This window comes from Rhyacophila brunnea, unplaced genomic scaffold (assembly GCF_057557595.1).
Source record: "Rhyacophila brunnea isolate RB1 unplaced genomic scaffold, BYU_Rbru_1.0 scaffold_4, whole genome shotgun sequence".
Taxonomy (NCBI): domain Eukaryota; kingdom Metazoa; phylum Arthropoda; class Insecta; order Trichoptera; family Rhyacophilidae; genus Rhyacophila; species Rhyacophila brunnea.
Genome location: NW_028233068.1, coordinates 51,054,237 through 51,126,325, shown reverse-complemented (window position 1 = coordinate 51,126,325; position 72,089 = coordinate 51,054,237). Strand labels below are relative to the sequence as shown.

The following is a 72,089-nucleotide window of genomic DNA, read 5'->3' as shown; positions in this document are numbered from 1 at the left end:
GGTTAATGTGATTTAATGCTACGATAAACGTCATCCGGGTAATAGTCTGATCGTGCCGATACAGACCAATGATCATGCACTACTGTTTTCTGCGCGGATGATTGGCGATTGCACTAACCATAACATGTACCTAGGTGTTGCCATCCTCAACCGTTCGTCTCCATGAAAATTTATCTGAACCTGCCTTCTCCAATTTTAGACCTTCAAAAATCCCATCCCAATCCATTGTTCTTAACTGAAAATAATGTTGTTAACAAGACTCCGCTCAGTCCGTAGCAGTTGTGTTATTGGATCACATCATTCGACTTCAATAAGGTAAATCATAATTCGGTGACGATATACTGCTGGATAAAAGCCTTCCTAACTCCTTTCAATATTCATACACGTCAAAGTTGTTAAGTTCGTGTTTCAATTATCCCTGTGGTCATTTAGTACCCTCGGTATGACTGAAATATTGTTCAGTTGTTATACATTCGCCATCAATATATCCAGCTTATTGTCACTTTATTTGTTCGGAAACCTCTATCACATCGCCTACTCTTGTGTGGTTCCTTATTATGAATAACCAAATAAGCGTGAAGTTCGATAGTTTTGACAGAAAATATAACATCCCTGGAGCGACGCCGAGCGAGGGAAAACGATGCAATAGAATTATTCATATAAGAGCAGCCAGAAATAATAACGATAACAATAATTAAATTTACCCTAGATAATTAATTCGTGCGCAGTACAAGAAATCGCAATCTGCGCAAATTCAGGGTTGAGTTATTCCACTATAATTTGCTTTAAACCTAATAATGTTAAAAAATAGAAATAGAGCCTCAATGTATGATATGAAAGCAAAAGAGGGACCAATGGTTCACTGATTAAGTTAGCTACAATTGTATTTGCATTGCAGGTTCATCTACACCTACAGAGATATTCACACTACTACAATGACCAAATTTGCCACTGTGCAGGCTTATAAAAAAACAATCCGTCACGATGAGTAGACAAAGAAAGAGCCAATAATACTACACTTCGACATTCTTATTTAGTTAATTACAATCTTTCTACAATATCTGTAAAACCGTTTATAACTGCAGTCGAGTAAGTAATCATAATTAACATTTAAAAAAAAATTACAGCCGTTGCGTGTGTCAGAAAATCGGAATTCCAACTGAACGATGTTAATTAATATTTGTGGAGTTTACCAACATAACCATGCTTCATGATTTTGCTTAATCATTTCAAATGTCATAAAAGTCATAACAGAAATAACGTATAAAGGCTCCTATTTCTAGTCCAAATTGCTTATACCCAACATACGCCTTCATACAACCTTCTGGTGTATTTGAAAAATATTTGACACTTGCAGATAATTGAGACGTCATGAGAATATATGTATTTATACAAATGTGAATCACACAGATGCGGACGGCGAATAATTTCATGACTTGAGCACAAATGTTTCGCAAATAAGTCGTGGTAACAATGCACTTGCGCAATTGTGTGAATGTACGTTTATTGTTACATTTGTCAAGTGAACCAGTCACGGAATTTTACATAACTGATTTTAGTTTAACGTAGGTATGTTTCAACACTGATTGGTTAAACAGTTTTAGCTTTAAGCACATGTGAGCTTTTGAATTTCCGTTTGATTTAGGTTGAATATTTCACATCTAGGAGGAAACCATTGAAAACGAAAATGGATAAAAAATGCTTTCATAATAAATTTTTGAGACTCCTTTACTTTGGGGCAGTATGGATATTGTCCGTGGCTTTATCCGACTGAATTTCTCTTAGGTATGCTTACATACTGTAGCTTAAAATTTAGAAGGGATCTTTATTTAGCTACATATTTTATCCGACTTATACGCGGCGTATATGTGAACTCTGCCATTCTTGGTGGTGTTGGCCTCTGTGTCTCTGATAATTACCTTAGGAATCGAGGGCATCCGTTGTGTGTTCTCCCAAGGTGCAGAACTAACCTGCCATTAGTGATGTCAATTTGGAGAGCAATAACCATGTTTAAGGAAATCGCTTCGGATATTGATATATTCCACTTACGTAATGGTGAATTTAGGTGGACGTTATTTTTTAAGTTTTTAAAATAGGGTCTATCAATAGTTCACTCTGTGTGCTTATATCTAGTTTTATTTTTGTTATTTTATTTATTTTCTTATTTTATCTCTTATTTTATTACTTATTGTATTATTAACTGACATTTCTCTGTATTTTTATTTTAAAAATTGTTAACACTTATTTTATGTCATGTCGTGAACGATTTGAATTTTTGTTATGTTCATTATATGTAAAATAAATAATTTTGATTTGATTTAAAAAAATACCTACAAAACTTAAATTATATCATCATCATTATATTCTACATAAAATCACTAATCAGGAGATTGGTACTTAAATTATACTGATTTTTAATATTTTGGCGCTGTATTTTTTTCCAATGCAGTGGCCTTGTGCAGACTACGAGTGCCAGGCAACAGGTGCCGAAGATAACCAATAAAAGTGCATCATAAAAATGGAAAACTTTTTTTTCTGAAACGGCCATCCGTTTGAGAAGCCCCCGATCCGTCAGCGTCGCCGTAGACGGGCGTCGCGACGCTGTTTGTCTTCCATTACCGCGCCTTGTTTGCTCCCCCTCCCCTCATCACACGCCACCCTATCACCGTGGGCCCCCGCCTCAATCCGCCCCTGACCATAATAATATGAAGGCCCGGTCGTATACAGGCCGCACCCTGCAATATCTGAGTGAACTGAATACAATGCTATTACGCCACTTACACCCTCATATTACCTACGTCCTACGTCATTTGACTTTTTTTAGAATTAGGGTTGTGCGTGGAAAATAAATCTGATTATACGGATCATTATTATCCGTCTTTCAAAACTAGTCTGATTTATAGGATAGTATGCAGTCCAGGCCGACGTACATCTACTTGTAGAGTGGCCACTTCATAACTTTGCACTTTGGTTCTAGGATGAAAATGATGTAATATATTCCAAAAATATATTTTTAACATATATTATATACTTATTTATTTATGACTACATATATTAATACAAGCGAATATCATTTCATATAATTTTATGCGAGGCAATAAGGCAACGAGCCGTTTCAGTGTAGTAAAAAGTGCAAAAAGGTGCAAAGTTATAAAGCGTTTACTCTACACAAATAAACATGATGACAATAGAGTATTTTTTGCAAATAAGTCCATTTTTTCACCAACAAATAAGCAAGTTTTGGCCAATGTTGGCGGGGTTTTTTACGCTTTCGTAAGAAGTAGCAGCGACACAATATGATCGCGGTGCAGACATCTTCAAAGCGTACCTATATGTGGTAGAACTCCACTACCTATAATGGCTTAAAAAGTGTAATTCACCACCATTCTTTTAATATTACTTGTAACGTGATAAAAAATTTACTGACAGTTATAAATGACGATTGTTAGCGAAACAGTGGGAAAACGGTTTAAATTTTTTATTGAGTTTGATTTATTTTATACGCACTGTTTTTACTGTTTACTGTAATTACTATAACAATTCAACATATGATACTAATATCATAGACATAGCTAAGTGGCAGGACTAGAACCCGTGATCTACTGATTTCAAGGCGGGCCAGTGTTGACTTCTTTTCTTTGCTGATTATAGTAGAAAAGTGTAAAAAAATATAGTATTTTACTATAATTATTTATAGTACGATTGACAACACTGGAGAGGGCATTCTGTTCACGCCTATCTACACGTTGAGTTTGAAAATACACCCGATCCTCTTTTTGCACGGTTTCAAAATAACAGGGTTTAAAAAAAGTAGCGATTATTTCTTATTTACACTGATTTTTTTGCTTTAACACGGTTTAAAAAAAACTAAAAAGAATAACAATATGTATGCATATATATATTTATCAAAAAATTGCATTGCAATGGACCGTACGCCACTGGTGCATACATATGTTATACATACGTACATACACGGCGCTACTAGTCAGTCACTTCGGGTTCGATACGAGAGACGCGTCATTAAATATTTCCAGCGATGAGAGTGATTTTTCGCCAGCGAAAAACAGCAGTACACGGGCACTGTATTGTCAAGTAGCGACACTGAATGAATATATATATGTCTATATGTTAAATTTAATTTAAATCGAAAACTATGCATATGATGATTTATGAAACACATTTTTATGTATAAATAATAAATAAATTCGATTTATTTTTGAGTTCAAGAATTTCATATTTTGAGTTGATTTTAAGTAATGGAACCTATCTACCATTTTTGTATGGACACCTTATCTTTTTTACACGGTTTTGTTTTGCACGTTAGTCTTTGGAACGTAACCCCCATGCAAAAAAAAGGATCGGGTGTACAGTATTACTAGTATATTTTTGCGTATGCTTCTATTTGTTTTATTTTCTTTGAGACAGAAGGTGTTTGGAATGACAAACCAGCTAACTGCAATTTTGAACAAAAATGAGATTTTAATTACATGTTGTTATAAAGCATGACGTTTTCTATGCTCACACAACATTTCAAATCCCTAAACCTAGAATTAAATGCGTTATCGTTTTTCACACAAAACAGCCAACTGCAAGTGTCTAATTTCCAATATCGTAAATGGAAAAACTCCGCTCATTATATAATATTTCTTTATAAATAAAAGGGAAGCTAAAATAATGTAAAATATTGGTGCAGCTTATTTGTAAAAAAAAAAATCCAAGTGTATTTTTGGAATTGTTAAATTTTGCTCGATAGTTAAATAATTAAGTTTTTTCTCCTTCCTGAACAATTTGCCCGAATGGAGTTAGCCTGTTTGTAGATTAAGCAGTCGAAATTTCCCTGCTCGTTCATATAAATTTTATTATACCTACTAATGAAATTTTATTCATTTCACTCTGTAAAAATATTATATTTGAAAAAATAGTTATGGTACCTGTAAATTTTTCATTCATTCTAGGTCGGTACCTATAGGTAAATCATTAAAAAATGACATCATAGGAAATTCGCATGTTTATTGGTATCATTTGCCACCAATCTAACTGCGAATCGCTTTTACCGTACCCGTGGTGACACTATAAAATGATTTACCTATCTAGATTTTGTATTAGTGGTCATATCTTATCACGTGATTACGTCAATTATAAAAATTACAATAATAAAAAATATTACTCGTGTCAACCCTAATTTAGTGATAAAACTCATAAATAAAGAGATATAATTCTATGCATGTGTAGTGTGTAGCTGTATGGCGTTTACACACCCTGAACACAAGTGGTCAAATATTTTGATCGATGGACGGAATAGTTATCATTTTCTTTATGTGGTAAAATGAAAACTCGCCTTGCAATCCTATTAATTCTTCCAAAGTTATTTTTGTATTTTGCTACTTTTGACATTGGTATGCAAATACGTTCTTAAAGGATTTGTTTCCTATTTCGAATATAATTTTTAGTAATTAATCACCCGCATTTTTTTGTCAATTCGATATGTATAGCCATTTAATTAATTATACTTAATCAACTCTCTACACAATAGTAACTGGGTGTGTGCAATGGCGGGACATGCTCAGCGTAGGTCAAAATGGAGCTTTTATTGCATTTTCAAAGCATGATCCTGGACATTCCTTAAACGTTGTAGATAATCTATTTATATAATTTTGAAGCCTTATTATCCTTTATATTTATTTTAAAAATTTGATGACTGCATACAGTATTTTTATTACATAAAATAGTATTCTTTTAAACCTCTCGCTCTAATGTTTTAGAATATAGTCATATATCAGTACATAAATGTGCAGTGGTGTTAAGATTTTTTACATTTATTAATTTTTAAACGCATTTATAAAACCATCAGTATAATTTATGTCGACATTGTTATAGTTAAATATTTACGATAAAAAAATATATTGATAATCTCTGTGATCCCAAATTTGACAAGAATTAGGCATTTCATCATTCAAAAAATGGGCAAGATTAACACATTTGAAGATAATTCTAAAGATACTAATTATAAGCTATGTCTTTGACCATTCAAGTGTGATAAACATCATACGAATAACGATTGCTTTATAATAATTATTGACCTAAGAATAAGGTATCACATTAAAATAACATGTACGATTTTGATATTATTCAATAATTGAAGGCGTCCCCGGAAAAAGGGTCTATATAATAAATAGGTACATCGTGTCAAAAAGGGATTTTATTGACTAAAACGGGTCTATATAGCATTGCTCACGATATTGGAAAATTTTATTATTTTAACTGCAACACTTTTTGAGATATCAGCGACACTAAAATGCTTACCGTAGAAAAGGGGTCTATATGATTATTTTAGTAACCAAAATTAAAAAATAAATTAAAATTGTCAATGATAAAGAGTGTTTTCATGAACATAATTATTATCACAGATATACTCCAAAAGTCCGCATGATCGAATGAAACGTTTTTTTCCTCTCCTGAGCAATTTTGTTTTTGCATATAGACCCTTTTTCCGGGGACGCCTTCAATTGTATGACTGATTTAGACCCTTTTAAATCATCTGAAAAATCTTGCGTCAAATAAAATCACCGCTGGGTGTGTGTGTTTATAGCACTGGCGAAGGCTGGAGGTAGGCTGTTACAATCCGACATAAATAGTACCTACACATTAAACTTTTTCAGTCAAACGAATTTTTTTCATTTAATTAAGACTACAGTGTGTAGAATCTGATAGTATTTGTTAGTTTTTAAAATTTAATTAAACTATGCGTAAACCAAACCATAATTAATAGATAATAGTCAAAAAATATTCGTCTAGATATAAAATTATGCCATTAAGTCATTAAACCATACATAGTTTTAAATATTTTATAGACAGAATAATATTTCTTTATATATTATGGTTTGGTTTAGGCAGGGCTTACTGAATTTAAAAAAAAAACTAACCAACACCGTAATATTTATTCTTATTTAATGAAAACATATAAGTATCACTGAAAAAGTGTGTACTATTTTTATCAGATCGCCCACAGCATGCCTAGTTTGGTTTGGTAGGCAGGGTTTAATAAATTTTTTTAAACTAACCAACACTTTCTACAAATTGTTGTCTTAGTTTAATGAAAACAAATACGTATGACTGATGAAATTTAGTGTGCACTATTTATATCTTATCTTAACAGCCTACCTCCACCCTTCGCCACTGGTTTATAGTGCGTTCAGGTATGACATAAATAAAAAAGTTTTCAAAACAATAACCTTATGAAAGAACCAAACTATCAGAAACATACCTACGTTGAACCAATAGTCGTTTAGGCTTACTTTTAATGTTGTATACGTCGTGTAAAATTTTATTTCTATTTTAATGTGTTTTTCTAACTTATCAAACAGTATTTTTCTACTAATATTGCGGCGGGGGTGGGGTGGGGTCGCAGATTACTTGACTATTACAACTGTGAGTCGTGGCTCTAAAAAGGTTGGTAACCAGTGGAATTTGGTTTAGGTTCTTCGTTGGATTTTATTTAATTCCGTTCCTATTACCAAATCAAAAATACCCAATTAAAATTCTTGGATGAAGAGAAAATGCCAATGCATCTTTGGTCACTGCATGAGTATCTACATAATAATATTATTATTATGTGCCGAATTTCAAGTGTCCGGATGCAAGGCTAATTAGCAAAAATACTAGTTACAGTTAAAATATAAACCCCAGATGAGCATGCTTGAAGAATTAATAGATCATAATATAATCCTGCGGTATCCAAGAAATATTACCCTAAAGCAGTGCTCCGCAACCGGTGTGCCGCGGTGCAATAGTCAAATTTTCGTACATGACTGGTAATATATTTGAGCACCTACATGAACTTAATAAAACAATGCAAGGTCAGAATGAAAATATTATATTGACGTGTTCTGGTAGGAGTTAAAACAAGGATCTCTACAAATGTTCCAAAGAAACTACCAAACCACCATTGAAAACAAGCAATTAATTTTGGATCCGTCTCAAAAACATTTAACTTTGCTGCAAAAGAAATTTCATCAGTACTTTCATACAATAAATGCGACAGGATACGAAACCCTTTTGCAACGAATGCCGAACATTCTATAGAAGCGCTTTTCCTATAAATTCGAGAGGATTTGTTGAATTGATAAACGACGGGACGCTAAAACTGAAGTTCGCCGATGGTGCATTGCCTATTTTCTGGATTTCGGTTAGTAAAAAATATACTCGGATTTCCGACAAGGCTATCGCAGTTCAGCTCCCATTTACGAGTCAAAAAAAGTCGCATTTTACTACGCTAGTAAGTATTCATATTTTAAAACATGTGATTGTAGGACACAATTTATTATTATTGTATCAATACTCGACAAATAATATTATTCCTAACCCGACAACTAACCATAATTATATTAATAGAATATACAAAAAATCGCTAAACATAAAATCAATACCATTAATTTTACCTCGAACACTATTTGAAAAACGCTATTTTAGAGTATCACACTGTCTTTAACCTTAGCGATAGGTAGGGGGGCCCGCCAAAGATCTTGGGCTGGGGTCCCCCTTCAGGATGTGGAGTCCATGTTTTGGTGTATAAATTGTTTTACGTATGGTGTGCCGCGGAATTTTGGGAAGACCTTTGGTGTGCCATGGGTTTGAAAAGGTTGCGGAGCACTGCCCTAAAAGACAACCAAAATCCCGTTGGATCGATAAGTCAAGTTTAGCGAATGTTCGTGGTAATGAGAGACTATGATCGAGAAGAAGTAGTGATTGAGATTAAATATTATTATATAGAGCCCAAGTGGAGCTAATAGCGCAAGGTTAGTTAGTCAAATTATGACATGCAAACAAGAGTTACCATCGTTTTCCATGTTGGATCTATTATTTTTCAATAATAATAAGCATAATATAATATAAATATGCCGTTCGTATAATTAATACGCATCTGGCGTATAGAGTTAAATCTAGCGTTTTTCAGTAAATTGTTGAAATTTCAAAAGCAAGTAGACACGGCAATAATAAAAAAAACGGTGTGTGTACTTACTTATGTACGCGCGTTAGTAGTTATACTTCTTTGGCGTAACAAACCAAAAACAAAACTTGTGATAAACTAGATTCTTCGACTAGCTTTTAATTATTATCTTGTTAAATTACACACTCAAGAAAAAGGACCGCTTATTGGAACGCCGTTGGTTTATTTCTATACACTTTGACTTATATTACTAAATTATATAATGGTTTCTCGTTGTTTTTATTTTTAAAGTACCAACTGTCACTCTAAAGTTTAACTGTTTGTTTACGTAAGGAATTGCAAATGGCCGACAATAATAAATTCGCTGCCTAGGCAACGGAACAATTCTAAACTATAATATTATAAAAGGTAGTGCGTTCGGCTGATAACCGGATAATCGGTGGTTCGAATCCAATCAAGTGCGTTTTTTTCGTGTGAAAAAATAAATTATGTGTTACATGTCACACGCCAAAAATACACTCTGATCTGATTTCCCAAACGCGCCAAAAATAGTATAACTTCAAAAATATTGTTTAATTTATTTAATTTTAGAGAAAACATTTAATCACACCTGATTATTCACTATGAAAAATATGTAAAAAGAAATGTTATATAATTTATTATTCATCCTTCATGAGAATCGTGACATTAAAAAATTCATTTAGTTAAAATCACGGTCTTTTTAATGGAGCTAGGTTTGATGACATAATAAAAATAATAATTAATTATGTAATTTTGATGACACAGTACCTGAAATTCAAACGAAGGCAGTGATTGAGTGTCATAATTACTTTTAAAGTATTTCTTTAATTTTATTCATTTTAATAAAATAACAAATTTCAACGGAATTGTTCCCGACCCTTTCCGTGGTAAATTTATCAATTGAAGCACTTGTAAGATTTCACCCTATAGCCAACTAGTAACAGCGAATTGGGTGTATAATAAAATAATTACCGAACAAAAGTGTCTCCAGAGTTGTTGCCAATAACGATTGTGTCTGCAATACAGGACGGAATTCAGTATTTGTTTGGGCCATCGAATTTAATAAAATTGTCTCATTTGTTTAAAATATTATGCTAACAGATCATGGCACAGTGAGATGAAAGACGGAAAACGACGCTTGTTCATTTTATTATGATGATGGATGGTAAAAAAATAAGAATTACCAGATCACATAAATATGGCGATGGTCCTTCATCAACAAAAATATGCCCAATTAAATATAGTCATCGACATCGCAGAACCACAGTTATAAAACCAAAATATTTAACATCGCCAAAAACAATGAAGGCACGTAATAATATATATAAGCGTCGGCCTATAGCGTCGTGGGTCCCAGGTTTGAATCCTGGGCCTGGCAAGTACACATATTTGTGGTCTGAGTAAAAGTATGGACTAATCACTAATACGTTGAGCAAGTGGCTGACATCCATTTATCGTAAAATCAAAATCTGTTAATACAAACCTCCACTCCGTGAAGGCCCGTGTGATCTTATCAGGTTCTGACATGGTCAAGAAAAATATTATTTAATGTATATCGACTGTGTTTAGGAAAAAGGGCGTAACCCTCGATTTTTCAAAAAGTGCTTTTATTAGATATTAACAATGTATACAACAAAATACACGTTCTATAAAAAGGAAGTAAGCCGCAAATGCCGAAATATTATCTAAATTCAGGTTTTAATTGAGATTAATTAATTTTTAATTTAAAGAAAAAAGCATTTATCCTCAATTTTAATGATTTTTCTGTAATAACTTCTTTAATTATTATAAGATCGAAAATATATTACACCAAATCATCAATCATCATGCACCAAATGTCTGTACCTATTTTTTTTTTTAAATATTAAACTAAAAACTCTCAAAAAACGTTTTTTGCCTCTCCTGTAAAATTTGTTCAGTGAGGGTTACGTCCTTTTTCCTAAATACGGTCGATATACATAATATAGATGTCTTCAGTTTTACGCAATGTATGTACTTGTTAGGGAGGGAGTATTAAAAATAATTAACCTCTATAGTGGGTATTTGTCTCGTATCGTGGTATAAAAATGTAAAAACATAAATGAAAATAAGTAAATAAGAGTACATGACGTGTGTTCTGACAGATGTCACCAAACTAATAGAATGGTAATGATACGGACATATTGCTCAGCGATTGGATAGGTAATCCGCCGGAACCAGTTAGAATAGTTAGATTGACGAATATCGTCAGGTGATCATGATGATGATAGTATTAACACGTTAATATAATATGAACTAGTATGCAATCATTAATAAATTTGAACGTTGTAAAAATTGCCATTGTATTTACACATAATTTTGTATACACACAACATATTTTTGGTTGATGGTGAGAAGTTTTTATGAATTTTCCGGTGGTGTAAAATACCTATTTGTTTAGTACAGAAAATTGAATAATGGCTTATAATGTATGTCATGGATTTGGTAGATAGGTACATAACTAGAATTAATTAGTAGTATAATACAAGAATGTATTAGCATTCTTGACTTTTTTTAAAAATTCCACGCCTTTGTTAGCTTTTTCAATATTCTTTCCTCCCGCTTTCAATTTAATTTCTCAGCTTTCGCTGTCCACTGGGAATTCGCGTGATCGCCCTTACTACTTAATCCGCCTCTGCATGAATTATTGCGTGACCGGATTGTAAAGTTAATAAATCTTTCACATTTTCAATTAATTTTTCACAATGGATACACCAAAACATAGTGGAATGGGGGGCCATAGACAAAAAGCACTACGTAAGCCAAAAATGGCGTTTTTTAATCAAAGCTAATGAAGTCTAATTTAAACGGAAGATTGAGTTTTAATTCAAAGCTTTTAGTGGATATTTGACATAGCTTTTTGACCTCTGATGTTTTATTAATGATAGAAAAAACAAATTTCAATCAGACTTTAATCAATTTTATAAATGGGATTGCTGTGTTTCAGTATTAACTAATTAACATTTTTGTTTATCTCAGTAGTAGAAATGAATGAGACAATAATCATATCATTTTAACGGCTACTACCACCCACCCCTACCCTGCGTACATTCTTGATACTCCTATTTAAACAAATCTATTGTGATTACACCCTATTTTAATTTCACTTGGATTTTTAAAATTTTAAATTCGCCACCTTCTCCCAAAACGTTTCTAGGTTTAATTAACCAAAAATGGTGCTTTGAATATTAAATGGATTTACATAATATGTGTGTAGTTGATAATAATTATTGGTTTACATATGTGTAATTCTAATTCATAACTGATTGGTGCTAAGCATTCGTATGATAATTTGAAGCGTTTTAAGGCCAATTTTTTTTTGTATTTCTACTAAACACTGCTAAGTTGCCTCATCATTGCCTTGAACCTCAGAGTAATAATATAAAGAGAGTGAGTATTGTTCAGCCTATATGTAGCCGTGTTTCTTGCGCAGTGACGTCCCGTGAGGGTAGGCAGATTGAGCGTCGCTTGGGGGCGGCAGTTACTCAAAGGGCGGCAAATCGAGGAGAATCATTAGGTATATATAGAAAGCTACCTAAACTTAGTAATAACGGAAATATCTTTCCATTAAAAAAATCAGCTCACTGGTTGGAAACAAAATATATCTATTAATTAGATAAGTACTATACAATTTTCAACAGGACTTTATTTTTTTGTCGGGTTCGCGATGTCTAGTTTACTTCCGTTGTCCTTGGGCGTCACGTTCTTCACAGTCACTCGCGAGTTATGGAAGTTGTCAGGTGTATTTTTAAATGTACCTATCTGAAACCGTAGACTCGCAATATTGTTTATTGAAGTAGAGATGGTATTTAAGTTAGATTTAGTAGTGTAGGTACCTATATCTTGTTAGTAATGTATCCATACAACACAATTCTTAGATATTGGAGTCATGGAAGGATGATAAAATGTACTGTATAAAAAAAATGAGGCGGCATTTTGACACTGCCTAGGGGCGGCATTTTGTCTAGGGACGTCACTGTTCTTGCGTATAACGCACAGTAGATCCTCAATTTCATTATTATTAATTTAACTATGCAACGTTATACTATCATATTGCTTCTCAGTACGGCTACAAAATTTAACCTAGTTAACCATATTCTCTACTAAATTAACTAAAAATAATTACCACTAACTGTATATTTAACACAAAACAAGAAATTTCAGCAACACGTGCTCGCAGTTTTTGAATGAATGGAATCATTCAAACCAATATTTACTGGCGACGTGTACAAAAAATATTTATTTCAGCCGTAGAAATTGTATCTTAGTCTAACGCATATTGCGGAGATATAAGCGTGCAGAATGCTTTCCCACTCGCCACTTATGATTCGTTTTTGTTCAGGCCTTGTCTTGAACCTATTATTAATACTTTTATTTATAATTATAAAAGATGACTGCCAAAATTAACGGATTTTTAAAAATAACACCTGAGATGCACATTGTTAGGAACTTTCATCGTGATCGGGAAGTGTAAAGCACAGGGGAATGGGACAACTGGGTGCCGCACTGTCGGATGAAATAAATATACGTTCGTTACGATGTTATACAGAAAGTAGACGAGGAATTTTAATCAGTTTCTATCTACTACTTATTTATTTTGCTCTTAACATAATGTTTTTTTATTGCGGATTGAGAATTATCATAATAGAGGCTTTATATAAAAAATAAAAGAACGCTCTTGTCGTTGAAACAATTAAATCATTATTTACGTGTGCAGATTTACATTCTCACTAAGTATTACATAATAATTTAAATATACATAGCAATATTAAATATATATATATTATGTTCTTTTAATTCACGAACGTCTATTTATTTTCGAATTTCATTTGATTGCGTGGCGCTCAGTTGTCCCGGCGCCGAATCGTCCTAGACCCAAGCGCGCAGTGCCCTGAATGCAATAATTATGCGTAAATATTTATTTTGTCTTAATTCCATGTATGTATGTATTACGAAAAAATATGTAAATTCACTTTATATAATATATATATATAGTGTTGTTAGTAGTGGATGTTGTCGAAGGTTCATTGCACCCTTGACTGTCCATCAGCGATTCTAGCAAACCCTAAAACCCTCGCGTCTCATTACTCAGCACCGTCATGCTAAAAATTGCAGCTATTTCTAGATTCTTGTAAATTTGACGAGCATGTCCAACTATGTACGTACGTATGCCCGGTATTACACGGCGCTTGGAAATAACGAAGTGAGCTACAAAACCCCGTTCCGGGCCGATGTTGATGGATAGGCCATAACGAGGAGGGAAAGGGAGTGAAATACTTTTTTTTATTTCTTCGACAGGTTGGACATGGTCGCTCGTCTGCTCACCCGCTTAATGGTGTTAAAACATCCTGTATAAATAAACGGATAGCACCGCTTGTTTACACACATACATTCTTTACCCACCGCATATGCGTAAATAATATTTTTGTAGTGTTATTTTTTATCACAGGATGTTTAGTATGGAAATGTATGACATTTTATATAATATCGTCTATAGATATTTAAAGTTTTGTACTATTCAACGCTTGAAATAGACAATTTTACAAACCGGAACGCTCGATAGATAATTTTCCGAAAATATTAACATACCTAGTTATGTAATTTTATGTGTATTTTATAAAATTGTGTTAGATTTTTTGTAGCCTATATCTAGCTCAAACTGTCAAATTATGTTTTCCACGGGACGGAGCGATAATTTTGCCGATTTCATGAACCAGAGCGGCGCTCCGGTCCTCTAAATGGGCCCCGGTACTACCTGGTACGAGTCATTTTTTGCGACCCGTGTTTCGCCTTTCGGCATCATCAGGCACTACGCGCACTCGCCAATGGTAAATGGGTGCATATGGTTGTGCGTAAATTCAAATTCCATCAAGTACCCTCAGTCAATAGTATTAATTTGCTTAAAATTATTATTAACTGATTTGTGTTGCTCTATTCCTTCGATACCTTTTCCCCGCGATCACCATCAAGAGCTCTACCACGTGTTTCAATGTTAACGTTTAATTATCTCAAAAAGTAGATCGACGATACACATTTTTAGATTTTTATCTTGAATTGTTCATGAGATTTCTATTAGTGAACGTTTACGATTGATAGGATCATATAGAAACACGTAGGTATCTAATAACTAAGTGGGTGAATCTGAAATTGTAGTGGAGTGTCATAGTAGAAGCGTGAAGCTGTCCGCAAATGAACATGTACCTACCTAATTCAATTTCATACATTTAGGCTTTATCTATGTAGAAGGTTTTTTCAACATATTTGATATTTATACAAAGAAACGGTAAAAAAGACCTTTATTTTCCCCATGAAAATGTGGTCAGAAAATGTATAGTAATGATTAATAGTGAATAAGAATACAATAGGTAGGTATCATTTCAACGCTCTATCTATTGACATTGAAACATGTCCGGAAAAGTCGCTTACGATGCCGAGTGGATCATGTAACACGAATAAATAGATCACCGCAGGGGGGAACAGGCGGCTCGGCTGGCTGGAAAGCCATCATCGCTTTGGAAATAGCCATATAATTTGTCATCGACGGGCGTTTGACAGCTCCAACTAATGACAGGCACGCGCCATCTTACCGCGCGAGTAATTGGCGCGAAAAATTGACACGCGATAAAAAATAACGAATTTGGAAACATAAATAGAACGTCACAGGCCAAGACAATGTAGGTGATAATAATGTACGGCTGAGCTGTGGCATCCTTTATTAGGCTGATTGTCTCAATATTTACGTAGATATAAATAAAATGTATCTAAATAACATTTTAGCAACCAGCATGCAATAATTAAAAATAATTATAAATACCTATTCCAAATTCAAAATTCAAAACTCACAATTTAATAGGAAAAACTGTCAAAGATCAATGAGTGTGCTATTATCTCAATATTACATTTTTTATGATTATATTTATCATTAAAATGTAGCTTTATAAGTTGTTTCTAATGCGTACCTCATTATGATTTTTAAAGGAATTTATAGTTTTAATGTATTTTTTACAACGTTTTTCTTAGCTCGTATTCTTATTTGTCCGGTGGTTCTTTGTTGGGTACAAATCTTGCAATCGGTTTTTAACTAACTCCCCGACTAGCTGGACATTTGAAACTTTTAGAATATATCAGAACACGATGCCAATGCATTTTTAAATACTTTTAGCCATCTCTAAGTAGAATTGAATTCATTTTAAGTTAATTCTTTTTTGTATGAAAAGTTATTTCGACACCATTATTGGTTGGTAGGGGTCTGGGGTCCTAGCAACTAAATTATTAATAATATATACGTGCGTTACTATGGAAATCAATATGACATGTGAAAATGACATTTCAGTATTATTTCTATCAAGTACCTACAAATTTTTTTGATCGTTTAAGGTAGTCAAGTCAAGTTTATATGATTCAACAGATCTTTATCTTGTAATTATTTAAATCTAATTTAAGGAACATAATATTGTGATATCGGTATTTTAGATAATTAATTGAATTGTACGCATGATGTCTCTAGTAAGTCTAGTAGTACTTCAGCATCAATTCATTTTACCTTCATATTGTGTTCTCCCTTTAGTATTGTATATTGTGGTTAACAGGGAACTGAAATACCTAACGAGTGTGGAGAAACAGGCAACCGATCTCGAATGTGGAAGAATATGGAATAAGCTTAAACACGTGTTAAAAATACGCTTGTATTTCGTTCTGACAACTGCTCTCGTTTTATGCACTGACGCTCATTCAATATTGGTGTATTTGATTGAAATTGCAATACACTCTTATTGTACGTCTAGAATGTGTTTTCGTAGGACACTGACACATTCAAAACCCTGCATTAAAATGTGGTGGATTGGGTTATAGCCTATCTTAATTTTATTTATTTATCCGTTCTGTGGTGGTTAATTATATTTAATTATGATATAGAAAGGTCACACGGTATCTATTACATAAATAATCAAAACTTGAATTAAAAGAAGGAAAAAAAACAATTCGTAAAATTCAATTTGGCATATTTTTATGTTTTTTTTTATTATTACTGTTCTAAAAATCACCATATAACTAAAATAGTATCCGTGTAGGTACTAGAAAAATTATATGGTGACACCACTGCAGTAAAATACGTCAGCTATTATATTACCTATTACCTACCCATTGCAGACGAGGCGCCCTTACAAATGTCACGACATTTGAGCATAGACAATTCCCGCCTTTTTATTATGGTTATTTCAATTTTCTTCATTGTCTGCCTGCCGCTATGGGTAATTTCATGTCTTGTGTTGCTTTGTATAATCATAAAAAGATGTCGCTGTACAACTACAATGTTGTGTGACCTTTTTGGAAAAATACGGATTTTCGAGAGTCTAATCTCTTTGGGGTTTTGTGAATATAATAAAATATGGCCTGTGGACAAATGTTCGACCTTTAATTCTGCTGAATATAATCAATCATTCTAAATGAACACTAAATAATATTAACAAATGTTCAGAAAACACGAAAAAAATTCACAATAAATAAAAATCATAGAATTTTAGTATTCTACTCCAACCAACGAATTCCCTGTTTCAATTCATAATATTATTATAATATTGTAATAAAATAATAATTATGTCATACCTACATAAAAAGAACATATTTTTTCAATGTGATTTTTCTTTGTTCAACTTTTTTAAAATATTTTTTTTTCTGTTTTTCAGATTGAAGCAGGTTTTGAGGATATCCAATATCATAATGACTGAAGAGGAAAAGTTTTTGGTAGCTGGTCAAAGAGGACAAATTCCCACCAAATTAAGATGAAGAGTGTAACATGACCTCCAAAGACCCGATGAGACGGAAATGTCTTTTTTCAACGAAATGTGTATTCCACTTAAGTGAGAATAAGTTTAGATATAAATGTTGTATTATATTATATTCTCACAACTTAGAATATTTTTAATACATTTGAAAGGCTTCTCTGTACCTGTGATACTATGTACAGTCAAGCCATGAACTACCCAACATAATTATAAAATTTGCCATGTGGATCAAAGATGCCAATTGCTTGTGCATCCTGTGTTACACCATCCAACTACCTTGGGCATCAACACTCCACGGCTGTGGACTACTATGAAGTGTTTTTGAATTAAAAACTCTTCTTAAACGGGCCAGTCGGTTGATGTCGCTTAGGTTTGGTATGACCAGCCCATGTCTGGGACATTTTTACATTTCGGATTATATAGGGTTTACATAATTCTTTGTAGGCCTTTATGTGCTACAGGCCACCTTCATCTTTGGCTCCAAATTTCGCTTTACGAATCATTTAAGAATATACCCCAACACTAAGCTTACAAAAATTAACCATATAACTTATTCATAAAAATAAATGGATACATTGGTACGACCATGACTGACAATCTTGGCTATGACTGCTGCCTGTTGAAGGAAGATAAATGATCGCAAATAGTAGGTACACGTCACAGTCATCCATGCGAGACAAATATTTGTATGATGTTTCTATTGATTAACACACTTATCCTAGAAATCAGAATATTTCTGAATAGCTAATCTTGTTTTTTACGAAATCAGATGTATACTCATTTACATGGCCCCCACATCCTAAAACGGGCCCCCTGGCCCGGATCTTTGGCGGGCCCCCCTACCTATCGCTAAGTTTAATGGCATATGTGACTCACAACAGAAGCGTTTTCAAAATTGTGTTAGAAGTTTATTTTTAGGGATTTTTGTAGTTTTAATACATCTACTTGAATTATGTAGTTGTCAAGAATCAACACAAAACAATCAAAATGCATCTAACGACCTCATTTTTAAATGTAAAATTCTATGTCGCGAAATAGCGCCGCAGGCGACTTTTTTACCTACTATTAGAGCAAATTTTTGTGATGTGTGTTTATCTTAAATATCTGATTGACCCGCCACGCCGGGGTCCCCCTGAGCCCGGGCCCCTAGGCTAGAGCTTTGTCAGCCCCCTTCTTGTGGGGGCCATGCACATTTATCATCATCAAGTATACGACCAAGATAGTCCCACATTATTGATGAGATGTGTGGCAGATGATGTTTCATTAATTTATTTAATAATCCACTTGATACCAGCTATTAAAAAAAACTCAACAATCAAATCTAAGATTAAGTTGCCAAAAATCATTTTGCATTCATTAAGGCTCTTTGGTACTTGTGTTTAGTCGCAGTGTATGATTAGCATTCCCCGTGCGAGTGAGCCTTCAGATACGCCATGTCCAAACCGTAATTGCACCGAACATCACACCTGTGACCCCATGGCCCCCACATCCTATAGCAGGCCCCCAGGCCAGGATCTATGGCGGGCCCCCCTACCTACCGCTAAGGTTAAGGGCAGTATGATTTTCTACAATAGTGTTCCCTAAGTGGTTTCCACGGAACCCCAGGGTTAAGGGTATTCCGTGTATTTTTAGCGATTTTTAAATAAACCCAGTTGATTTATTGAGTTGTCGGCACTCTGCGTATTATGAAGCACTGATCGTGACTTCCTTTTGCGGTACCCAAGTAACATGGAATCCTTCGCCATATTTGATAAAAAGCCATTTTATAAGTCAAGAAACACACAAAAAATAATTATAAAATAAAATTCTACGCATGAATTATCATTTAATTATATCAGTCATCATATATTATTATCACATCACACAACCACATTATTTTGAAATGGAAAATAGCGCCGCAACCGACTTTTTTACAAGTATTAGAGCAAATTTATGTATTTAACTGGTCGACTTGCCACGCCGGGCTCCCTCTAAGCCCGGGCCCCCAGGCTAGAGCCCTGTCAGGCCCCCCTTTGTGGGGGCCATGCCTGTGACTATCTGCTATTTATGTACATAATATTATACCTACACATTTTGTAAGTCCCACTTACCTACAGTTCTAACTGACGAATGCCTTTTACCCAGTATATGGTATCATGGATTTTATTTCAAAATTTTAATATAATCATTCTTGAAACATGATACAATCAACAGAAATAGTTTGTCAACGAGTGACATTTATAATATTTATTATAAATTATAGATGTCGCTAGTAATAGTGATGATTTTAAAATTTAAACAGACAAAATATTTATACTAAATCTGCACTACCTAGTGTTCCCACTAACCAAACAGCCCTGCACCACACCTGGTTTTAGTCAGGTGTATCACGAGGTACTAAGTTTTGATGTAAGTAATTTATAGTTATTTATGCCTGGGAATATCTCAAGAGCAGTTACCTAAGACTGAGGTCACCACCCACTGAAGTGTACTTTTATTGAGTTAACTAGACTTTAGAACTGCGAGTGCCCGTGCCCATGAGAGGAGTATAGAGAGACGAAACCAAAAATTGACACCGCACTAAATATGTTCTAATTTAATATGATTTAAATATTTTTCAATGTGAACATTATAGTACTGAGTCTTCCTTCGACAGTGCTACATATTATAATTATTATGTATTTTTTTTTCTTCATGAAATTGAAATTACCCCATCATGTCACGAGCATGCAAAGAATGGCGGAGTCACGTTTGTGTCGCATTCTTCCATCAAGAGAACACAAGCAAGAAGAATAATGAAGCAACCTTCAAATGGTATGATTACTTATGGGCCTGAAAATTTGCTCTTACCTGTGCATTTTACAGTAGGTGAGCAAACTTTCAGGTGTGTTGGTGTCATCCAATCAACAACATCATGAAGGAGTCTCCGGTTTACATCTATCTGTATATATTATATTATTATCCTCTTTATCAGTGACTACTCGTTCATGTCCCCCAGATCATGAAGCAGGCCCCCACACCAGGATCTTTGATGCCGCCTCCCTACTTATCGCTAGGGTTAAGGATGATGTGACGCTCTACTGCAGCATTTCAAATGGTGTTTGAGGTCAAATTAAGGGTTACATGTAAATTGTCCGTAAAACATTTCACCGTGGCACAGTTCGCTATGAGCTTTCTTAACCTTATCACTGCAAGCCAATTTTTACTAGGTGGACACTTGTAGGCCAGCTATTTTCTGAATAAAATAAATCCTTTAAAAAATATGAAATAGGAACGGAACGATAAATATTTGTGAAAACTTAGCAACACAACATGTTTATCAAGTTCATCGTGAATATTTTTACACTAAAATGATAAATATGACGCGACATACATGCTTTGGCGAGTTAATTTGTCCGTGGCACGGAAAGAGATAACCGAATACTATACGGTCTCCAATATTATTGGATTCAATATGAACATTAATTCAATTTTCATAGCTGATTTTAGCAAAATTCATGAATTAACAATGAAAACCTAACCTAACCTAACAAATAATCCAGTATATCGGCTATTTTCAAAATTTGTTTGCTACTGGCTTCCTGTAAAGTGTAAACCGACAGAATCGTGTTTTATTCAGACATGAATTTTATGTCAGTATACGGCCATATATTTCCGATACAACAATTTACGGTGTAGTGTGATACACCGAACTGCATACCTACAAGTTTCTGGACACGAAAATGAATGGTATTCTATGTATTTTTAATGATTTTTTTAATATTTGAATTATGGAGTTGTCGAGTATCGAAACACAATTCTTGAAGTGAAAACTTTTTTTATTATCAGCAAATTCGTGATGTGTCTTTATTTCATTTATCTGGCTGGCCCGCCACGTCGGGCTTCCCCTGAGTCATGGCCCCTAAAATAGAGCCCTGTTAGCACCTCCCTTTATATGGTGGCTATCCACTCGTTAGTTGTAAGAAATGGATAACACACGGTGCATATATGAATCCCGGTTGCTTGCTAGTCATTTATATCTCCTGTGGTCATGCCAGTACTTGTAGGTCCACCGCAGGCTCGGACTTAAAATGTTTGGACAAGTTCAACCGAATTAGGCCTCATGCCCTTGGTGAGTTACAATAAAAACGGGTGGAACGATAGATTAAAGTTGGTTTTTAATTTCGATACAATATTTAAAATGCGGTGCCCTTGTGTGGTAAATTCATATAAATTCTAAGGGGGAATCGAGAGATGCATGTTTCTTTGAAAGCTACTTAGTACCACCATTAAAAACCACATTCAAAATTAGCTTATTGGCATCATATGAGATGCAGTACAAACAATATTGTTAGACAATGCCAGTATTTTGCTGTCTTGCAATTTTATCTGTTTATTAACTGCAGTAGTGAAGGGGGGAGGAAGGCTGTTAAGATCCAACATAAAAAGTGCACATTAAACTTTGTTAGTCATACGTATTTGTTTTTATTGAATACAATTTACGGATGATATTGGTTAATTTTCAAAAACCAATAAAACCCTACCTAAACCAAACCATACTAGTTTTGGTATATTTTGGGCGATATGACAAAATTTTTCATTCATACTTTTTTGTTTTCGTTGTTTTTTTTAAATTCATTAAGACCTGCCTAAACCAAACTATAATAGATAAAAAATATTCAAAGTTGTGTATGATTTAATTGCATAATTTTAGATATTTAGTATTTTTTGACTATTATCTATTATGGCATGGTTTTCGCAGGTTTAATTGAATTTTAATCACCATCTGTAAATAATTGTAGTCTTATTTCAATGAAAACAAATGCGTATGACTGACAAAGTTTAGTGTGCACCATTTTTGGCGGATCTTAACAGCCTACCTCCACCCTTCGTCACTGATTAACTGTTACTCCAGAAGTAAGGAGTTAAATTTTGAATAAATTATAAGTAATTTATTTGCCAATAAAAAGGTACACAAACAAATATCTTGAATTATCTAAGTATGATAAGTATGTATGTCAATTTGTTATCGAATTCAAATGTACAGTATTTTTTTTATAATGTAGGTAGCTAAAGATTTTTTAATATAGCTTTTCCAAGTAAACTTTTCACACTGATAAGTATCTCCCATCTCAGTAGTTTTTGGGAGAGAAAATAATATACCTAGGACGACAATAATAGGACTGGTCCTACTCTGCCGTACACATTCAAGATGATGGAATCCTCGGCAAGTGGACAACTGCTGTCATACAGTTGTACCAAAGGGTATTAAACGACCACAAAGTCATCCTAAAACCTACTGGATAGACGTACTCATATAGTTCAGTGAATGTATGTGGCAGCCTTCATCTAGCATGATGTAACATGTAAAATAATATCTGCTTCAGAAATACATTTTAATTGTATTATATTTTTTTTTTAAATTGGAGTTTACTATAACTTAATTTATTCCTCTTAAGGGCGATGCTTATACCAGCAGAGGCACCTAGCGGAAAAATATGAAGCTTGCAATCTGAGACATTTTTTTGATAATATACAATTTCAACTGTAAATATGTATCTGAAAACATTAAAGAGATTATTTATTTTTAAGTCAAAGATAAACTTACAATAATAATTGTAAAAAAATCTAATAAAATGTGAATTTGTATTTTATACATATTTTATGCTCATATTTATTATTAAAATTCAGTTTATTAAGTTTTCAATTTTTTAACGTTTAGATTTTTGACTAATTTCATCATTTTAATATTTTATATATTTATTTTAAAAAACATTGATTTTTATAAAAATATAAATGTATATAACTTGAAATCCTTTTTAATAATAAATAAAATGTTTCTGCTATTTTCAGTGGTCCGCAGATGTAAAAAAATTGAGAAACGCTGGTTTAGTAATAAATTATTTAACTAACGCTGTGAACTCACTGTCTGTTTAATTTTAATATCACCTACACCTCGGTTCTTGTGACATTCTCCCCTTCCTGCTACCTCTTCATATCTATTAAACAAATGGCTAATACCCAATCCTTGTAAATAAACACTAATTAATTGAACTAGTGTTCACGTGATCTACCAGTTCTAATTCCATTATAATGGTTTTGAAGCAAAAGTATTTTTGCTAATTCTACTTCAAGAGTTTAAAGTCGACCATTGCGAAGTTGGATTTATACCTTTATGAAAACTGGGAAATTTTTCATCGCATTGGTCAACCAGTTCAATTGAGAGTCAGACCAATTTTAGAAGCTCGTTAACATAATTTTACTCCCTACTTTAATTATAGTGTGTCAATTCATGGCTACGGCCGTATGTTGTAGCTTAACCACTGGGGAATGCCAAAAGAAATGGCGTATTTCAAAAAAACACTACCTTATTCTTAGGTCAATAATTATTATAAAGCAATCATTATTCATAAGATGTTTATCACACTTGAATGGTCAAAGACATAGCTTATAATAAGTATCTTTAGAATCATCTTCAAATGTGTTCATCTTACCGATTTTTTGAATAATAAAATGCCTAATTCTTGTCAAATTTGGGATCACAGAGATTATCAATATAATTTTTTATCGTGAATATTTTACAAAAATTATCTCGTAATAAATTATACTAATGGTTTTATAAATGCGTCTAAAAATTAATAAATGTAAAAAATCTTAACACCACTGCACAGTTATGTACCGAAATATGACTATATTCTAAAACATTAGAGCGAGAGGTTTAAAAGAATACTATTTTATGTAACAAAAATACTTTATGCAGTCATCAAATGTTTAAAATAACTATAAAGGATAATAAGGCTTCAAAATTATATAAATAGATTATCTACAACGTTTAAGGAGTGTCCAGGATCATGGTTTGAAAATACAATAAAAACTCAATTTTGACCTTCGACGAGCATGTCCCCCCCTTAACATTCCTGAAACTGTGCTTTTACAGGTGTTGTAAAAAACGAAATCTTTTCCTTTCAAGCTAAATTTGCATAGTGTGCATATCATTATTAGGAAAGAGGATTTTGCTAATAACGGAAACTACACAATTTGAATAGTAAATTAAACACGAAAAGAGAGATCATATTATTCACTTTCTATTTCTTTCATATTGTCACAAAAGCCTGCAAGTAGGCAGTCAAATTGTGCTTTTTGTTATGTAAAACACTGTGTCCATTCAAAACATGTGACCCAGATAAATAGTGTTTTGTTTTAGCGTTAGCCGCACCTACACTTGAAATCCACACATGAGTGGTTAAGTTGTTACACATGAGTAGGTCGCCATTGTCAACAGCTGTCATAATTTCTTTGTTCTTCGACGTGGTTTATGGCATATTTCTACAATTCAGGGCAGCGCTACAAATAAAATGACCTAGCAACAATAATAACACGTAAACAGTAATTCTGCGATTGGCAGGTTTATGACGTAAATGTATCTTGGTAGTTTTACAAATAAATTTGAATGTACCATTTTGCTATTATCTTAACTGCTAAACTAACTGCACAATATGAATGTAAACACAAAGAAAATATTCATTTGTTCAGCACTCAAAATAGAAAAGTTTATGAACGCTCTCAATTTACGAAACGCGTTCCGGAATTATTAAAGTGATTTTTTTGTTGTATGATACCTTCCTACCTACATTAGTCGAACAGATGCAATAACAGTCTTAAACATCTATTATGCACCACTACTGAAGAATTGGCAATGGCTTTTAGCACCGCATTCGAAATATTAGGTATTAAATAAAATTATTTTTCTTTCCTTTATCTGCCATAATTAGTTCAATTAGAAATATCATACGATATCCACAAACATTGTAGTCGTCTGAAGGCGAATCCTGGAATATGGAATGGTACACAACTCTCATTTATCAGAATTTATGTTATATTAAGATTGCCTAAAAACGTTGTAACAGAAAAACACAAAATCTTATTATTTTTTATAGAAATAAGTGTATACGACATGTCAAGTTTCTTATTAAACTATATTAAAAAATGTAAGTAATGATTTTCATAATTCCCGAGCCGGAGTGCTATTTTTAACTTTTCCTCGAGATGGAGCGGAAGTCTCGAGGATTTCACGAACCGGACTTGCGCACCGGTGTGTTCCATTTCGGGCGCTGCATTAGTTTTAATATAACATTTTAAAACCAATAATTATAAATTTAAATTATAGGAAAACTTTCAGAAATACTTACAAGAAGAATAATTGAATTAAGTAAGTATAGCGACATCTATGATATATAACCCTAGGTAAATTGAATCACAGAAAGTCCATGTATATTCAACGCTTTTTTATATAATTTATTATAATATCTTTAGAATTATTTGGAAAGGTTCACTTTAAATTTAAATGGTCTATTGAAGGAGACCTAGATCTAATATTAGAGGTGGAGCATACAAAAAAAAAATAACTTATGTGAACAACATAATAAATAAAAAAGAAATACTTTTGACCAAAGAGATCGAATTACCATAATATTTTTGTATTAAAACAGTTTCAACACTATTTATTGTTCATCAAACTTGTTGGATCACCTCTGAGACGTTTTGACCATCAAAGTAGTACCTATGTTGATTAATGGTTACTCAGAAAACAACATTTGCCCATAGATACAAACAGCAAGGAAAAGAGTCATGATAATTTGACAGATGGGAATCAGATAAATCTTTAGAATTCACTATGACTTTCTTTTAACTCAGTATTACGGTACGAGGGAGGTGAGTCCAATTAACTGTAAATTTGACGGAGAATAGTTTGTAATAATACATTTATGTTATTATATTTTCTATACAATATAATATATAATTATTCTTAACATAAGCAATTTACATGCATAAAATCTCCCCACAGACCGTTCGTAAATCGATATCGGCATCCATCTCTTTCGAGCTAATTACTACGCCCGCTGTCTTTTTCACCCATCATTTCCCAATCATATACCCTATTTATTTATGTGGATGACTCATGAAGAATCACCATAATATACAGATTTTCTGAATGGCCACTATCCAGATACTTCAGGGCAGTGGCGAGGGATCGAGGTAGGCTGTTAAGATTCGACATAAATAGTACATACTAAACTTATTTGTTTCAAATGAACTAAGAATACAATAATTTTCAGATGGTGCTGGATAGTTGTCAAAATTCAATTAAACCATGCCAAATAAAACCATAATAGTTTAGGTATGCTATGGGCGATCCGACAAAAATAGTGCTCACTTTTTCAGTCATACTTATTTGTTTTCGTTGAATTAAGAATACATATTACATGGTGGTGATGGTTAGTTTTTTTTTTTAAATTAATTAAGCCCTGCCTAACCCAACCATAATTGATGAAAAATATTCTTCTATCTAGAAAATATCTAAAATCATGTATAGTTTAATGGCATAATTTTAGATATTTTATAGATAGGTAAATGATAATTTTTTACTATTTTCTACTACGGTTCGGATTAGTCAGGGTTTAATTGAATTTTAAAACCTAGCAAACACTATCCACACATTATAGTTTTAGTTCAATGAAAACAAATACATTTAACTGACAAATTTTAGTGTGCACTATTTATGTCGGATCTTAACAGCCTACCTCCACAGTTCGCTACTACTTCAGGGCAATATAAATATGGTGACCCGAGGTATCTTCTGGACACTCACCCTCGGACCATGTTCTGTACCTACCCACCTTCTGTAAGCCTTGTCTTATGCTGATTGTCAGCTAATTTGGAATCTATAAACACTACGTTCTCCGCATTATAATACTTTCTAATTACCACTATTGGTGCTGTGGCGTGATACGTGTGAGGTGACCTTAATGTGGTTCAGATAAATTTTGGCAGATTTTGCTAACTGATACTATTCATTTTCACCTCAAAATGTGCTACAGGATGGTAAGCATCTCTCTGATAACATTTTAAATACTAAGTAAAGCACACTTTTCACCTATGGCGCGTGCTCACAAGACGTGATTGTAATGTGTTTGTAGTATTATCTACAAAATCATATTATTCTAAACCACAAAGAAGTCACTTATTCAATTGGTATTATAATAGTGCCATCTATTAGTATTCTACAACAGTTAGCTTATGGTTTTTTTTTACTGGTTCTAGACTTAGCGGAGACACAAACGTAAATTCAAGTTATATTACTAGGTTCTATAGCACCACTGGTATAAGAACCTGTTTCAGAATATTCCTTGCATAACATGAGGCATTGATTTAATTAAATGTATATTTATAAAGTTTTCAATTAATTATTTAATCCATTTTGTGGATAGTCAACCATAACTATGTATTATAGGCTTGCCAATCCCTGTGAAAGATGAGTAGGTACTTACTATTCAAGATTTTAGCAATTTTTCCTTATTGCATTTTCAGTGATAATATATTATGGTTTGAATCTTTGGTGTTGGGCTTTTCAAAAGCTTCAATAGATGTCATTATGTGATCCATATTGAACATAGGTATATTAAAAAATCATTGATTCAATTAACATTAATGAGAAGCATTTATAGATATCGTTCACAGTACATTATTTAATGTAAAAAATACCTAGCATACATAATAAATCTACTTTTGATTTTAGGTAGCGTTCAGGGAAGGTGAAGCAGAGGAAGAGCATCGCTGAGTAACCAAGTGAAGAAGATTACTGGGGGAAGACTTCGATCTATCTTGAGAGAAACAGAGGATCATGAAAGATGGAGAGTCTTAGTCATACAGGAGCTTACTGCATTTCGAAGTGATCACGATTTCCAGGTATGAGGGAAACTACAAAGAAGAAAGACAGTGTGAAATTCTTGGTGTAAATAATTAGCAGAAAAAGTCTGGTCAGTTGTTGAGGAGACCAGGGTGCTCTAGAGACGTGGTGCTAATTGCACAAGTAGACAAATCGCACATCATTTAGAAAATTATTGAAAATACATTGCAATGTTAATGATTTTTAATAATTTGAAATAAAATGAAAACAATAGATATTTTATAAAATATTGATTAAAAAATATATATTTGCTACAATCCCTATATTTAAATGAATGCAACACAATCCATTTAGCAAACAATTTATTATAAACCCTTCCATAATTATTATTATCATGCATGTTAATCTTTTCCCACCAATGACATATTAAATGGACAACTCACTTCATATCGGCGCGCACGATAAATTGTGCATGAAAGTCATTCACAGATGTATAGGTAGACGTCACGTGACCATATGACGTATCCATTTCCATTATGCGATACAAGCTTCGAGAATTTATAGTAATATAACCTTTATTGTAATGGCGTATTAGTGTCATTACTCATTACGTTAGAAACAGATTCTAGGTTACTTACGACTTCTTGGAGATTAGACGCATGTGAGCCTAGCGCATCACAGGCGTCTGTCAAATGGTTTCTGTCATTCAATTGCATTGAATAAACATTCATTAATATCTTAAAATGGCATTTTATCAATAATAAATAATACTACCACATGAAAAGTGATATCCCATCTTTCTTGGAGTGCTTAGTAGATTTTTTTTACAATTTTTAACTAGGCACATTGGCATTTTGTAACACAACAATAACGGCGGAGTCGAAACCTGACAGTCAGAAATTTTGTATGGGCAGACCCAGCGGTGTGGCCAGACCGCTTGCAAGCAGAATGTTCATTTGAGCGTAGGATACCGATATTAAAATATGAATTTCGCCATCCGGCAGACCCGACACAAAGTGAGTGTCATTTTATTTTCCAGATGCTTCGTCCATATTAATGTCATTGTTTCCCACAATATTAGCTCTAATATGTCTTATAATAAATATTTTGAATACATTCTATCTACGATTTATATATTTTTATACCTAAGTGACATAAATACCCTCCAATTTTTGGGTATTCATTCCATCAGTGAGAATAAAACGGTTCTAACTGACTTTTTGATGAGAAATTTTAAATTTAAAAAATATGAAACAAAAGTTATTTATTATTGCAATTTGCAACTCAGTTATCACTGATTAAATCTATAAGAATTACTTGTTATTTGATGTCATTATTATTAATTATTATTTATTAATTAATATTTTCCCATATAAAAAATATGTATCTATTCTATTTGTTAAAGACTTTAACAGGCCATGAGGCCCAATGAGAGTAGTATAGTTCTACAAATAATATACTAGTGCAAATAACCTAAATATCGTCGCCCCAAAAGCAAAAGGGCACTTGTGCATAAATTGAGTTAGGAGAAAAACGCATTTTAAGTGATTTTGGAGTGAAAAAAAATCGTGGAGAGGTTATTACTTAATATTTTGGAACACATGTGACCTAATTATTCAAAATTGAAATGCAATTTTAATTTTTTTTACAATTTTTTCAATTTTTGATTTTTAAGAGGTTTTAAGTCACATGTTACCTTTTTCCTATATGCATTTATGAATAGCTTTATCTTCATATTTTGATTTGCGAGTGTCCACTTTACGCTTATTGTGATCTCCCAAAATATTTATTTGGGCCTCTTTGTCCGCTGCCAACATGTTTTTAAATTTTTCACAAATTTCACAAGTACCCTTTTTCTGCAACGAAATTATTTTTTCTGTACAAAGGCCCTTACTCACTTTTAAATAATTACACTTGTTACCTTTTTCCTATATTACTTTTGTAAACATTGCACATAGTTCCTAAAATCATGTACATGTTACCTTTTTCCTATACATTAAATGAAAATCAGTTTACAAATACACAAGTAACCTTTATTTTCTTTGCTCAATTGTGAATTCATGGATTTTGCTTCACAAATGCCGTTTTGCCCATAATGTAGAGAAAAAAATTACGAAGAAAACTGCACTCATAACTCAAAACCGTAAAAATTGCACATGTGCCCTTTTGCTTTTGGCGCGACGATATATTGTGACCTCACCAATGATCAAACACGGAGCCCCGTGTGAATGGCCAGCGCTTTACGCCCTGGACGGAAAGGGGAGAAAGAGAAATTTTATACTAAAATGGCTGAATTACGAGAAAATGATACAAGCAATACAAAGAAAAAGCCTTGTTAGGTAACTTTCATTATTGATGGTATAATGCTGAATCCGTTTAATCAAAACCAAAAATGTGCTCGCCACTCACTTCTTGATCATATTTGTGTTTCACTGAAAATAAATAAAAAATAGAAAATATAAATATAAAAGATTTCAAGTTATATATATAAAAATCGATGTTTTTTAAAATAAATATAAAAAATATTAAAACGATGAATTAGTAAAAAATCTACACGATGAAAAATTGAAAACTTAATAAACTAAATTGTAATAATAAATATGATCATAAAATATAAATGTATTAATAAGATTTGACCCTGCAACGAATTCACATTTTATTACATTTTTTTTTAAATTGTAAGTAAGTTTATCTTTGAATCAAAAATCTTTTTAATGTTTTTAGATACATATTTATTAAATAATACAGTTGAAATTGTAAATTATCAAAAAAAAATCTCAAATTGTAAGCTTCGTATTTTTCCGCTAGGTTCTCTGCTGGCATGCTTCTCCCCCTTAAAATAAATATAAAAACTATTAATTTGTCAAAAATCTGTACAAGGAAAAATTAAAAACTTAATAAATGCTCGGCGAGTGGACAATCGCTAGACAAATGCTGTCATACAGTGGTACCCAAGGGGCACTAAACGCCCACAGGGACACCCTATAACTCGCTGGATAGACGAACTCATGAAGAGTGAAGGGAGCTAAGGAAGGCTTTCATCCAGCAGTGGATCGACCCCGGTTGATGATGATTCCAGCTTCATGTTTATCTCTAATGTGCCGTAGAACCTTGTTGTTCTGAAATCACGTATTATTTAGCTCTTTAACAACTCACGGAAAACTTTTTTTATTACTTTTGTCTATTATAATAATTCACGAAGTTTAGTTTCAAATTTAGCCCGCAAGTCGAAAATGTAATCCCCGTTTCGATCGTTGTCGTTCCATCTGTACCAGGCGCCAACTATTTCCAGAAAACGAAGGTCGCCGAAGGTCGGCGGAGGTCTTTTAGAGGTCACAATAATCACTATCGGGTTGCTTGCTCCAAACTGACAAGTGCGAAATGCTAAACGGTTGATTATTATTTCACTAACGAGGTCACGAAAATTATGAGCGACAATTTAATTGGATTTCAGAGTTATTTTATTTGACGCAATAATTTTGAAAGTGGAAAGCCGATGGTTAACAAATTATTCCCTTCTCACTGATAGGAAAGATAGCTAGGGTACTTACCTGTTTAGGAAATAATGCAAACCTTCATATTTTTACTATTATTCTATAATTTTCAATTATTTTTGTTATCGATGTCAGTTCTTTGAAGCTTCCTATGAATTTCGTATATAATAATTAATAATGACTAATTATGTTCTGTGTCACGAAAATTAAATATTATTATTATTACCTATGTATTTAGTCATACAGGGCTTAGAACCGTTATTTTTTTCGTTTCCGGTTCAAGTAAAAATATATATGATGCGCCTAGTTTCAAACGCCTCTAAAACGGTTTTTGGAAAATTTTGACTTGGATAATATTATTATGTAGTTAGATGAATATTTTTGTCACTTATATGATGGCCAAAGATTGATATGATCAAAAATTAGGATAAATTCCAAATTCCGCTAAAATGGTTGGGGGGCTTTTCAAATGCCCCTAAAATTGATAAGCCAAAATACTCTTTAGAATGTACGAATTAAATAATAAAGAAGTATGTACATAAAGTTCACAGATTAAATAGATATGAGTTTTTCTCAGTATTCTCAGAACTACCTAAAATGTTGTTGGTGTTTTGAAACTAGGCGCTTCATATATCGATTCAGTTGCGGTTTTCGTTCCGAAAAAAATAGAGATTTTTCCGGTTTTCGGTTCAGCTCCAAGTGATAAATTTTTAAATGTTTTTATTTGTATTTTAAAATATTTTCGAACTAATTAATTATGGTATTTGTATGATAGCCCGGCGCGACGCTCTGAAACCAATGGTTATGCTATACCACACGGTCGTAACCATAATTTTTAAAAATATATAATACTTAAGTATATTATAAATTATGAGAATTATATCGAGATGCGTCACGACAACTGAAGTGGGGAATAAGGTCATATTTGCACATGTACAACGCGCGTATTTGAACATGTACCGAACCGAAAAACCGATATTTTTCCAGTTTTCATTCCGACAAAAACAACGGTTTATCCGGTTTTCGGTTCAGTTCCGGTTTCAAGCCCCGGACTATTTAATGTTGTTCAGCTACGGTTTTTTCGAATAATAATTAATTGTAAAACGTTTTAAAAATGGTTTTTGTACAAACACTACAAACGAATCAAGTATGTAGGTACGTCCATTTACATCTGCAAGATATAATCGGCAGATATAGGGAATATGACTCAGGTATTTATTATATGAGAAGATTGGTGAATATTGGATGACGTATCCAACCACCTAAATTGGGAAACATAGAAGAAATTTTACAATCAATATCCAATTAAATTCGTTAAAACGATACGAAAAAATCTAGGTCGTTACATTTTAAACTCATTACTGGGTATCACAAATTAATATAGATTGGGGTTTGCTCACTGTTCTGCCTACCCTGACACATCCACCCTAATCAGTACTGCTCCACTCCTACTAAACAAGTAATTCACATCCCCAAATATACCATCCACCATTATTACTCTGAGCATCTACCCATCTCGTCGGCGAAGACTTCGAGGTTTTCTACTCGCCGTATCCACTGCAGTAAACTGCCGAATATTAATATATAATATAATATTATGTAAATCAATTTCCATGTCCAATTACATACTATGTATTTAACTCTATTTGATATTTCTCTATAATGGGCTGCTTGTCGAAACGAATGATAAATTATTAATACGCCGAGAAAGAAGCATTCCACGAAATGCAGCCAGTTATATACAAAATAAATTTTAATGAATCATTATTATTCTGATTTCGATTAGGGGGCAAAATAAATACTAGATATGATACTGATAATATCAGAAACACGCAAATCATCTACAACCTACATCCATGTCAGAGTTCGACAACTTCTCCAATATAGTAATAATACTATACAAAAAGTATATAATAACAACCAGATTAACACGTCGGTAACATGGCACAATTAAAATTAAAAAAAAACGTCTACTTACCGACAGTGTTTATACGATTACCGATGGCGTTCAGCGCATCTATTCTATGCACAAGACTGCTATCGGCGGCTATCAAGGGTAGATTATCATATGATTTGTATTGATGTATTATAATTGTTACAATACGTTAACTGTCTAATTCTATTCTATGCACAAGACTGCTATCGGCGGCTATCAAGGGTAGATTATCATATGATTTGTATTGATGTATTATAATTGTTACAATACGTTAACTGTCTAATAAACAGTCAAAACTTTCTATCTCGCTCTAAAATTTAGCACATCTTATGAGAGGTGCTGTTGAAACATAGCACTTATTGTAACAATTACAACTAAGTTATTGTACAAATTATAATACTTCAATACAAAAATATGAAAAACTACCCTCGATAGCCGCCGTTATGGCCGATAGCAGTCTTGTGTATAGAATAGATGCGTATGTGACTTAGTTAATTGATAAGGTTTCGGCCTGAAAACCAGCGTTGCTAACAATGACAAACCTTTGAATCTAAAAAAAATGGTCACCACAAAAATATTGTATGTACATGTACCTACCATTTATTTTATTGGTATATGGTAGATGTAAAAGACAATCATGTTAAATTTTCAAGCAAATCTGGTGTAAAATTCTAGCTTTTCTATGAGAAGTTTTAAGCCATTTGCGATGTCAAAAAACGCTAATTTTAGCGCCATATGCCAGATAAGTCTTCAAAAATGCTGGAAATACAAATAGGACGCAAGATTTGAAAATGTAACATTCTATATATTGAACATACATAATTTGAAAACATCTCATGCATAATATATCCACTAGAAAAAAATCCATTTCGTCGTAATTAAGTAGGATCCCCATAGCTTAATTCGAAAAGGACGCTGGCCCGAATTCAGCGGTTATAGGTTCGAGTCCCGTCGAGTGTCGTATTTTTTTTTCTAAAACGGATTTATTTCTAATGAGATGTTTTCAAATGATGTATTTTTATGTATTAATTAATTTTAATTTGTCCAAGGGTATGGCCATAGCCTCTATTGATACCTTCAAAGAATCCACCTCATGTGCGTGTATATATGCATAGTTGATGGAATCAAGCTTAGTTAATTAATTTAAAATATATATTTTTATAAAGTTATTCAACCTACAATATTTTTTATAGATTTATAAAAAAGATTCTAATTAAGTCGGTCTTTGCCGAATAGTGTGCACCCTTCCCATTACTACACGATACTGGAATCAATTATCCATTAAAAAAAACATCATATTAGAATAGTAACAACTTTACTTTAAAACGTTGCATACCCCTTTCATGATACTATATTGATCAAACAATCTTTATTGCCTACTATCGTAATGTTTTAACCACGTAAAAAGATTATTGGAAAATAGTCCTTTAACATTCGGCATTACATGCACATTTGGATTTACATAAATTCGTATGTTTTATCTTTAGGTAGCGTACTTGATAAACCGAACGCAGTGAATAAAATCAACATGGTAAAATAGCCTCTTTGAAAGATAGCTATTAGCTGCATATTTGGAATATAGAAAATCGTGGTAAGGTGCGTGTACTCAGTGATGGAAAACAACAAATAATTAAACTGTTTAGATATTTTCAAACACCAACAATAAAATTAAAATAAATCGTCATTGAAACATAAATACTCACAATGACAATAAAATAGTGTGTACCTAAATTATTTATGTCTGTAATATTATCATTATATCAGAATCCGAAACTTCTTCTGATTTAGTTTTCTATTTTTCCCCAAAACAACTGTTTTAACAGCGATTTTAAGCCATAGAATATTAGAATTCTGGAAAAAATCGCTGGGGTTCAAGAATATGTCATTGGGTTCAAGCTACAATTGAACCGCGTTTTTCGATAAATCATCACGCCGACAAGTTGAATGGTGGTGATCTTTTTTAAATCTCTCTGTGAACCCTCCTTTGCCTCTTTCTTCCGTTATCGATAATTTTCCTACTTTTGTACTACTCTGCATATTGAACCTACAATATATATATATATACATACACACAACATATGCTAACCAATATATATATAAATAAATTATATAAAACATGCTTATGTGAAAGTATGAAACCGCAGTTATCAAGATTTTCGGTGGTTATATTTTAGTTTAACGTGTAGACTACGCCTATTTTCTAGCGTGTAAGCACATTCCTTACATTTCAAACAATGTATTGTGACTGCTCTAGTCAGTGACGTCCCTAGATAAAATGCCGAGCCTAGGCAGCGCCAAAATGCCGCCCCATTTTTTATACAGTATTTTTATCATCCTTTCATGAGTGCAGTATCTAAGACATACTAACAAAATATCAGACTGATTATTCGCAAATCTGCCCGTGTCGTTTCTGGTCATCAAGGACGTCGAAGCGCAACGGCAGTAAACTAGATATCGCGAACCTGAAAAAACCGGTGAGCTGAATTTGTTAATGAAAAGAGATTTTCGTTATTACTAAGTTAACACATTTACTGCTGACCAGATAATTACTAATTAATTACCACATTTAAATATCTCGTTAATTATATGAAATGGCCAACTAATGCAAACGCGCCAGTCGCGTTGTCAGCACTAAATGAGTTATGGTAGCTATTTCTATATATAATTCCAAATGATTCTTCCTCGATTTGCCGCCCTTCGAGTAACTGCCGCCCCCAAGCGACGATCAATCTGCCTACCCCCACGGGACGTCACTGGCTCTAGTCAGCGTTGTCGTGGAGTACTGTGAATAAACATACTAGGTAACGCGGAAGTGTGACTACAGTGAGCGTCGCCCTATGTGTACGTAATATAAGTCAATTTAAGACCTTTTAAGGAATGAGACTTGAATTCACGTCCATCGCTTTCTGGGCGGCGAGCTTAATTATAAGAAATAATGTCACGACCCTGTTCCATTGGGTAGGTACAATACACTTATATATTTTTTCTAATATGCACGTTTCTGGGGACATTCAAAATTATGTAAGTATGTTCAATAAAGACTGCTAATAATCTAAAATCTTGTGTAGGCAGTATTCATTGAATAAACAATAATTAATTATTACATTTCCATACAGGAGTATTTCACCAGTAGAGCAGTGCATAAAAAGGTTTATCGCCTCACATCTGTCGGAAAACTTTCGTTTGGAACGAAGTTCGTAAATTCGGAAGCTCAGTGGGTTAAGAAAATTCGAAAATGGAACACGTAAATTATTTGCGGTGTTGCTATATTGTTGAACGTGTATCGTATTTAAATTGTGCAAAGTGAAAATATTGTGTAACATTTTCAAAGGTAGGCATCATTCTTTAGAGTTTTAAGAATTTTGTTATTAAAAAAAATGGATGCTCCCTTTCAAAATTTGATTTTAAAAAAAATGCGTAATATATTGTGTCTACTTACTTACACAAATTCATGGAATTTTAAACAATGTAAATCGCTTTTAGTGTGTTTTTTTTTTAAATTAGTAAATTATAAATACATCCAATGAAAAATTATTTTTATTTATGTATATGCCTACTTTATGCAAGTATTTTTTTGGTTGTGGGCCCTGGCCACTACTTGTGAATGTTTATTTTTATATTTTTTTTTTGCATACAATGACTATTTTATCTCCATTCGTGTAACCACTGTGTAACCCTATGAAATTACGTACGTTTGATTCAAACCCGTCACCTATGGATTTTAGAAGTAGACTTCATGTTCACTACTCTGCCGTAGGTGTTTTAAAATTATTATTACCTATAGCTAATTCTCTTCCGGAAAAGTTGTTTTTATTTATTTTAATACAGATACAGAAATACATGGCCAAAAGAATTTATATTTTGTTCATATTGGTAATATATAATAGACAAGTATTTTCTAGTTTCATAAGTGTAGTAAAGGGCTACTTTATCATGCAATGTTTTCCATTTTTTTTTTTAAATATAATTGTGAAGAATAGTGAAACTGGATTGTTGGTGGTTTTATAGTCAACCAGATCTCCGCTATGACGTATCAGCCATAATATGGTAGTATTGTGCAATTTTAAATATCTGTACAACAAATATTGAATGGGAAAGTGCACTTAGTGATGTATTTGACTGATAAGGTTACCCGAGTATAATAAATTAATATGATATAGGATATATTTTTATTTAAAATTAATAGGTCACTTATAATACTTGGTAAGGGGAGGACGTTGAGAACCAGACTAGTGATTAAAAGTCACAATAATTGTATAATCGATTTCACCAAAAAATAGTCGTCTATTCCATTTTTTATTTTGATTCGGACCATAATATAAATAGGATTTCAAGTTATACACATTTATATTTTTTTATAAAAATCGATGTTTTTTAAAATAAATATTAAAACTATGAATTAGTCAAAAATTTTAACCGTAAAAACACCCTAGTAAACCGTAAAGGTCCCAACGAACCCTTAAGGTAGAGCCACGTTGTACCTACATGCGTATTAGATACATTGTTTTTTGTGGTCTCTACAGCGCTCGAAATGGAAAAGTTTACGAACCGGAGCGCTCGACAGTTTTCTGAAGATATTTACGTAGTTATAAAATTTTATGTGTATTTCTTAAAAATAAGTGTGTTAGATTTTGTATTATATGGCCTATCTAGCTCAGACGGTCAAATTATTTTATCCACGAGACGGAGCGACAATTTTACCGATTTCACGAACAGGAACGGCGCTCCGGTCCATTTCGAGCCCTGGGTCTCTACTAGGTGGCTGATTCTGGTATATTGTCTGAGTGAGGACAAAAGATGAATAGGTATACAAGGAAAAACTAATTTTCTTCAGGAACATTCCTGTACTCCTTCTAAAAGTTATGTTCAGTGATTTAAAGTTTTCGGAATCGTTTCCGCGTTATTGGCCAGGGTGATGGTAAAAGTGGGTATTTTAGGATAGTAAAAATAACGATACGATATAAAAGTTTTGTTATTTATTAGATAAGTAGGTACTTCTTCTTCGTTTTGAGTTATGATTCTTTTGGACTAGTCTAGTCTTTCGTGTCGCGTGAACGCCAAAAATGAATGTCTCCCAAACACGCGACGCTCCCAAATGACAATATACCATTTCAGTTGGGTTGCGATACATCAATTTTCTGATTTTATTTTTATTTCTCAAATGCCGCATTATCAAATTTGAATAGGTATACCTACGCCACGGTAATCGAGATTTAATCGTTGTTATTATTATCATCAGCTTGGGTAAATTCACTGTTGGCCGACAGTCTCTCCAAATATCAGTCCTCTCATCTCTATGCATTAGGATATTAGGTAGTAACATCCTCTTTTGTGACAGCACCCATTTACCCCCCCCCCCCCCCCCCGCGCGCTATCGGTAAAAAAACAATTCGCTACGCATTTGGTTGATTACGTTAGTGTTTATGCAAACATAATATTTACCATCTTTATAATTTCTACTGTGTCGATAAATCAGTTCACAAAAGCAACTCCCTCCACAAAAACATTCCACTCCTCTCTCCTGCGATTCGTATTCGTCCGGAGCCAAAAGGGCGGTTTGTTAGTAGGTAGGTACCTACACAGGGAACTGGCTTATTCTACTGGGTGTGATATAACTGATATAACGCACACTGAGATCTATAGAGTCATAACATCTTGAGTAATTTGAGTTTGAATGTTAAATAATTAACTACAATTTAATTGATTGCAGTAGACTTCTGAAAAATACGGCGGTCTAGCACAATAAATATTGTACCAAAGATGAAATATTTTTTAGGCAAAAGGGCCTCATGTAATATAATGCCTATATATAGCTCTAATTTAAAGTTATGAGGCCACTGCTTCCAAGTAGCAGTTGCCATAAATAGCATTAAAAACTAGATTTTTTCTATCAAACTGCATTCATAAGTAATATTTGGGTTTTTTGCAGTTATGACCCTATATATCTCAGTGTGCGATATAATAACAGGCAACGAATCTCGAGTGTGGAAACATATCGTCACTGTTCTGGCAGAAGACACTAATTCGAAAAAATGACATTATGAGTTAGTTATACCAAAATTTTCCTTATTTCAAACTTTACCGTCTGGAAACCTTCTTAATAAATAAACAGTCTTTATTTTAAAGTCATCCTTCTTACGATTACTTAATAAACTCACATGATAGACCATTTCAAACATTTTAACAACTTCAAAGTTTAATGACTCAAAACTAGTATTCTCCAGTTAGTGTGTTCTGCCAGAACAGAGACGATATGGGATATTCTTAAACACATGTAAGAAAATGTTATTTTCAATTGTTACGTATGTATGAAAATAATATGCTTTAAAGTTTTTTACATAAATGCAACGTACATCCAATGTTGAGTGCAGTCGGCATGCTTTGTTATATTTGGGTTTTATGCATTGACCGCCATAATATACATTGCTTCAAAATATTGGTCCATGGCGATGAACTTATGAACTTAGGTCACTATTTCTTCAACCCAGCTAGGTCGACTTTTCAAACATTTTTTAATCTCTTGAAACTGCATTTTCTACCAACCACTTCTTGGTGAATAGATTTATTCATTGAGATCCTTCGAGGATTTTAATATCCCGCGCAAAATTGCACAGGTAGATAGGTATAATTAATTATCATTTTAATAGATAATCAGCACTAGCGATGATAACGTTGTAGCTTCTGGAGTCTTTAATAGGTCGAGGATTCTACCATGTCCTTTAAATGTTGATGGATTATACCTACTAGATCATGCCCCCCACATCCTGAAACGGGCCCTCAGGCTAAGATCTTTAGCGGCCCCCCTGGCCCCTACCTATCGATAAAGTTAAAGGCAGTGTGACGCACTACATTAACGTTTTTCAAATTGTGTTTCAGGTCAAATTAAGGGCACCTATTCAGTGTAGGTATAGGTAAATCATTCTACAGTGGCACCATGAGTACGGAAAAAGCGACTTGCAGTTGTAGTGGTATTGTTTGTTAGCATTAAATTAGACATTGCAGCAACCAATACCAATACACACGGGAATCGCCTATAGTGTCACTGTAGAATGATTTACCTATACTATTAGCGAACTATTTTTAATACATCTAATTTAATCATGGAGTTGTGGAGTATCGACACACAATTATTACAAAAAGCACATTGCACAATCATATATTTTTAAATGACTTTTTTACTATTAAAGCAAATTGTGGTGTGTGTTTATCTCACTTATCTGGTCAAACCGCTACGCCGGACCTCTCCAGTGCCTGAGCCCCCAGACTAGAGCTCTGTCAGCCACCTCTTGTGGGGGCCATGCTCTACCTACTACTTTCTGGTTTGGCGTCATGATCTAATGCACATCCGAACTCTAAATCGATGTTATTTTATTATTTATTTGTTGATTATCACTCATAATGTTATAATGTACCTATGTTGAATTTCTCAGGTGGTTTAAAGAAACACATTCAAGATGGATGACCGTACCATCGACCTAATCTTCGCTGGATCACTGAAGACTTTACCTCCAGTCAGCTCCAAGATAGTCAGAATATTCACCAGCTCGACATTCACAGGCACGTAACACTCGTAATAAACTGGCTATATGCTTACGAATGTAATAATAACATAACTGTGTACAAATATGTAACAAATTCACATTTTTTTACAATTGTAAGTTTATCTTTGACATAAAATAAAAAATATTTTTCTTTTTTTTGTTTTCAGATACATATTTATTAATTAATACAGTTGAAATTGTAAATTATCAAAAAAATGTCTCAAATTGCAAGCTTCGCATTTTTCCGCTAGGTGCCTTCACCTTATAAATTATTAAACATGTGCTTATTTTTTTAATATAATTTAAGCCATTTAAGTTATTAAATATCTTAAAAGTTTGAAAACTTATGTAAGAAAAATTTATGTAAGTAAGTACAAAGAGTTTTCAAACAATGTTTGTCAGTAATAAAGCAATTTACCTACACAGCTGCAATGAAGGATCTGACTAGCTAGGTTTTTTCTAGGTATGCAATTTATTTAGACCAGTGATGTGCGACCTGCGGCCATACGGGCCAATATCGGTATCTGCAGCCCGATTTCCTAACTATCGTCTGGTGCCACACGAGACGATAGTTAGGAAATCGGGCCCCTGATATGTACCTAACTATTAATTTAATAATAATTAAAATGAATATCTAGTGTAGTATAATAATAATATATCATTATTTTTCAACACTTGCACCTACTGCAGCCCTTCTGTCAAATAGGTTGTGTACCACTGATTTTGACAATGCATTTGACCCGGAAGTATCCCTACAAAAAAGAATGTTCGGTGAACGCAAAATTTACGACATCCATTCTCATCATTTTATTTTTTAACACTCGTGTGCCGGGTACTTGATATTTAATTTTGAAAAAAATTATTAATATTTAATTTTGAGAAAAACTACATCATCATCATCGGCACTACAACCCAATGTGGGTTTTGGCCGCCTACAGGAAACGTCTCCACTCCCCTTTGTCTGCCGCAAGCTCCCTCCACCACCTCAGTCTCAGGGATGCTCTTTACTACTTGTCTCTTTCTATACAGTCTAGCCACCGCAGTCTAGGTCTCCCGACCCTCCTTTTCCCTTCTGGTCTGTTGAAGAGAAGCCTCTTTGATGGTTGTGTGTCTTCCATCCTTGAGACATAGCCTGCCCAACGAAGTCGCCCTACTTTCACGGGTGAGACTACAGGGGGATCTTCATACAGCGATTATAGTTCATAGTTGTAACTTCCTCGCCATGTCCCATCTTCCTCACATACAGCTCCGAAGACTCTTCTTAATATCTTTCTTTCAAAGATATTTAGCTTCCTCTCATCTTTTTTTGATAAAGCCCAGCATTCCGACCCATAGGTTAATATGGGTCTGATGAGGGTTTTGTATCACTTTATCTTAGTTTTCTTTGAGAGCAGTCTTGATCTGAAGTGTCTCTGTAAATCATAGTAAGATTTGTTTGCCAGAGTAATCCTTCTGCTTCTTAACTTCTTGGCTGATATTGTTTCGAGGGGTAATGCGTGATCCCAGATATATGAACTCGTCAACCCTTTTTAACTGATACTTCGTGTCAATCGTCAAAAACTACATACCTACATCTAATATATAAAAATCAATATTTGTTTGTTTGTTTGTTCGTATTTTATGCGCTGCCATACCGTTCATCCGATTGCGATAAAACTTTATCAACTTATTGCTTGCACTTTCGCGAAGAGTATGGGCTATATCTTATATATAAAAATGAATGCCTGTCTGTCTGTCTGCCTGTCTGTCCCGTATGCGTTCCTATACCATTCATCCGATTGCGATGAAATTTTGGTAAGTGGCTGTATGCACACCTGTGAAGGTTTCTGAATTAGAAAAATCAACATCTTCTTCTTCATTCTATTTTCTTTTATTCGTATGATCCCTATACCATTCATCCGATTGCGATGAAGCCTTCGTCAGTGGTTGTGCCAACATCTGCAAAGGTTTCTGAATTAGTACAACCATCTTCTCCTTCTTCATTATATCTTCTTTTATTCGTATGGTTCCTATACCATTAATCCGATTGCGATGAAACCTTCGTCAGTTGTAGTGGTAACACCCGCAAAGGTTTCTGAATTAGTACAACCATCTTCTTCTTCTTCTTCTATTCTATATTCTTCTCTTCGTATGCGTTCCTATTCCATTCATCCGAATGCAATAAAACTTTCGTCAGTAATTGTGCCAACACCCGCGAAGGTTTCTGAATTAGTACAACCATCTTCTTCTTCTATTCTATCTTCTTCTATTCATATGCGTTCCTATACCATTCATCCGATTGCAATGAAATTTTGATCAAGTGTTGTGCTCACGCCCGCAAAGGTTTCTGAATTGATACAACTATTTTCTTCTTCTTTTTCTTCTATTCTATCATCTTCTATTCGTATGCGTTCTTATACTATTCATCCGATTGCGATGAAATTTTGACCAGTTGTTGTACGCACACCTGCGAAGGTTTCTAAAATAGTATTATATAAAATACAAAGTTTGTTGTTTGTTTTTTCCATCCAATTTTGATTTTTTTTACTACATATTAATGACATTAATAACGCATATTTTGGATTCGATTTTAATTTAGTGTTCTTTTGTTTGACCTTTACTCCTATTAGAATTACTTTCATATTGCCATATTGTATTACACAGATATTTTAATATTAAAAAAATAATTACCTCTTATTATTTTTTAAATATCTAAGATAAATATAACCACGAAGCGACCCTGTGCGAAGTCGGGTACTTCAGCTAGTGTATAATAATGAAAAAACAGTACACAATTTAATATGAATTCACGAGCCGGAACGGTATCTTTTAGCGTTCTAATCGAGGCCTGAATATATTATCATTCACTAACAATATAGATAGAAAAAACTATCCATCAGAAAGAGTGACCAAGTCCTTCTTTATAAGAAAAGCTCCGAGAGAGATTCAGATATTAGCTCCAAAACAACATAATGGAAATGAACCATTCATATTATTAGAAGTCATCATAGGCTAAAGAATTTTTAATGACTTTTCAGATACGACTATGGAGAGAAATACGTTGATGGCTAAGTGTTATCCAAGAATCAAGGACTATTGCAGAGAAAAACATGGATTAGAATTTCAGGTTGGTACCGGTACCGTAACTGAAATGTTTAACCGCCAATATCTCTGAACGCCGTTTTCAGGATAACGCTTGTTTTCCGGATCTGGGCTCAATTGCTATATTGTGGATACTATATCTATTATTAATTAACATTAATACATATTGTGACTTATGCTATCAGGTAGTGGACATGAGATGGGGTGTAAGGGATGAGGCGACGGATGATCACATGACAACTGAGCTTTGCATGAGGGAAATTGAGAACTGTCAACGTTTGTCTATGGGACCTAACTTTGTGGTCTTTCTTGGCCAGAAGTATGGATATAGGTAAAAAAAAACTAATCTTAGAATTACAATTTACAAATGTGAAAGTAGATAGACAACAAAACATAATAATGTGTTATAAAATTATTAGAAAATCATGAACGTTCGAGGAAGTGACGGAGTGAGACATAATATCTCCTATTTATCCAGACTGACCAACCAGTCATATAACCACATTATAGTATAAGGTAAGTATTCACTGCGGATAGCCATAGATATCTTAAGGTTCTAAGTATCTACCGCTGACTACACATGGAGTGTAAATAAGCCAAACGGCAAAACCTGAGTCCTGAGGCATAAAGCCCACCAAAAAAGCGCTCGGTGCGCTCACTACTGAGTAGGCCCCCTCCCACCCGCGCATTACCCTTAACCTATGTAATAAGGGGCCCAAGAAGCACAAAATAATTATTATTATCAGCGTCTCTCATAACAAAGCAATAAAAATATTATATTATTTCTCGGGGCTTGTAATTAATATTCACGATGACATCATTCTACCAGCGAAATATTGGACACGCAGCAAACTAAACAATGGGTTCACTGTTATTAAATAATGGCTTCTCGCCCGTCTTTCGACGACGCTTCGAGTAGCGTGATTTTGCTTGCCGTGTTCAATGCATGGACTACGTTGTATTTTCGTTAATTCGTATCGCTGAGAAGCCAAAAAATGATGAATCATGGGGCACGCGGGCACAATGCGTCGTCAAATCCAGTGTGCGCTGGCGTATTTGATTACATTGTATTTTCGATGATTCACATAGAATATGCGCGAGCGCCCCGCAAGTCCGCTTTAGTGGACTTTATGCCTTACAATCAATTACTATGGAGCAGTTTAAAACTCTCAACAATTAGAATTTAAATACACATTCCATCAAGTATCCTTAGAGGATAGTAATAATTTTGTGAATGATTTTATTGTTGAAATCATTGCATTAGAAACTTAGAGGATAATGCATTTAAACTCTAGTGATCATTTTATTTACCTAGGTAATATAATGTTTTCCCTCCGAGAATTCACAGTTAAAGTAGTGGAAAGATATGCATATTGCTCCATTTCTTAAATATTTCCTCATTATAGGCCAATACCCACATATGTATTGAGTTCGGAACTACAGCTATTGAGAGATGATTTAGCAGCTGGAGGTACAGATGTCATTCTACTCGACACCTGGTACCGCAAGGATGCCAACGCCGTACCACCAATTTCAGTCCTACAACCCATTTCTTCTATTCTGGTCAATTTCAACAACAAGGTAATGGCTAATTGATCATAAAATCCCTTCAAATAGTACTACAATACAGATATTATTATAATAAACAAAAAAAACTTTGTTTTAAACCATTATCACAGTACTGTTTAAAGAGTAAGCATAAAATTATTGTATGTAATATGTACAGGCATACTATTATTAACACATTCGTGGACACATGTTAGCTAATACATGTGTCGATTCGATTTAGATATATAGAAATAAGTAATTCTTAAGATACGACCAGCGCTCGAAATGGAAAAGTTTACGAACCGGAGCGCTCGACAAATTTTCTGAAGATATTTACGTAGTCATCAAATCGTATGTATATTTTATAAAAATAAGTGTGTCAGATTGTCTATTCTATGGCCTATCTAGCTCAGACGGTCAACATATTTTTTCCACGAGACGGAGCGATAATTTTACAAATTTCACAAGTCGGAACGGCGCTCCGGTGCGTTCCGTTCCATTTCGAGCCCTGGATACGACACTATCTAATGGAAATATGTTCGCACCATGACACAAGTGGCAGGGAACATATTGTTTTAATCCAAAATAAGACTTCTTTCTATAAATGTCGCGTCGTTTTCCATTGTGTACACAGTACAGGACATCAATGGATGTCCTGTCATATCACATCTCACAAAATACGACGTTTATAGACGTCATGTGTTTTAAGACGGTGGTGTTTTTGCTTATGCCATGATCGCATTCGATCATGTCGCGAATAAAAATGATCAATTCAGGTGCAATGATCGCACAAATATAATCGCACCACTATCATGGGTGCAGTGGTGATCTGCAGGATTACAAATCCTCCTGCTCTATACATATCTATATCTCGAACCACGTGTCTGACCTTTACACTAAATGCATAACAAACCTTTGAAATCAATTCATACTAAGAAAAGTTTAAAAAATACCAGAAACAAATATATTTTGGTAGAAGTCATGCTCTATGAAAAGCTTTTGCTTTTGTCTAATTTTAATATGCCCAAATTTACTATACATACTTGGATATAGAAGAAATTTTCGTTGGTATTTTACAGAGGGTGCCAAAACTTCAAGCGGAAGATCAGGCTGTCTGGTGGGATACCCTCAATAAGATGCAAAAGTTATTTCGAAAAGCAGCCCTATCACTATTCACTTCAGGAAAATTCTCCAAAGAAACTATGCACAATTACTTCATGTCTGGTAAGTTTTGGTTTACTTATTACCAGATAGATGGAAAGAATCCATTCATACTGCTAAAATAACAATTAATTAAATAACTACCACCCTGTTGCTAACGCTAGGCTTTTCTGGGTAATAAAGACATGCTATCTCTGTCTTTCTTCCAGCTTGATAGCCAATAGAATCTATTGTTAACACAATAAAGCGTAGTTGGAACTATCGGACTTTTGACGTAATACATTTCAACTAAATAAACATGGATTTTTGTAAATAACCTAGGCTTACATTTTATGGTTTTTAAATGGCAAATGGAAATGAAGCTAGTCTGTATTTTCATTCTGTTTTCTTCTTCCAGTGACGGAGAGAGAGGTGATAAATGGGGTGCTCAACGTTAAAAATACTAAAAATCATTGCCTCGCTTACGTGCGCTACATCAATAATATCAATCTCCAGAACTTGAAGAAAGCGTCTCTCTTTGTGGACATCCTAAACAGGAGTTTGGATACGGAAGCCAGCAAACTTTTGGCCAATCTGAGAGACGAGAGATTGACGGACAAAATTGAAACTACCAATATGCAAAAGTGAGTTAAAGTATGAATCCTTGTTTTATAAAACAGCTTAGAATACATTGCTCATCGAATCATATACATTCATTATGATTTTCATTATTTCAGGTATACAGTTGAATGGATAGGGCGTGAGGGTCTGGATACGGACACCCATGGCGAATATCTGAACCATTTTATTGCTCATTTCTACCGAAGTATCATCAAGTTGGTTGACAGAGCCATGCGAAGAGAAGATGGAAGTGCACAAGGACAAATTGTTACTGAATTACTTCAACATTTGCATGCTTGTAACAACTCTGTAAAGGTACTAGTTATATAGCAGCGGTGAAGGATGGAGGTAGGCTGTGGAAATCCGACAAAAATAGTACACACTAAATTTTGTCAGCCATACATTATTTGTTTTCATTGAACTAAGAATACAGATTGCAGATGGTGCTGGTTAGTTTTTAAAATTTAATTAAGCCCTGCCTAAACCAAACCATAATATATAAAAAATATTCTTCTATCTATACATGTATAGAACATCTAAAATTATATAAGTAATTGGTTTGATTGATTTTTAAAAATCGTCAACTCTATCTGCAATTTATATTCTTAGTTCAATGAAAACAAATAAGTATGACTGACAATGTTTATTGCGCACTATTTATGATCGATCTCAACAGCCTACTTCCGCCCTTCATCACTGTTATATAGCAATTTACAAAACTCTTTTTTCCAAGCCTTTCGCAAATGATTCTACTTTTGTATCTATTGACAATTGGTAGTTACTCCATCAGTCCTCGGAATACTATTTGAGAGATTGATTTAAGAGGAATTTGCATAGTCATCTATGGCTAATTTGATAAAGCTGGTGTTTCCGGATTCAATTCTTTCTACATGTGATTTATTATATTTTTTTTCAACATACGAGTATAATTATTTATTATCATCTTCTTTCTCTTGAAAGTAAAAAAAGAAGAGGAAAGAGAAAAATAATTACGTAGGTTGATTTATTAGTATTTTGTGATTGTGATCTTTGTCGTCACAATCACAAAATAAAAGAGTTTTTCTGAATAGAATTAGAATAAAGTAGAGATAAAAGCAAAGATAGCATGAGACATGAGACACAAGGAAGGGCCGTGAGTAGGGATTCCAATCCCGGGATCCCGAGCTATTTTTGATACCTATGAATCCCGGGATTGATAAACATAATCCCGGGATTTCGGGATTGATTTTTTTATCAATTTTTATGGAAAATAAAATAAAAGCGAAAATAAAACAGAAAAAATACTTTTACTAAAAAATAACTACATTAGAAATAAACTGAGTTTAAATGAAGTTTGATTTATACCCATGTGTAGGTTGCCGATTCATTTTATTTTTTCACATGAATTATTAAAAATGAGAAAGATTGGGAAAAAACAATGCTTCGCACTTTTAACAAAGTAATTCTACCATGATATTATCATACGTTTTACGGCAGTTTCATATTTGGCTGACTAATTAGATTTATGATGCGGAAAGGCCATAAGTACGCCATGATTATTTGCTTTACTATTTGAAATCTCGCTAATCCATTCATTATGTCTTTACTATCAGAAACAGCAATCTCATATTAAATTCACATTATTATTTATATTACAATATTATTTACTCCATTAAACTTGTGTATTTCCAAGATTGAACGTATACAATATTAACAATAAATGTCTTAAATAGTATAAATTATACTAGATTTATTTTTGACCTATTTTATCAATGTTATTTGTAAATATAAAATTTTATATTAACAATGGAAAAAAATGCCAATCCCGGGACCAGTCCCGGGATCCCGGGATTGTCAAATTGTAATCCCGAAATCCCGGGATCAGAATTTTGGCTCGGGATTGGATTCCCTAGCCGTGAGTTACCTGATCTTTCTCAAGCCGATTAATAATTACTTCCGCAACCTCGCAACTGACAACTGTAAAATTTAATTAGAAAACAAGAAGAGATTACACGGCTGAAGGCACGTGCAATCCATGGTTAAAGATGTACATAATAAAGTCCTGGACGCCACATGATCTTGAGACCGTGAAAGATTGTAATTATTTAACAGTGTGGAATAAAGTGGGAACAATAAATAAAAGAGCAATTTATATACTTGACAGAAACTATATTATAGCAAAAGCAAGAAATTAGAAATACATTAAAAGGTTATTAAGCGGCTCGATATTGAAATTTGGAAATACTAAAATAAATGCAAGCAGCTAAGTTTGAAAAGAAACATTGGAAGAGTAGTGAATCAAATAATAGTTTTAAAATACCAAACTGGAACGATCAGGGCTTCAAACACTGCGGCTGCAATCGTGCTCCGTTAAGTGACGTCCATTATAAATGTTGGGTAAAACTCAAGCGGGGCACGACTATACTAGACGACAGTCAGAATCAAAAAGCCCAGTTGCTTGTTCCACACCTCGCGACGTCCGTTGCGGCCGGAAATTTCATCAGCGACATCTGTCAAATCGCGTACGCTCCATCGACGTGACCATAGATAATCGTCGGGGTTGCCAGAGGTATGAAAGTTAGTTATGTTCATTTTGAACATAACAAGGTACCTACATAATATTTGGATTCAGACTTTTCTATCTGTAATATTGACATTGTCTCCTTGACACTTTTATAACCACTATCGGCTCTCATAAAAATATACTATGAAATTATATACAAATGAATACAATTAACTAAATAACTAAAAGTCACATTGTTCTTCGTTTGTAAGGTATTTTATGGACGTGAACCGACACTTCAACAAGTAGAAGAATACATGTTGGGTCCATCTTGCCAGCCTGTGGTCTTATACGGCGAGGGAGGATGTGGTAAGACCAGCTTGTTGGCAAAAGGAGCCGCCCAGTCTGCCGCAGCTTGGTTTTCAACTCGTAAACCAGTCAGTATCATACGGTTTCTTGGAACAACTCCAGATTCCAGTGCACTGACACCTACACTCATATCAATTTGCCAACAGGTATCTAATCCAGATTTCTTTTTATTACAATTATTATTAAGCATTTTACAAAAGTGTATATTATTTGGTGCCTGATTAAAATAATTAATTATCTTTGATACTGGAATTCAGGAATATAAATTTATTACTCTCTACTACAAGCACAGACTATCCACAGGTTGAATTTATTAAACCCAATCTAATTCAGTTAATCTAACCTAACCTTGACATTTTCACTGTTTTAAATTAAAATTATGGAATCTACTTATTTTTGCAGATATCTTATAATTACAATCTGCCATATGAGAATATCCCAGATGATCTAGTTCCCCTGACAGCCCATTTCAAACAGTTACTTTGCTGCGCTTGCTATGAGCAACCGTTACTTCTGTTTCTGGATAGTGTAGATCAATTAACAGGTGCGCAAGATGTCAATAAAGTATCATGGCTTCCAACAAGGCTACCAGTATACTGCAAGGTAAAGAAACTATACTACAATACATTTACGCATTCTGATTACTTAAAACATAACTACACAAACAATAACTACAAACCTGTGATCCATGTAGCAAATATAGTGACAACCTATTCAATTCTTTTTGTTCAAATATTATTTTCTTACCATAATCATTTCATTTGAATCTTATTTTAAATTAACCAAACGTATAAAAAATAACTAATCTAAATTGTTATTATATGAATATTATCTTTTGAGAGTAATAGTTAATGCTTCATTATTTAGAATTCCTAAATTCTCTGATATAGAGATATGGAGCTATGAGAAAATTGATAATTTTTGTGTGTTTAGGTTATCGTTACAACTGCTTGTGAGGAGTCTAATCCAATAGTGTCAAGAGAGTACAATTTACTAAGGAGGATGATAGATAATGACAACAACTTCATTGAAGTCACGGCTCTTGGTGAAGACCTTGCGATGCAGGTCATAAAGTAAGCTATAATATATCTTAAAATGTGTGATAAAGAAACAATTGCATTGTAAGATGACCATAATACTCCGTTTTCTTCCTGACAGTAAGCCATAACAAGAAAATGTACGTGTAAACACATGTTATCGTGAAAAGTTGCAAGATTGCATGCATGGATCAGAAAAGTCAGAAGCTTCTGAATTTTCACGCGACAGTTATAATTTGTGCGATAGTGGCGAGTAGAACGATAGTGGCGAAATTGTCAGAAAAAATAGAAACTACACCACGCAAAACATATTGACACTTACAATTTTTCAGAACCTGTCTAATAGCACCATAAAATGACAACAACGCATCTTGCTTACGCTTGAAGAATGAGATTGGTGAGACAATCAGCACTTTTACGTGTAAACTGTTATTATCGTGATAGTTGAATTTACAGACTATTGGCGTCAGTAAATCTAGGCATTATAATATTGCACTATAAGCAATAAGGCGATTGATAAAGCATTGACGAAATATTCCAACGCGAGGGAGGTTTAGATGGATTGTACTTGTATTGATTGTATTATTATTGTATTGATGATTGTTTTGTACTTGGTAGACTAGTCACAGGTGTTAATGTCTTTGGTAATGTGCATGACAATAGATATGTCAGAAAATACATAAACTGAAAAGAAACTCGTTCGATGCCTATCAGAATGTAAAATATCTTTTCTTTCTGTGCCATATCTCTTATTGGAAATCGGCAATGATTTTGACTATCTTTTCCGCTGAACTGTAAAACATTTAAACATCAATATTAACCTATTATAGATTTAAATACATGATAATCATTATCATTATCGCATACAGTCGAACTTGGTTATTACGAGGAAGATGGGACTGACTGAATTTGCTCATTATAAGCGTTACTCGTTACTCGTATTTTTAAATGAGCAGTCACATTACACAAAAAGTCGAAATTAAAAAATCTGAAAACCATCGTAAAAATCCTCGAAACAAGCATCGAATTCATAAACTACAAAAGAAGTTGTTTATTGTAACGAACGCTGACGGACTTCACAAACCTTGGATTTTTCAACCATATGGGTGGATACTTTTTTATTATTGTCGGAAAAACACCAATTAGGTAGGTACTTAGACATTAAGTGTCATAAACGTAATCCAACCCTGGCGGTATCCTGTCTGGGAAGGATATTACCATGACTTAAATCCGACAACATGTCATTAGGACGCCAAGTTTTCTGCAAGACCTATCGACACAGCTGGCTGTACTAGTATACCTAAATAGTTGCTGTAGAAAAAGAAAGAGCATTACTCTGACTGCTGTTATAATAATTAAAACATTATATTAATAATAATTTCATTGTAGCGGAGAGACATTTGTTAAATTATAATAACATCTTTCCAGAATGTGGATGAAAACAGCCTGCCGAGATTTAAATAATTACCAATGGCGGTTAGTAGCAAACGCCATTGGAGCATGTTCATTGCCTATTTTTGTGAAGCTGGTCTTTGCTGAAGTCTGCCGATGGAGAAGTTACACCAGACCTCAGGACACGAGGCTGGCAGCGACTGTCATGGACTCAATTATGATGTTATTTGAAAGAATTGAAAAACAGGTAAAAATTTATTACTTCAATGTTACAGAATATAAATAGAAACAATGTTACATATTATTCAACGAGTTAGTCAGTTATCTATTTTTTTCCCTTATCTTTGGGATTGTTCTGACAATATAATATAAATAATTACAAGATAAAAAGAACTTTTTATATACCACATTTTTAAATTTTCTGTTGAATCCTATAAACTTGACAATGCTATGTATTAATAAATACTTATTTTTGTACTTGATAGAAATACTGAATAAATAAATATTATAGAATACAGAAATGTCATTTTGACATTTCATATTGATTTCCATAGTAATGCACGTTTATATTAATAATTTAGTTGCTAGGACCCCCTTAGCAACCAATAATAGTGAGTAGTAAATATTACTTTTAACGAATTTTTTCCGAAACATACAAAAGAGAATTAACTGAAAATGAATTCAATCCTGCTTAAAGATGGCCAAAAGTAATAAAAGAATGTATTGTCGTCGCGTTCTGATATATTCTAAAAGTTTCAAATGTCTAGCTAGTCGGGAAGTTAGTTAAAAATCTTCTATCGTCCAATACAAATCTTGGACAAATAAGAAAAAATCTGTACCGGACAAACAAGAATACGAGCTAATAAAAACGTGGTAATAACTCAAACATTGTAGGATTATTAAAAAACTTGTTTCAAAATCATTATTTTCTCTCTTTTCAGCACGGGCGCATTCTTGTGTTCCATGCCTTAGCTTATATAACGGCTGCTCGTAGTGGTCTCTCTGAGAGTGAGCTGGAGGATCTCATTTCTCTCGATGACAGGGTTCTTGATGATGTTTACCAATATCATCTCCCTCCCGTACGTAGGATACCTCCTCTGCTTTGGACTAGGTAAATATTTTATGAAAACTTCTCGTGCTTGTTTTACTGATCTTGCGCAGTGGCCAAGTTATTTTAATATGTTAACATTGATTTATCATTCATAGTTTATCATTTCCAGGATCCGTAATGATCTTCCAAACTACCTTTCTGAGAGAGAAGCTGACGGAGTGAGTGTCATGAGCTGGTATCATAGACAATTCCGTGACGCTGCTAGAGAAAGATATTTCAAAAACATGAATATGGCAACATACTTTCATTCAAGTATTGCTGATTATTATCTAGGTAAGACTTCTTCTGCATTATCATGCCCATTCATCATCATCATCATCATCAGCCTAAATCTATCCAATGCTGGATGAAGGCCTCTCCAAGTTGATTCCACTTCTCTCGGTCCTGTGCGTTGCGTAGCCATGTACTTCCGCAGAACTTTATCATTTCATCGATCCAGTGGCCTCTAGGTCTACCTTGTGGACGTTTTTTACCTTTTGGATACGACTGGATGACTAAATTTGTTCAATGATTGTCCCTTCTTTGAGCTATGTGTCCAGCCCATTCCCATTTGAGGTTTTTGCGAACTCTATTACATCGCAAACCCTTGTCTGTCTCCTTATCCACTCATTCCTCTTTTTGTCCTTTCGCATTGTGCCCAGCATGCACCTTTCCATACCACGTTGTGCTACTATAAGACTATAATAGTTCATATACATATGCATGGATTTACCGCTGACAGTATGTATTATCGCGGCTATAACAAGAAAATGCATGTGTAAATACATATTATCTTGCAAATTGCTAGATTGCATGCATCGATCAAAAAAGTTCAGCAGCTTCTGGATTTTCACGTGACAGTTGGAACTTGCGCGATATCTGCGCCTGCGCAGTCCAACAATAGTGGAGAACCTGCCGTAAAAAATACAAAGTATACCCCACAGAGCATTTTGACATTTACTAATTTTCACAACCTATCAAATAGCACCATACAATGACAACAACGCATCTCGCTTACGTTTGAAGAATGGCATTGGCGAGACCGTCAGCACTTTTGCATGTAAACAGTTAATATTGCGATAGTTTAATTTACACACTATTGGTAACGGTCAATCTTACATGCGTACAGGCACTATTAGATACTGAATTTCAAGCAACAGTATAAAAGAATGGTTAGCTTAATCAAACAAAAACTTTAATGCAAATACATACTGAAAATGTACACTCTGATCGGTTTATTAACTTTAAAACTATTTCCAGGAATATGGGGTGGAGGCACACCAAAACCTTTCAAGTATACTGAAATCCAGCGGCATCGGTTCGGTTTGACAGATAAGGAAGGTGTTGCCGATAGAAAAGTTCCTATGCAGCCACTGGTGTTTGTTTCGGCTGACGGTGCAGCTTCTAGATACAATTTAAGAAAGGTAAAAGTCATGCAATAATTTTGACTCATACAGTCAATAACTTATTGATTATAATAAAATATGACTAAGATTTCTTGTCAACCTCTATTTTTGTATTATTGTGGGTTGGATATTTTTTACTTTAAAACCAGTATTTGCTCTTTCTGTTTGCTTATAGTTTGGAGAATTGCCTTTCCATCTTATCAGGTCGCGCCGTTTCAAAGATCTGTATGACAATGTTTTGTTTAATTATGCGTGGCTTCACGCTAAACTGAGATCCTGTCCGTTACAAGCTGTGCTTGCAGATTTTGAAGACGCCTGTCAACATATTGAAAATAAAGAAGCTACTAGGTAAGAAACTTAATTTAATTTTAAGTTCATTTGTAAGCTACATATTTCAATAATCTCCACTGTCTAAAATTTAGATTCCAAATTCACTTTCTCTCAGGCAATGTGAGGTTACTTCTACACTTTGGATAACTGATGCTCCCAATTCCTCAGGCAGTTATTAGTAACATACAGATCAACATAATGGCATCATGTCAGAATATTTATTGCCATGTCTTGGAATATTAAGATGCCTTTTATTTTTTATAATAACTGTAACATTCTATTCTATAAAAGTCTTTTATATAAGACCTAATTAGGTATAATGAATGTGCTGATGTATACAATACATCCATTATGGTAATTATTATAATGTTCCAACAATTTATTGGTTGTTTAGTGATATCAAAACTAAACTATATTCAATATTAAATACAGACAAAGGAAGGTAAATAAATAAAAATGCATTGGTATTATTCCACCAGGGAATTGGCTTTAGTTGCCGATGCCCTACGTCTTGGTGGAGCCGTATTGGGAGTTCACCCGGACATGTTGGCGCCTCAGCTTCTAGGGAGGCTTCTGCCGGAAGCTCGCACTCATGCCGGATTGAGGTCACTTCTAAGACAGTGTGACGAGTCGGGGAGGACTCATTGTGCATTGTTACCACTTCATCATTGCCTACATACTCCCGGAGGACCATTAAAGGTAATATTTATTATGACAATGTAGATAAACACAAATTAAGTATTTATAAAAAAAAAAATACTTTATTTATCACTACAATAATAAAGTGAAAAGGGTGAAAGTTAAATTACTATTGAAAGGCCAAGCATATAATGAATCTTGATACCAATATGCCTACTGAATCCACATACATTAAAATTAGAAGGAATAAACAAACCCAAATTGTGAAGCCAATAAAAGATAAACATGAAGTTTGCCACAAGTCATGTATATAATTCTGTGTCTTTTTGTATGACATTATTTTATGATACAGTAACTAAAAAAAACAATTATTTACATCCACTCAAGAAAATTTAATAATTGGCATGGATTGATGGCTAAGGCAATTAATAAGTAAAGAAGTAATAATACTTTTTAAGACAAATATAGTCTATTGCTATTCCCCACAATCAATGGACACATATTCAATGATTTTGTAGTTTAATCCTTTCCACGCGGACGGAACATCTGTTGTACACTAATTAATTGGCCATTCGATATAATTAGCATGTTATTTAAATGCGGTAATTAAAAATGAATTAAATGCTCCGCAGTCAACAAGTTAAGACCCATATTAAAATACATGCTGAGATACCCGGGGTTCCAGCGGCTAGCTCTGATGTCCATCGAACCCCGGATTCACAAAAAAAAAAAGATATAAACGGTTAGAGTGGAAATAAAACTCGGTCTTTCGTGTTCGTGACGTGGTCTTATATTTTCTTATGGTTTTTAGTTTCACAAATTTATCTGGGTTTTTACGATTATAGTCGCAGGTCCTATCCTATTGGAAAAGGGACGCTTACTCCTTTTTTTCTCTTTTTAAATTCCTCAGACCCACGCCAACTAGTAAAAGGGACTAGTGATTGGCCAAATCTGATCGCATGATCTTTGATTCGGCGAATCACGAGCCTGACCCTGGCGCCGGCGCGCGAGGATTTCACGCACAATGCGCGGCAAAATTTATTATATTTGAATACTTATATTTAGTCTTAAAATTATCTCTTTCATCCATCATCATTTATACTTTTTAAATCAAATTAAATTTATCTTAATTACACCTCCGCCCAGTATATGATTTTCACACACCGGACGAAGGCCTTTACTTATGAATAAAAAAATACTTACGTGGTTGAGCAAGGAAACAGATTAGATGTTTTACGAAGCCGTTTCTAGAGGTCAGGGTTATGTTTCGACTTGATAGCTACTAAATGATTATTTTACACCGGGAGAAGCCCGCCTGTAACAGGGGTGTATCAATGCCTTACCATAAAATCTCTACACATTCATGTGTTGAACACATTTATACAATAACAAGACCAAATTTACTTTGTAATTTTATTTACAGTACTCACTGGAAGGGCATCAGTTTGCGGTGTTCTCATTCCGACTGACATCAGACTATCGCTATATAGTGTCCATCTCCAACAAGTTCATAACTTGGGACTTGTCTACATCCGACATGGCCAGGGATGTTTGTCCCCAGCTTGAAGGTATCATGCAGCAACTCAGCATCAGTCCCGACAACAAGTGGGCAGCGGCTTACACCAATAATGATCAGGTAAAAACGGCACTAAGGTAATGATTTTCTTCTCTCATTTGTGACCCATCCAAGATTTGGTAACTAAGAAGGTAAATCCACAATCAAATATGAAGTTGCTTATTTTAATTAGAAAAACCTCCATGAATCAACAGACTTTGAAATAATATAATTAATTATTTACAGGTATCTCTCCTAAATATGCTCTCAAGTGAACTAGTCACAATCGCTTCACCGTTTGCTGAGCAATGCGAACAAGTCCAAGGGGTGGCTCTACTCGACTCTCGGCTGATGCTGCACGGAACCTCACACTGGGGAAGGTACAGTCTGACCGGAGACCTTCAGCTTGTCAATAAAGCACCAGACACCGATGATGAAGGAGAACACTGGGAAATATTAAGTGAGAATGATTGAGGTTTATAACTGATTTATATACTTTTATCAGGCTGTAGACTTTAGAGATTACAAGATTACATTTGTTACGTTACACACAATATTAATGATTTTCCACCAACAAAAATACTGAAAGGTTTTGTTATAACAATGACGGCAGCTGAATGCAGAACTATTCTAACTCACATTTGAAATATTTTACAGAAATGTTCTTTGAAACATCCTATTTAAGTTATTTATTATTTATGCATCATGATTTTTATCAATAGTCCTACTAAAATACATTTATCTATACAAGTAATGAATAATTTCAGTGGGTTGTTTCAAAGAACTACCTTCTTCATCTTCTTCAATATTCCTCTCCCCAAAGAATCGCAAATCAAGCGAAATGTGTATTCCTATTAAACTATGCTTTTCTTGAACCTTCCATTGTCATGGAATATATGAACTGATTCAACTTGTATGTCTACAAGTTGAATCAGTTCATACAATCTGGTTATAAATATGGGTGGACTGTATGGATATTGGGGACGGGACGGCGGAAGTGTGGGAGCATGGACACTAACATTGATGTTCATATTGTTAATTTATTGGCTCCCACCATGTGCAATGGTTGATTGACGGCTTTAAGAACATTTGTGTCTTACTTGTGTACTGTTGACGGTGGGCCAGACACTCACTGTTTCGAATCACCCCGTTGATCTTAGAGATATACTTTGCATTGAATTCTGGCAGAACACTCCTGTCTCACTGACGGTGAATAGAGCACTAACTGTCCCGCTCCACTCAACTTAACATTGTTACCTGCACAAGTGTATTATTGTACCACCATGAAGGTAGGAAGCGGAATATGAATGTAGGGAATGGAGCAAACACATTCATTTGACTAATCAAAGTATTTTGAGTTATATTGAATCTGAGAATGTTTTAACTTCTTAAATCTCTGTTACATAATTCCTAAACCTTCCAGCAATGGAGTTCACGGATGTGGATAATTACCATATGGTACTTTGGTCTGGACTCCTCGAAGATACTCGACTGCGACTGCATGCCTTCAAAAACTCGGCCCCGATTCAACCGCTGACCTTCGACTCGGCCATGGTAATGAGCCTCGGAAGGAAACTGGTGTACTGCTCCGAGGCTGACGGGGGAATGACGAGATACCGCCTAGACGAGGAGGGGATGGTTTGGACTCCGGAATTGCCTCTGACCAGAGTTCCTTACGACTCGGCAGACGCCACACTTCAGTTGAAGACGGCATGGGAGGAACAAATGTTACTGGGTTAGTGAACTCTTACCCTGGTGCTGCATTGGTAATTTTTTTTTCAACTGTTGCTATTGCAATTTGATAAAATATGTTTGTCCCTTATTGATTGAGACTTAACCTAACCTAATCTTTAATTTTCTACATATGGGCCTCCACAGAGTGTAGAATATCTTAACAGCCCATTTTTATGAAGAATGTGTTGTGATATTAAGTCGCTAAGTTTCAAAACCCACTATAACACCTTTTTTTTTTTAATAATTAAAATATTTATATATCAATGGATTCGTAATTAAAATCTCTACATGAAAACTTTATCGCCTCTTTCAAAATCCGCTACGATTGACTGTAATTTATGAAACAAAATCAATGCGTCTATCAATTCCCGCTATAACACTATGTGTAACACACACTGTTCACATCCTACAATAATTGTAAACTGTCAAAAAAATGGGACAAACTGATGAGTAAGAAGGCTGTATGACTTGAACTGAGAGCACTCAGGTGTTGAAAATATGAAGATGGATTCAGTTATGGCGCCTACTTCAAAAGAATAAGTAGGCGCAAAGATTCAATGTGCCACTTGTAATCATCCAATGCGCCACGTTTGGCGCATGAGCCGCGGTTTGACCACCACTGGGTTAGAAAATGGAAATAGATGCCTCATTTATTAGTGTAGTGAGTAAAACCGGCTGGTCAAAAATGCATATTTTTGATTGGGTGAATGCCCAACAACCTTTCCTCGTAAAAAAAACACTGTAATATAATCCTTACTCTGTGGAGATGCTCCGCAATCCTAAGACCTTCCCAGCACTCGAAATGGAAAATTTTACGAACCAGAGCGCTCGATAATTATTTTACGAAAATATTAACACTGTTATCTAATTATTGTATATGTATTTTATAAAAATAAGTGTGTTGGATTTTTTTATTATATGACATATCTAGCTCAGACGGTCAAATTAATAGTTCCACAAGACGGAGTGATACTTTTGGGGATTTTATGAACCGGAACAGCGCTCCATTGCGTTCTGATCCATTTCGAGCCCTGAAAAATAGTCATTTCACTTTTAACTTACTTTCCCTATCTAGTTTTATATTTTGTAAATTATTTTTTGTACCATTTATCGATTGTCTCATTTCTTCATTGAGTCAGTAGGGGTCATTCATATATTATGTTATGCTCTAATAGAATAGGCTCTGATATATTTGACGATTTGTGACAATTTGCGAAACATGGGTTGAGAGGGGAGGGTGTAGAAAATGTGATGCCACAAAACCAGCACTCTGACAATAGGAGGGGTGATTCAAAATTTGATGTAATTTAAATAGGGGACAAAAGATTTTATGATTAAACCTAACATTGAGGAGTGACTTCCTACTTCTTGACGTTAGCATCTATAGTTGATAAGAGACAATATTAAATATTGGTCTAATTCTGAACTATTTTGTTAACAGCTACCACCACTTATACTTTTTCCGTGTGGGATTTCAACTCTTCAATTGGCCGCCCAATTCTGGATCCCCTGGACCCCGACTGTGAACCAGCGCCCATGTCTATTGACTCGTCCAACATCTCCGAAGCAATAGTCCTGAAGCTGCCTCATGCTGTGAGGAATATCTCCACAAAGACTATGCAATCCAATTCTGTGATGATAAGCTCAGATAGGAAATATGCCGTGGCCGGTGTGAGGTTAGTTATTAATTATGGACTCGAGAGAGAGAGATAATTATAATGTCGTAATGAAAAATATTGAAGGAAAAGCTTTTTCTATAGAGAGTTTTAAACATTATTTTTGATCTAAACAAAGTGTCCAATAAACTTTTTTTTATAAAATGTGTCAATTACTTGTTATTACTGGGTATCATAAGATATATTTTATTATACATGTTCTACTCACATGGTGAGCTTTATCAAGTATGAGTACCAAAATTTACATCTGTGTTTATATAATATTATAATTATTATTCTTAATACCACAATACTATCGCTTGTAGCATGGCCATAGGTAATTAAAACCGCTTCTCATTCCAGAAAAAGTCTTTATGTCTGGAGTCTAACTTCAACTGAGTTGATCAAGGTGCTGGATGCTCACTTTGGAAGGATAGTCCAACTGGAGCCACTGACTATAGGAAGGTGGAATTCTGTCATCACATCCTCAATAGATCGCTCCGTAAAAGTGTGGAACATTGATAATATTTTTGAGCAAGTCCACGTTATTGATAGACAAGAATTGCCGATTGACTCCATAAGGTAGTTTTAAAATACTGATGTCTTTTTTAGTACACGTCATCTTTTCCGTAAAGTTGTGGATTTTATTTAAACTTTATCATTTCGCTACGGAGTAACCAAAATCAAAAACAATATGAAGAAGTGGGGATACTCCGATGATCCTTCAAATTGCGAATGTGGCATTGAAGAAAATGAGGAACATGTGATGGTCTGTCTTCTTGTTGCATGCACCATCGAATATATTTTTGAAGGCAATCATCGCAGGTCATCACGGTGGCTAAGGCATGGTTGGAAAGAGTCTAGACGTATCTCTTGCATGGACACGAGAGAAGAAGATTTTACCACATGTTAATGTATAAAGATTTTAACACAAAGCTATAGAAAAAGTTAATGGTGATGGTATTTAAAAAGTCTGTTGTTTTGAGATAGCGTGGTGGAAGGTGTCCATTTGTAATTGGCCGTTCGACAGACAGAGGGAGGGGGTATGAAGTCATTTATATCTGATTTAGACTCTGTGGATAATGTCTACAATAAGGAAAGAGTAGTATGCTACATTGAAATTTTGTTACTATCTGAAGAAAAAATTCCAGCAACCATAATGGATCGTAAATATGGCTCCCTTGGGCTGATACGGAGGAGTAATATCAAATATGAAAAACAATGAACTGCATATTTTCATTTTTCCAGTAGAAAGAGAATATTATTACTTACATAAATATTATTTTTTTTAGTGAAATATGTATTGATAATTAATCAATACTCATGACTAGAGTTGGGTATTTCCCGAGAAAATCTCAATCTCGAGATTCGGGATTTCCCGAAATGATGAAATTTTGAATTCTCGAGATTCGGGAAATTAAAAAAAAACCTGTAAAAAATCCTAAAATCAGTGTAAAAACAGACAAATTCCAAAAAAATATGATTTTTTTTTATTTATGTAAGAAGACAAACAAATAGAAGTAGGAAAACAAAAATAATTCAAAACATTACTTATTAAAATAGAATTTCAAAAAACACACACTGTTAATCGCTGCGTCTGACAATCGCATACATTTTTGAGACAGAAAATTCCCTGACGTTGAAAAATTGCGCTCATTTTGAGTCGAAGTTGGCTTAATTGTGTTAAATGCTCCGATCAGTCTGTGAACGTTTTATGTTTTCTGTCTACTTTTTTCAGATAGAAAAATCGTTTTTCAATTAATATTTGATAATAAAGAAATGCCTATTCCCGAGAAAAGATTCTCGAGATCCGGGATTTCCCGAAATGTAGAAAATTTCTTGAGAATTCCCGTCGGGAAATTCCCGAAAGCCAACTCTACTCATGACCCAGTTAACCATCTACATTACAATCCAATGCTTTACTAAATTGTCTATAACTGCTGTCAATAAAGGAATAAAATGTATCAAATGGATTTGTTTTTTTTCAGCCTGTGTAAGAGTCTCCCCTGGGCTGTAAGCGTAACCCGAGGATGTCTGGGATTATGGGATTTAAAAGCGGGTAAATTACGAGCGCAACTGTCTGACACGCCTCTCGGTGCCATTGTAACTCATGCTGAGATCACACCCGACGGTGCATATATACTCTCAGCAGAGTCTGGCAATCTCGTGATTTGGGAAACAGAAGAGAGGAAGGTATTGATTGAATTTATGCACATCATCATTATTCTCAATTAAGATTAAGCATACAATCACAGACGTAATTTTGCTTCATGATGACAAAAACCAAGATAAAAAACAAAAAATGTTCGAAAACAACTGTAAAAACTGTAAAAATGGACAGAATTATACGAAATTACAATCACTTTAAAATTAATTTAAAACCAATAAAATTTTTCAATTGATTCAAACAAAAGGTGTCTTCCGTCAAATATGCCTAGGTGATCTTTTTGTAACCAACATCAACATCATGTTGATGACGTTGAAGATGACAGTTTGTCACCCTGTTTCTAACTTGCCATAAATAAAAAGAATCATCATTATTAATTACCATAAAAATTTTGCAGTTTTGGCTTAAATATATTATAATGATATATTTTGAGCCATTACCTGGAATTCTACTCAACCATTATATTATACCAACATATATTTGGAATCAATCCTGTAATTCGATTAACACAAATTTCTTCGACCATGTCCAATCCTAATAGGATCATATGGGCCTCCACAGAGTAGAGGTTTGTATTAACAGATTTTTGTTTTTACGAGAAATGGATGTCAGCCACTTGCTCAACCTATTAGGTCCATACCCTGACCCACACACATATTGAAAAACAATATGTGTACTTGCCAGACCCAGGATTTGAACCTGGGACCCACGGCATGATAGTCCAACGCTTATGCCGCGCGGCCACCGTGGGCGCGAACACAAATTTAATACACTGCAAACTACAATAAATTAGAACTATGGTGACAAGTTATAGATCCATCTCAAAGTATGTTATATTATATATATATAATATGTGTGTTTAATAATTCTTAGGTTTTATTTAGAGAAGAACAAATCGGTATAAAGCAAGTTATTCTGATGGAAGAGGGAGCAAAATGCTTGACGATATCCAAACCCAAAAACGCAATAGAGGGTAGTGATGTCAAATTGACAGCCATAGCGGTACTTAGGACAGTTCCAGGTGAAGCATATCAATTATATATTATTTAACATGATTTTTCATACCATCTCTTAGGTTTGACTATCATTCATACATATTTTTAGTACTGCTTTATTCATTCAAATATATATTCTGTCAATGGGTTAATGACAGATATTCTATATTAGTTTTTACCGAAATTTAGTTAAACACAAGACATCCAACTTAATCCCAGTTAACCAAATATTGTATGTCCAAATATGGTAGATAATAATCATCTCATTCAAATAGGTGCATAATGAGGCCACTTCACTTTCAATTTTCAATTAATTTGAATCTTTCAAATTCGATTATCTCATTCATGTATGGCACTACAACCCTTGACGGGTGTCTTGGCCTCCTTCAAAAACTTCCTCCATCCTCGGCAATCCAGTGCTGACACACTCCAGTTGCTTTAGCCGAGAATTCTTAAATCTCCCGTGGCGCAGTTCAACCATCTCAGTTTTGGCTGTTTTCGATTATCTCAACACATACAAAACTTGACATACAAAATCTGTGTACTAGCTTATAAAATTATGATATACGATATACAAATAGGTACATTTACCATAATTTACCGCTAAATATTGCAAAAATTCGACATGGCCAATTGGATGCTGTAGGCAGCTTATATAGAAACAAAAATAACAGCAAAATGTGTCAGTTTGGCTTCATCATCTATATTGACATAAGATGTTGTGGCTCCGGTAAACCTATATTATGTAGTGGGTGCCAATTACAGACTTATTAGGTTAGATTGAATTATTACGCTCACTGAAAACCATTTATATTTCCTAACACTGCTTTGTGTATATATTTGTAGAGGGAGAAACAATCTTCACATTTGAATACCAGATAAAGTACTCAACAGGAATTATCTTCCGACAAGCTGTGGTTTCAGCTGATGAGCTACACGTCATTGCACCGGCAATTGATAAGAGCGGGAAAGAGTGTCTTAACATATACCATGCTAAGACTGGGACTTTTGTTCACAGGTAATTAATGAAACGCTTTTATATCAGGTTATGTTTTGAAGATCCCTATGCTGGGAATATAAGGTGTTTATAAAGATATATCCAGAAGTTTTATTTAATTGATATATGTATTTTTTAGGATACCAATGCGGAACTGTGGCATAAAAGATATGACAATGCTTGTACCTATGCCTCATAAACCACACTGGGTAGCTGTTATTGGAACCGACAAAGGAAGCATTTTGGATATCAAAACAAAGCGACATGTTAGGTATGTTACTGATTCTCTACTACATTATTTTCCAACAACATTTAGACAAGGGACCCCTAAAATATTTTTAGCATGAACTTCTAATATGTTCGGAATGCTGGACAAACAATCCATAGAATTACAATATGATCCAGCTATAATTTTTGAAAGTGCTGAGAATAATAATAATATTACTGATCGAGTTTCAACATTGGGACCATACCTAAAATTAAATTTGATGTAAATAAAAAGGATTTCAAGTTATACATATTTATATTTTTATAAAAATTGATGTTTTTTAAAATAAATATAAAAAATATTAAAACTATGAATTAGTCAAAAATCTGTATGAGAAAAAATAGAAAACTTATTAAACTAAATTTTAATAATACATATGACCATAAAATATAATGTAATAATAAGATGTGGTCCTGTGACAAATTCACATTTTATAGCATTTTTTTACAATTGTAAGTTTATCTTTGACCTAAAAAAAAAAAATCTTTTTAATGTTTCAGATACATATTAATAAATATGTATATAATACACTTGAAATTGTAAATTATTATCAAATAATTACAAGATAAAAAGAACTTTTTATATACAACGTTTTTAAATTTTCTGTTGAATTATTATTCTCAATATGCTCAAACTTGTACTTGATATGAAGTAAATAAAAAACAAACAAATATAGAATACTGAAATGTCATTTTGACATTTCATATTGATTTCCATAGTAATGCACGTATATATCAATAATTTAGTTGCTAGGACTACCCCCTTAGCAACCAATAATAGTCTTTTACTTTTTACGGATTTTTCTGAAATAACTTTCCATACAAAACAGAATTAACTGAAAATGAATTCAATTCTCCTTAAAGATGGCTAAAAGTATTAAAACAACGCATTGGCATTGTGTTCTGATATTATATTCTAAAAGTTTCAAATGTCTAGCTAGTCGGGAAGTTAGTTAAAAATCGATTCCAAGATTTGTACTGGACAAAAAACCACCGGACAAACAAGAATACGAGCTAATAAAAACATTGTAAAAAATGTCTCAAATTACAAGCTTCGTATTTTTCCGCTAGGTGCCTGTGTAGGTACAACCCTCCCCATGAGAATCATGTTTACAGTCTGTTGTAGAATATAACAACTAGCGGCTCTTGTTAATTCTATTCAACTAATAAACGCAGCTAAATCTGAATCAAAAAAAATATTTTTTAAAAAAAAGTAAAAATGGAGGTTACCAACTATGAAACTAATGCACGGAAAGGCAAAAATATACATTATAAATACATTTTTTCTTGCTTCATTGTATAGATTCATTCCCCGTTGGAATGGCCAAGTGACTCGGGATGGAAAATTTGGACTCTTTGCTCCGACAAGGGGTGGTTTAGAATTGTTGGAGCTGAAAAAAGGAGCCACGGTGAAGACTTTCATTCCAAAGGTTGCCGAAGGTGTATTTACCGTGCTCAGTATGTTTACGACAAATGATGAATACGTATTGTATTATCACAGCGGAAAGAAGACACTGAGAGTGTTCAGGTTAGTTCAGATTCCATTTTTAAAATTTCATATTTTCCTAGCACATTAGTAAATAAGTTTCAAATAATTGCCATAGATGTCACTTAGCCGGGGTTAAAAAATATAAATGTCTGTGATCTTTGAACACGGCAAACGGATCCTTCTGGTCTTTATCTGGTTCTCACCAAAACAGCAATGGACCCTCTGTAGTAAGTAATGTAAGATATATAATTTAGTATGTATAATCAATCATTCTCCCATTGTTTTTAGGGCCAAAAAGAAAGACATTACACTTTGTTTGTATGTTAAACTAACATACATATTGTGTAAAATCATTATGTGCTCTTTAATTTAACAAACTGTCCACGTAGAAGTTTTTATCAGTTATATACCAAGAAATAACCAACAAGAATTTTTCATACAAAGAATGTCTATTAATAACATCGACACATTCAAAAATTTTAATGACACATTCAAATTTTAACTGCTAGCTACTAATACCCTCACCCTAGAATACAATAGCAGATAATAAAAAAAAATACTGGCTCAACGAACTATTAATTCTGTTTTGTATGTACATTATTCTAGAATGGAAGACGCCTCTCAGATAGCAGAGTACAGAGTTCCTGCAGAACTTACAGCTTTAGGGAGTGCAACAGGCGGCAAAGTTGCACTTGGCACTCTGGATGGAGCGTTAGCGGTTCTGGCATTGGCCGATCCTGCCCTGCCAGCTCCCGAAGGATTGATCGGGAGACATGGAGAATAATTACTGACATTAATCGTACTTGAGAATTACTAGTGTGAGATTTCCTAAAGGAAATTACGAATAGAAAGATCAGGGGATGTTCTGAGATATGTAGAATAGACAAATTATTAGAAACAATTCATAGATTGTTTGCTGTCAGGTGAGTATGAGATAGTTTCATTTACATTAATTAATATGTTGAAAGCAATTTTCCTATTAATTATATTTACTGATTACATAAAATAATTCATAAATAAATCTGAATCTGCACTGTGAAACATTCTTGCGCGGTTAATATAGACAAATATTTAAAAAGCTGGAATTTAGATAGCATCTATGCTACAAAGAGATATAAAAAGTTTCTAGAAGCAGACATTTATACCAATAATTTTACATATTATAAAGATTTTAAAAAACCATGTAGGTAGTTACCAATTTACAAATTTTGTTTGGGTTTTAACTCGATTCAGCTATGTGTGGTAATTTTAGAGGGACACTACTAGCAAGTCATTATTATTTGTCTACATAATAATTAACCATAGAAAATTGATAGCTACGCGTCCCCTGATTGGGTCAACACAAAAATATCTCAATTTTCTCGAAGCTCAACGTTCACAACAATTCGAAGACTTAATGTCAAACAACACCATCTACAAAAGTGCAACTTTACAGGAGAGCCAAAATAGGTTTTTTTAGTTTCTTGTAATTCAACAAAGGAGATTTTTATTTAAAACCTTGTTCATATTTTATAATTTATTGTGTATTGTACATTTATCTTGCTTATGGTGATGTTAAAATTTATAGGTACGGTTTTAAAAAACATGAAAAAAAGGGAAAATGTATGTAGTTAACATTAAACTTTACTGGCGATTTAAGAAGAAACTAGAATTGTTGACATAAAGTTGTTTGACTATCTAATGTAACCGAGAATGTAAAATATATAAAACAAACACTTTTTTGTAAATAATGTTGTTTTGATTTTAAGCACTCGAATTAGAAAAAGGATTCTATTATACTTCAGACATGTTTTAGAAACAAGCTCATAAAATAGTCACTGGAACCGTGGAAGAAGGGCAGGCGTGTTAAAGTGATTATGGAAGAATTTAATTACAATACTCAGCCATGAACGGCATGACAGAAGAAAGAAAGATATTTATTTTAAGATATAACATAGGTATTACATCAAATTATTATTAACAACCTTTAAAATGATTCCATTGAATTAGAATTAACCACACGTGTGTCATGGATATGCTAGCTACAATAATTGTCACAATGAAGTTGTGATTATATTGAGATGAGATGAGATGAGTGACGTCACAGTAAGCTGCCGCTACGGGAAATATTTATGTAATGTTGTTTTCTTGGTGTTAAAAATGTTATCAGACAGATCCTATCCCGTAGCACATGTTGAATCTTTAAACGAACATTGTCAGTTAGCAAAATCTGCCGAAATCACCAGAACAACAATGAGGTCACCTCACAGTGTATAGCACTGCATCGACACCTGCATGACTCAATGAACGTTTTTTATCATTTTTTACATACCTACACATTTCCGAGTCATAAAAAATCTTATGTTTTTTATTTTTAGTGGTTGGTACTATGTATTTTCTATAAGAATTTTATCTAATATCTATTGTCTGGAGGTTGGGTTCTGTTCAAAATATTATCTATGGATATAATATCGCAAGTAATTTTAACGTACGCACATGTAGAAACTGTTAAATATAATTGAAATTAGCATGAATAATGAATAATAATTCAAAATACTAATACATTAGAGTTGGCACTCTCCATCATTGAATTTACAGAGGTGGTGAACGTTCAAAATATTCTGCAAAATGACGAAACCATAGACTAAATTTGTCGCTGTGCCAGTACGCGACATCCATCTCAATATAATCACAACTTTACAAACACTTTCATAGTAATTTTGACTGAAAAGAGGTGATTCAATGTGGTATTTAGTTAAACCAAGAATCTAAACATAATTGAATCTTGAGTTGTGCAAAATGGGGCCAGTAAAGACACATGTAGGTATTAATATGATAATATATAGTTATTTATTATAGAAGTATGATTTCTGAATAAGCCATAAGACGTTGTTAATAATTTATTCTAACTTTGGAGTTACCCATATATTACATCGAACCCTAAGGCGGGAGGGGGGTCTATGATGACTTGTGACGAGATAGATAGGGGAGGGGTTGTAGGAAATGTGACGTCACAAAGGCAATATAATATAAACTGTTTTTTTTTTGTTTAGAATAAAATATTCCATAAGAACATTTATATAGAAATTGAAAATTTTAAATAAAGTGGTTTTTTAATGACTGGGGGGGGAGTTTTGAATGTAAATAAAAATGTGACGTAATTTAGAGAGGGAGTTATTTGTGACAATGGGGGGAGGGGGTAAAAAAATACCAAAAATCATGTGACATCATTTTTATGGGCTTATCCCTCACTGAACGTTTTCAAAGTAAACATAGAAAATAAAAAATTCTGATGTTTAAATTCATTAACCAAATTTAGTTTGAAAATTTTTGTTGTCTTCGTTTTATCACATCAATAAAATATATTCAATAAAATTATATAAGTATTTAATTTATGTATTATTAAGGTTTCCTTATTTATTTATAAAAAAAAACTGTATTATCGTTGATTGTTGAAAATAAAAAAATATAGTTCATTGTTGTTTTTTTTAATAATGGTGACAAGGTCCACAACACAAGATAAAAGATATATCCTACTGAGAGGCAGCTCAAAATCATAAAAACAGTTTAATTGTGTATTTAAATTATCATAATTTTATTTATCCTACCTTCCCAGGCGTAACAAATTTAATAAAGGCACATTGACACAGAACAATAAATAAAATGAAATGTTGATCGAATATTCACCAGAATAACACCTACTGAGCGTGTTATTCCAATAGTCTCTTTTGAAACGTCAGTGCGACAACTCATCGCCGTGTCTGGTTTATCAGCCAATGGGGATCACACTGTACGATACCAGCATACCAAACCGGGAACATGTACCTACAGTGTGATTCCCATTAACTCATTCGCTGCTGAGTAGATAATGATTTTTTAATTAGCACCTTTAAAATGCATGTTAATTACATCGATCGGCCGCCTGGCCATGCGTCTTCCGCGTCCAAAGTATTAAGTGTCAAACAGAAAATCTCACATTCAGAAAGTGAACAGCTATCGTCGACTGTCTGATTAGCAACCTAACAGTTGTACGACTCCAACACATAACTGCAAATTGTGTGAGAAAATTGGACATCTATTAATGCACTCCTACCAATCGTCATCAATATGAAGGTTAAAGTCAACCATTACACACCTCATATCTTCCACAACACCTACGGCAGTCAATAAAGTATCGATACTTTTCTTTCGATATGACGGCCATAGCAACACCACCGTCCAATTCCAAACTAATACAGTCCACTAATTCCAACCAGTTTTTCATTTCTACTATCTTCGATACCTTCAAATCAGACAGGTCATATTAACTGTACAATCGAATAGAGGATAGATTATAATAACATGTTCATTAAACTGTAATATGTGTGATACAGTGCAAATAAAAGACCTCTTAAAGATTGATAATTAAATAAAATATATTTTATTAATATACATATTAAAAAATTATATATTTCACAGATAAAGCTCCGTGGAACTCTTTCACTTATTGTAATGGTATAAAAATTATACTTTATTTTAATGACATAATAATATGTAGGTACTTATTATCATTTTTTTAAGTTATATAAAACCATATTATTATGTATGGATTATTTAAGCCTCCAAACGGTAAACAAATAGAGCATCCTGGACGCATTCATGGCTTCTATACCTATACGATAATGAAGATGTCTTCATTACCTTCATTATGTTTATTTGTTCTTTCTAAAAAAATATCCAACTCATCTTATT

The 72,089-nt window shown here is 33.8% G+C and overlaps 1 protein-coding gene across 1 annotated transcript; it reads left to right on the top strand.

Moving 5' to 3' along the window:
• Positions 1-37,074: 37,074 nt before the first annotated feature.
• On the top strand, positions 37,075-69,855 carry LOC147067496 (NACHT and WD repeat domain-containing protein 2). The gene is made up of 28 exons (XM_085954348.1): positions 37,075-37,175; positions 41,275-41,401; positions 44,403-44,491; positions 44,652-44,797; positions 45,873-46,047; positions 47,094-47,238; positions 47,573-47,798; positions 47,892-48,090; positions 50,530-50,772; positions 51,029-51,229; positions 51,560-51,699; positions 53,092-53,302; positions 53,997-54,166; positions 54,276-54,439; positions 55,406-55,569; positions 55,727-55,899; positions 56,361-56,580; positions 57,944-58,156; positions 58,322-58,535; positions 59,499-59,810; positions 61,251-61,485; positions 61,828-62,046; positions 63,453-63,657; positions 64,505-64,652; positions 65,473-65,644; positions 65,763-65,894; positions 67,194-67,418; positions 67,986-69,855. Exons 2-28 carry the CDS (start codon positions 41,299-41,301, stop codon positions 68,161-68,163), a joined length of 5,022 nt encoding a protein of 1,673 aa, XP_085810474.1. The 5' UTR covers positions 37,075-37,175; positions 41,275-41,298; the 3' UTR covers positions 68,164-69,855.
• The last annotated feature ends 2,234 nt before the right edge of the window (positions 69,856-72,089 follow it).

Bases quoted from the DNA above. Each gene is read 5' to 3' on its own strand.
- LOC147067496 (XM_085954348.1), top strand. From the start codon at position 41,299: ATGGATGACCGTACCATCGACCTAATCTTCGCTGGATCACTGAAGACT. The intron at 41,402-44,402 runs GCACGTAACACT...ATGACTTTTCAG, and splicing joins CACCAGCTCGACATTCACAG to ATACGACTATGGAGAGAAAT. The intron at 44,492-44,651 runs GTTGGTACCGGT...TTATGCTATCAG, and splicing joins AACATGGATTAGAATTTCAG to GTAGTGGACATGAGATGGGG.